Below are 72,089 nucleotides of genomic sequence, written 5' to 3' on the forward strand. Positions count from 1 at the left end.
AGGTTACGTAATGACCGACAGTCTCGTAACAACCTAAAAATCTCGTTTCTTACACCAATTATCGAATCAGTTACTTGTGGGAATGTTTTATTTAATAATTGTAATCCTATGTTCTTTTTCTCATTTTGGTGAGAAGCGAACATCACTAACCCGTAAGCATAACATGCTTCTTTATGTTGCATGTTAGAAGCTCTTTCTAAATCATGAAGTCCTATGTTCGGATACGTTGAGTCAAAATAGTTTCTTAACCCTTAGCGTAAAATAGCATTTGGGTTCCCTGCATTATATGCGTCAAAGTAAACACGGCGTAATTTATGGACTTCCCAATGTGATATCCCCCATCTTTCAAACAAAAGTCTTTTATAAACTAAGGCATGCTTGGAACGTTCTTCGAATGTTCTACAAACTGATTTTGCCATAAATAGTTGTGCCGATAAATTCTGACCGACTCTAGACAAGATTTCATCAATCATGTCTTCGGGTAGGTCTTCTACAATATTTGGTCGCCTATCCTTAACATCCATTTTGTGTTTTTATACTGTAAAATAGACAAGGATTAGATTGATAAAAGATGCTTATTAAACAATACAAGCAATTTTTACATATATCATAAAGCACAAGCATACTATATTACATATATTACACCGCATGATTACCACTTTCTTATTCCGACTCACTCGTTTCTTCTTCTTCGAACTTGGTTCTTTTTGCTAAGTTTCTAGGGATATATGATGTTCCCCTAATACGAGCTGTCGTTTTCCACAATGGTTTAGAAAAACCTGGTGGTTTAGAGGTTCCCGGGTCATTGATACAACTTAAGGAATTCGGGGGTTGACGATACATATAAAGTTCATCGGGGTTGGAATTAGATTTCTCTATTTTGATGCTCTTTCCCTTATTATTCTCTTTTGCCTTTTTAAATTGAGTTGGGGTAATTTCTATAACATCATCGGAATCCTCATCGGGATCCGATTCATTGGAAAATTGGTAATCTTCCCAATATTTTGCTTCCTTGGCGGAAACACCATTGACCATAATTAACCTTGGTCGGTTGGTTGAGGATGGTTTATTATTTCCCCCACCGGATCCTCTTCTTCTTCCAGTTCCTCCTCTTCCGGTTCCTCTTCTTCCGGTACCTCTTCTTCCGGTTCCTCTTCTTCCGGTTCCTCTTCGGGAACTTGTGAATCATTCCACGAATCATTCCAAATTACATTTGACTCTTCATTATTATTAGGTGAGTCAATGGGACTTGTACTAGAGGTAGACATCTACCACATAATATCAAACACGTTAAGAGATTAATATATCACATAATATTTACATGTTAAAAATATATAGTTTCCAACAAAATTTATTAAGCAATCATTTTTAACGAAAGGCACGGTCGAAGCCCAGACTCACTAATGCATCCTAACAAACTCGATAAGACACACTAATGCAAAATTCTGGTTCTCTAAGACCAACGCTCGGATACCAACTGAAATGTCCCGTTCTTATTGATTAAAAATGTTCCATATTAATTGATTTCGTTGCGAGGTTTTGACCTCTATATGAGACGTTTTTCAAAGACTGCATTCATTTTTAAAACAAACCATAACCTTTATTTCATCAATAAAGGTTTAAAAAGCTTTACGTAGATTATCAAATAATGATAATCTAAAATATCCTGTTTACACATGACCATTACATAATGATTTACAATACAAATATGTTACATCGCAATAAGTTTCTTGAATGCAGTTTTTACACAATATCATACAAGCATGGACTCCAAATCTTGTCCTTATTTAAGTATGCGACAGCGGAAGCTCTTAATAATCACCTGAGAATAAACATGCTTTAAACGTCAATAAAAATGTTGGTGAGTTATAGGTTTAATTTCTACATTTATCAAATCATAATAATAGACTACAAGATTTCATTTTTCATAACAACCATCTCACATCAGGCATTTCGCAAACTGCAGAGATAAAAATCATTCATATGGTGAACACCTGGTAACCGACATTAACTAGATGCATATAGAATATCCCCATCATTCCGGGACACACATCGGACATGATATAATCGAAGTACTAAAACATTCCAAATTCCAGAATGGGGCTTGTTGGGCCCGATAGATCTATCTTTAGGATTCGCGTCAATTAGGGTGTCTGTTCCCTAATTCTTAGGCTAACAAGCTAAAAGGGGCATATCCAAATTCGATCATTCAACCAAAGAATGTAGTTTCACATACTTGTGTCTATTTTGTAAAGCATTTATAAAACTGCATGTATTCTCATCCCAAAAATATTAGATTTTAAAAGTGGGACTATAACTCACTTTCACCGATTATCACTTCGTCGGGAATTAGACTTGGCCACGAGTTGATTCACGAACCTATAACAATATATACATATATATCAAAATATGATCGAAATATATTCACAATATTTTCTGTATTACGTGTTGATGATTTTAGTTGTCTAGTTAGCGGTCCAACGTTAGAAGTTCACAATTGGTCGTACATGAATAATTTAATATATATCTTGAATCAATCCACGACCCAGTGTATACATATCTCAGTATTGATCACAACTCAAACTATATATATATTTTGAAATCAACCTCAACCCTGTATAGCTAACTCCAACATTTGCATATAGAGTGCCTATGGTTGTTCCGCAATATATATATATATAGATGGGTCGACATGATAGGTCGAAACATTGTATACGTGTCTATGGTATCTCAAGATTACATAATATACAATATAAGTTGATTAAGTTATGGTTGGAATAGATTTGTTATGAAGTTTCACGTAGCTAAAATAAGCAATTTTTAGCAATCTTGTTTTACCCATAACTTCTTCGTTTTAAATCCGTTTTGAGTGATTTAAGCGGCTATGGTTTTGTATTGAACTTAAATTTATGAAACTAAACAGACAAAGTATAAGTTTATAGTCGAAAATACAAGTTACAAGTCATTTTTGAAAGAGGTAATCATTTCCGTCGAAAGAACGACATCTTGATGACCATTTTGAAAAACATACTTTCACTTTGAGTTTAACCATAATTTTTGGATATAGTTCCATGTTCATAAGAAAAATCATTTTCCCAGAAGTATAGCTTTTAAATCAAAGTTTTTCATAGTTTTTAATTATCCAAACCAAAACAGCCCCCGGTGTTACTACGACGGCGTATATCCGGTTTTATGGTGTTTATCGTGTTTCCAAGTTTCAAATCATTAAGTTAGCATATCATATAGATATAGAACATGTGTTTATTTGATTTTAAAAGTTGAGTTAGAAGGATTAACTTTATTTGCGAACAAGTTTAGAATTAACTAAACTATGTCCTAGTGATTACAACTTTACAACTCCGAATATGATAGCCTTTTATGTATGAATCGAATGATGTTAAGAACATCATTACTACCTCAAGTTTTATGGATAAACCTACTGGAAATGAGAAAAATGGATCTACCTTCAAAGGATCCTTGGATGGCTTGAAAGTTCTTGAAGCAGAATCATGACACGAAAACAAGTTCAAGTAAGATTTCCACTCGGAATAAGATTGTTATAGTTATACAAATTGAATTAAAGTTTGAATATGATTATTACCTTAAATTATAAAGATAACCTACTGTAAGTAACAAAGGTTTCTTGATCTTGGATGATTACTTGGATGGATTTGCAAGATTGGAAGTAAGCTAGTAAACTTGAAAGTGTTCTTGATGTTCTCTTGAGTAGTTGTTTTATAACTTGGTTTATGTATGGATTTATGAACTAGATTGAGCTAGATTTTGTTGAAGATGATGAAGAACACATAGAACAAATGAAGAACACTTGAGAGAGAGTAATTTGATTCATAAAAATTGCAAAGTGAAAGTGTTTATGGTTGGTGGTGAAAACGTGATTTTGGCCATATCATATAGGCTCCATTAGTTTGTAATTTTGTGAGATATTTCATGCTAGTTGCCAAATGATGGTTCTCACATGTGTTAGGTGACTCACAAGGCTGCTAAGATCAGATTATTGGAGTGTATATACCAATAGTAAATGCATCTAGAAGCTACGTATTGTACGAGTACATGTACGGGTACATACGTGTAGGATTGTTGATGAAAATTAATGAGAATGTAATTGTAAGTATTTTTGTTAACTGGAAGTACTTTGATATGTGTCTTGAATTCTTTAAAAAGTGTTCAAATACATTTAAATACATTACATGTATATACATTTTAATGAAGTCATTTAGCCATCGATAGTCGTTACATGTAAGTGTTGTTTTGAAACCTTTAAGTTAACGATCTCATTTAATGTTGTTAATCCATTGTTTATTATATCTAATGAGATGTTAAATTATTATATTATCATGTTAACATGATATATGAATATATCTTAATATGATATATATACATTAAAATCTCGTTACAACGATAATCGTTACGTATATGTATCGTTTCGAAATCCTTAAGTTAGTAGTCTTATTTTTACTTATGTATTTCATTGTTAACACCCTTAATAATATATTTAATCATCATTTTATCAGGTTAAATATAATGCAACAATACCTTAATATGATTCATATATATCTAGTAAGGCGTTGTTATAACGATAATCGTTATATATATCATTTCGAGTTTCTTACGTCAATAGTCTCATTTTTATGTATATAACTCATTGTTACTATATTTAATGAGATACTTGATTATCATTATATCATGTTAAACATATATATTTATCCATATATGTATCATCATGTAATATACAACTTATAGAGTTCGTGAATCATCGGTCAAACTGGGTGGTCAAACGTTTACATAATTTCCGTTTCAATTAACCAAGTCTTAACAAGTTTGATTGCTTAACATGTTGGAAACATTTAATCATGCAAATATAGTTTTCATTTAATATATAATCATAGAAAAGTTCGGAAAAGTTCGGGTCATTACATTGTTGACCCTTGTTGGTGGGTTTTGGATTGAAAAACGAATTCACCATGTTAGGGCTAGTAATTTGAAGTATAATCACTAGGATTATTGATTATGAAAGTGTTGGAACCCATTTGGGTGTATTTGGAAGACTAATTTTGAAATGAGTTCAAATTAGGGTTTGTAGGTAATTTTGGGGAAGACAAGTGTTTAATACTTATAATTTGGTTTAATTAGTGTTTTAGGACCATTCTCACTAGTGTTAGTAATTATTGGTAAGTTTGGGCACGGCTTGTGTTTGAAAGTGCAATTGGGTCAAAATTTCACTATGTTTCAATTTTGGTTAGTTTGTAAATCCACCCTAATTGTGTTATTTGTTGCTATGTTAATGGAAAAGGTACATTCCATTGGCCGATTTCCGGATTGGTGTGCATTCATCAAGGCGACAAAGGTGAGTGTAAATATATTATATGTGTATGTATGCATAGGATGAGTGCGGGTGAGGTAGAGTGATCCTTGTGCGTTCGGGTTCACTTTACATGTGTGTGAGCTGATGGACCCCGTGAGCTTCGGGTCCATGGTGCACGTTTGTGCGTTTTGGATTACCACTGTTTGGGTGGTGAATCTCGTGAGTTTCGGATTCACATTGACAAGTAGGTCATCCCCGTTGATGTTGTTGAGGTGATTTGGGTAGTGATTCTCGTGTAGTTCGGCTTCACTAGTGAATGTAGTTCGGATTCACAATGTCGCGTGTAGTTCGGGAGTTCCAATTGTTGTTGTGGTGGCCTAGGGTAGTGATTCTCGTGTAGTTTGGCTTCACTAGTGAATCTCGTGTAGTTCGGCTTCACTAGTGAATCTCGTGTAGTTGGAATTCACAATGTCTCGTGTAGTTCGGACATCCCTATTGTCGTGTGGTTTGAGGTAGTGTATCGCGTGAGTTTTCGGATACACTAGGGAGCGTGAGGTTTTGGCCAACTTTCATGCGTTTAAGGTTAAGGGGTTAACCTTAGGGTTTTCGGGTATTGCGTATATATATATATATATATATATATATATATATATATATATATATATATATATATATATATATATATATATATATATATATAGGATCCAGTGAGAACTTTTTTAGTGTGAGGAGTCTAGAAACTCCAAAAACACTCCAAATACACTGAAATTCGAGCAAAAAAGGTGCACGGGCGAGCTAAAAAAAGAAATTCGAGCAAAAATTAAAAACACGGACGAACAAAAAATTCATAGTCGAGCACAAAAGTTTTTTATTTTTTTTTCAAAATGTAGAACACATTTTTGTTCGAATATCAGCATTTTTGTTCGAATATCAGCATTTTTATTCGACTACCCGTGTGTTCTACAATTTTTTGTTCGACTATTAAAAATGTAGAATACAAAATTGTTCACCCGCCTTTTTTTCTTGTTCGAATATCACTTTTTTGTTCGCCTTTATCCCATTTTTTGCTCGAATTGCTCTTTTTTTGATCGCCTGTGTCCCATTTTTGCTCGAATTTCCCTTTTTTTGCTCGAATTTCCCTTTTTTGCTCAAATTTCAGTGTATTTTTGAGTTCTCACACATAAAAAGTTCTCATTTGATCCCTCTACTATATATATATATATATATATATATATATATATATATATATATATATATATATATATATATATATATATATATATATATATATATATATATATATTTGTGTTGTAGCTAATCTTGCGGATTAACATGGTGGTACGTTATGTATAACTTTGCTTAGTTATACAAGGATGCGGTATGTGTTTATTACTTGTGTCGATGATACGTATTCATTTTATGCATATGTATGTATATAGTATGTTTATCCTCATTAAGCATTATAGCTTACCCTCTCATTGTTTATATTTTTTATAGATTCACATGGAAGAGGTGGCAAGGGTAAGCGCGGGGATTAGTGGATTATTGCAGGTTGCTTTAGAAGACTTTGCTTTTGGATTCGATTTAGGATTGGGCAGTGTTTTCCCAATCACCATGCTCGGTCTCATGTTGAAGTTAAATGCTTTGGGTCGAAAGTGTCTTTTGATCGTGTTAAACGGGTCGTGGGTTGTTATGCCCATTTTGACACCTAAACTTGTGTAATGTATAAATTAAAGTTGTTGAAACTTGTCGAGTATTGGAAATGTTTTGTAAACATAATTATGGTGTCGTTGTTATCGATATTAATGCGTTAAATAAAAGAAAAAAATTCCGGGTCGGTATAATAACGGGTTGGGTCGTTTCTATCAAGCCTCCCGAACGCGAGACATGTTATGGGGTGAATTGCGCATTATGCACACCCTCTAGTCACACTCCCTTTTTGAACAATTTGGCATAGCCATAAATTGAACCCGGTTGGTGTGATTCATTGGGCAACTCGGTGGCCACTCAGACAAGCCTGCGTGGTTAAAAAATTTATAAATTAATAATATGAGAATAAGGTGTCAAATTGTGATTGAGTCATTGGGTGTCAAGTTTTAATTTTTTCCGTCATTTACGTAACTAATGTCCTGATTCTTTCAAATCAGATGCTCGTAGCTACACCATAACCGTTGAAATCTTCCTAAGTAGGTGTCAAATTGTAGTAGGAAAAATCATTTTCCTTAAATTAAACCATTCTATCATTGTGCTTTTTCCTTTTACAGTTTGAAGGCAGTCATTTTATGGTATAGTTTTCATTATTAGTTGCCTGTTTGTCCTTTCTCAGAAACACATAATTTTGGCATAATTTTGGCATAATTTTTTCTATTTTCTATAGATTATTTATTGTGAAAACCTGATCTGAATCCCAATAGGATGAGTAGTTTAGTCGAGAGACTGTGTGTTAAGTCAGACTCAAGGCCACCTTATAGTCTTGATGAATCTGACGATGCGTCAGATCTGCTGCATGATAAATCCAAGAAAACGTATGAGAAGATTATTAGAGATGATTGTTGGGAAAATTATGGTCTCACTAATTCCCACCACCCAGCCCAACAATAACAGTAAAGAAATAAGAACACCACAACACAATAATTTAACGTGGAAAATCCAAAACAGGAGAAAAACCACCGGCCCCCAAAAAGAGAAATTCACTATATCACAAATTGTTATAATGATATAGATGGCTCTCTTAAGCCAACTACACTCTCCAAAATATTTAACTAATACAACTCTCAAACAAGGGTAAGAAAGAAAGAAATAATCAAATACTTAAAGCGTATTGATTGGTGCAATTTGGAAGTAAGGCTTAACACTCCTTTTATAACCAAGTCACCCCTTCCCACTTCTTCCTCCCACCTATGTGGGATAACATCCATTCACAAATACAAAGCAACCATATCCATTTCTTCTAACCAAAACTATAACCAACAAATCTCCACCTTTTGAATAGAAGAAGATAACCATGTTTCCACTTTGCAAAAGAAACCGACGTAGATGCTTCCTCGACGACAACTTCAAGATCCTCATCTTCATGCCGCTGACATTACCTCTAACCCAAGAAATAAAATTTGCATCTTCATCGAACATTGTCAAGACCCGACAATCATTATCTTCACAGACAATCATAACTCTTAACAGAATTATCATACCCCACTATAAAGAGAATCACACTTAGAATATCACATTCCAAGCATTTCACCTCGGCACATGTTGTATAACCAGCTGAACAGTTATGGTACAACTTCCTGTTTGGTTTTATCGAAATGTCCATCAGCTACAAAATCAGTTTCCACCACACACCTTGCATCAACACCAAACCAATGCCCATGTGCAATTTGTGGAACCGCTAACGAACATCCCTTTCCATGGTGGCACGGACACACCATGAGGATGACGTAACTTCAGAGGAATTCGTCACTCTCTGTAACAACAGAGACAATGTTAGCGCCTTTGGAGCCATTTGTTGGATTAGCTCCACCGGGACAATTAACCCTTACATGCCCAGTCTTCCCGTACTTCCAGCATGTCAGATTCTTTCTAGAGTTTCTCTTCTGCCTATCCGAATACAACAGTACCGTAGCTTCTGATGACGAGACCCCATTACCTTCCAATCTTTTCTCCTCGGATAGGAGCTTGCTAGTAACATCTTCTAACTTCAACGTTTCTTTCCCGTACATTAGAATAGGTTTCATGTGCTCATAGGACGATGATAAAGATAATATCAACCTCAAAGCTTTATCTTCATCATCCGTTTTAACTCCAATAGCCTCCAGTTCCGAAATAATACCGTTAAGAATACTTAGATGATCTGAAATCTTTGAACCCCCATCCATACGCAGAGTATGAAATTATTCTTTAAGACACAACCGATTTGAGATGCCCTTGCCCTGGTACAACTGCTCTAGTTTAACCCAAAGCTCATTTGCCGTTGATAACCCGTGCACATTTGCAAGCACGTTCTTTGCAAGACACAAACGAATCGCACTTGCTGCCCTCAAATCCATATCATCCCATTCTTCTTCATCGAACTTACTGCTAGAATCACTGCCGGGAGCAAAGGTGGGTTTACTGTCATAACCCGACCTTTAACCATAAGGACGAATACAATAACATATGATTTCATCGCGAGGTATTGACCTCTATATGCGACATTTTTCAAAAACTGCATTCGTTTTTACAATACAAACCATAGCTTTTATTACAAATACAAGGTTTAAACAACTTAATAATGATTATCGTTTAGCGATAATCTTAGACTTACAAACTTTACATGTGATAATAACAATACGACCTCCAACATATTTTACATTACAAATCCTCCGATATGCAGTTTTATTTTTGACACAAATATGCATACTCAAGATCTTGCTTAAATTCAACATGTTGCAGCGGAAGCTTTTAGTTATCACCTGAGAATAAACATGCTTAAAACGTCAACATAAAGTTGGTGAGATATAGGTTTAATGCCGGCAACGTTATAAATATAGACCACAAGATTTCATATATAAACGTTTTAATAAAAATATTCTAAGTTGTTGAGCACTTGATAACCATACTTAACATTTAATCAACGTCGCATATTCCCTTTATTATGAAATCTTACTACACCGTACCAAGTGTAGTTACCAAAACGAAGTACTGTGCAACCGTTGAATACTGGTCGTCCAGTCCGTTTGGGGTTGTCAGGCCCGATAGATCTATCAACAGGATTCGCGTTTACAATACCTCATGTAAATAATAGTTACCAAGTTACAGGGAAGTATGCCAGTGGTACAACTCAATGTAGAATATATATTTTTAATCACTTGTGTCCATAACGTAAATCATAAAATGCATGTATTCTCATCCCGAAATATTTAGAGTTTAAAAATGGGACTATATACTCACCTTTTCCTTGAAGGTATTTAACTCGATTTGGTCTCCGATAGATATCACGAACCTAACCATATATATAATATATCAACATATTTTCTTTTCAAGTAATCGTTACATATATATATATATATACTTATAATACTTTTAATATTTTCTTAGTCAGTAGTTAGCAGTCTGTTGTTAATGGTTCACAATTAGTTGCTCAATAAAATAAATAAAGACCCCATCGTATTCGTATTGATCAGAATTAATCTCGACCCATGGTACCATGTTGTCAAATGACGTGTTGCGTACATAAAGTACCGTGTTGCGTACAATCATGTGGTCTTATGATTAATCTTCTCGTGTTGTTTACGGGTGGTCCTGGAATATATAAAATCAAATCATAAGTAAATATATATTAAATATTATGTTAATTAGCCAAGATATGATTAATCCGATTTTGTCATAATATGATATATTACAGGTTTTGAAGTGTTTTAAAAATCAAATTAGAAGGATCTATTTAGTTTGCGAACAGGTTTGAAATCATTCAAACTATGTTCTTGTTGTTAAAAATTTTATAACACAAAATAAGATAGCTATATAAATATGAATCGAATAAGATTATGAATAAGGTTACTACCTCAAGTTACTTGGATAAAGCTACTGGAAAAGATAGAAAATAATCTTGATCAAAATTTCTTATGATGATTATAGGTTGTTCATGAAGCTAGTTCTTCATGAGTATTTGCTGAGATTGTGAAGAACACTTAGAGTTCCTAAGAGTGTGTTTTTTTTTTGTTAGAGAAAGATGGTTGTAAGAATGAAATGAAAAACCAAGGTGATGGTGATACTTATAGGACAGTCTGGTTGTTGAGGGAACAAGGACAAATTATTGTGTTGAATTTTTGAGTAATAATGTATGCTAGCTTACAAATAAGATTCCCTCTTATCTAGGGCAGATCTAAAGCTGATAAGGATATTTATTTGATGTGTATTTACCAATAGTAAATACGTATGGATGATGGGTATGATACGGTAAAAGAAGCTCAAAATCGGGCTTTTATTTTGGGTCCAACCGGGCCAAAAATAAAATTTTAAGACATTTTTAATAAAGCAATGTTAGCCCAAAAAAAATTTTCCAAGCTGACCTGGCAGCTCGACGCCAGCCAGGGGCTCTGCCCCTTGGACCCCACCAGGGGTTGCCACCCCTTGGACCCCGCTTATCGGGGGCGCTGCCCCCGAACCCCCGTCATAATCAAGATAAGTTCAAACAAGTGTGCACTCCACACTTCCCCAAACTTGTTCGATATTTATCAAGATTATTTTGGTTACAAATTAATCCCATTACACTTAAATCATATTGGTGACATAAATCACAACACATTATAGATTGTAAGTATATATGTCAAAGAACGTTACATATAGTTATCGTTTTGAAAACTTAAGTTAGTGGTCTCAAAGTATACTTATAACTCATTGTTGTTAGTTCACAATGAAATGTTAAACCATCCTTAAATCATGTTAAATATGTATAGATATGTACATATACATAATCATATAATTATCGTTTGCTATATAGTTCGTGATATCATCGGTCAAATTGGACGGTCAAACGTTGTGTAAAACTCTTTTCAAAAATATAAGTCTCAACAGTTTGGATTGCTTATCATGTTGGTAAGGTTTAATTTATGTAAATATTAATCTCATAAGTATAGAATGATCGGAAAATTCCGGGTCATTACAGTACCTACCCGTTAAATAAATTTCGTCCCGAAATTTTAAAATTGTACCTATTTTGCGTTCTCGGGAACAAATGTGGGTACTTTTGTTTCATCTGATCCTCTCGTTCCCAAGTAAACTCGGGACCCCTTCGAGCATTCCAACGAACCTTAACGATTGGTATGTTGCTCTGCTTGAGTTGTTTAACTTCACGGTCCATGATTTCGACTGGTTCTTCTATGAATTGTAGTTTCTCATCGACTTGGATTTCTTCAAGAGGAATGGTGAGGTCTTCCTTTGCAAGACACTTCTTAAGGTTTGAAACATGAAATGTATTATGTACTCTGGCGAGTTGTTGTGGTAATTCGAGTCGATAAGCTACCGGTCCAATGCGTTCGATGATCTTGAACGGGCCTACATACCTTGGGTTCAGTTTACCTCTTTTTCCAAAACGTATTACACCTTTCCAAGGTGACACCTTTAACATAACCATGTCACCGATCTGAAACTCTAATGGTTTCCTTCGGACATCGGCGTAGCTCTTTTGGCGACTACGGGCTGTTTTCAATCTCTCCTTGATTTGTACTATCTTCTCAGTCGTTTCGTGTATGATCTCGGGACCAGTTAATTGTCGATCTCCTAATTCATTCCAACAGATAGGGGATCTACACTTCCTTCCATACAGTGCTTCGAATGGTGCAGCTTTAATTCTCGCATGATAACTGTTATTATACGAGAATTCTGCTAATGGTAGATATTTATCCCATCTGTTTCCAAAATTGATCACACATGCCCTGAGCATGTCTTCAAGAGTCTGAATTGTTCTTTCACTCTGCCCGTCAGTTTGTGGATGATATGCGGTGCTCATATCCAAACGAGTTCCCAGGGCCTCCTGTAGTGATTGCCAAAACTTTGATGTAAATCTACTATCACGATCGGATATAATGGAAATAGGTATTCCATGCCTTGAAACAATTTTCTTTATGTATAATCGTAATAGTTTCTCCATTCTATCCGTTTCCTTTATAGGCAAGAAATGTGCAGATTTGGTGAGACGATCAACTATTACCCAAATGGTGTCATAACCCCAGGCAGTCTTAGGTAACTTTGTGATGAAATCCATGTTAATACCGTCCTATTTCCATTCTGGGATTTCTGGTTGTTGAAGTAATCCTGACGGCTTCTGGTGTTCTGCTTTGAGTTTGGAACAAGTTAAACATTCCCCAACATATGTTGCAACGTCTGTCTTCAAATTAGGCCACCAATAATGCGTCTTAAGATCTTGATACATCTTTCCAACTCCAGGATGTATCGAGTATCTTGTCTTATGTGCCTCATTCAATATCAACTTCCTTAATCCACCCAACTTTGGTACCCGAATACGGTTTGCAAAATATCGAATTCCATCTTCCCGTATAACGAGTTGTTTCCCATACTTCTTCATTATTTCATTTCCTATGTTTTCTTTAGTAAGAGCTTCTCGTTGAGCCTCTTTGATTTGTGAGTTGAGATTCATGCGAATTTTTATGTTCATTGCTCGTACTCGAATTGGTTCCCGTTCCTTTCTGCTTAGAGCGTCGGCCACTACATTCGCTTTCCCAGGATGATAGCGAATCTCACAATCATAGTCGTTCATCAGCTCAACCCACCTACGTTGCCTCATGTTCAGCTGTTTCTGATCGAAGATATGTTGAAGGCTTTTATGATCGGTAAACACAGTGCATTTAATCCCATATAAGTAGTGTCTCCATATCTTCAATGCAAACACTACTGCTCCCAGTTCTAAATCATGCGTCGTATAATTCCGCTCATGAATCTTCAATTGTCGGGATGCGTATGCTATAACTTTCTTCCGTTGCATAAGGACGCAACCAAAACCTTGTCGCGAAGCGTCACAATATATCTCAAAATCATCGTTCCCTTCAGGTAACGATAAAATAGGTGCTGTAGTCAACTTCTTCTTCAGTAATTGAAATGCACTCTCCTGCTCAGAAGTCCATTCGTACTTCTTCCCTTTTTGTGTTAACGCTGTTAATGGTTTAGCTATTCGGGAAAAATCTTGAATAAACCTTCTATAATAACCAGCTAAACCCAAAAATTGGCGTATCTGCGTTGGTGTCTTAGGAGTCTCCCATTTTTCATTGGCCTCAATTTTAGCTGGGTCAACCTGAATTCCTTTACTACTAACAACATGGCCAAGAAATTGCACTTCTTTCAACCAAAACGCACACTTAGAAAATTTGGCGTATAATTGTTCTTTTCTTAACAATTCTAATACCAATCTTAAATGCTGCTCATACTCTTGCTCACTCTTGGAATAGATAAGAATATCGTCAATGAAAATGATAACAAACTTATCTAAATACGGACTACAAACTCGATTCATGAGGTCCATGAATACAGCTGGCTTATTCGTTAATCCAAACGACATGACCAAAAATTCATAATGACCGTAGCGTGTCTGAAAAGCAGTTTTCGGAATATCTTCTTCTTTGACGCGTAGTTGATGATAGCCCGACCTTAGGTCGATTTTCGAGTAAACACATGATCCTTGCAATTGATCAAATAAGTCATCAATTCTCGGTAGTGGATACCGATTCTTGATAGTTAACTTATTTAATTCATGGTAATCTATACACATTCGGAAAGATCCGTCTTTCTTCTTGACGAATAAAATCGGAGCTCCCCACGGTGAAGTGCTCGGTCGAATGAAACCACGGTCCAGTAATTCTTGTAACTGGCTTTGTAACTCTTTCATCTCAGATGGTGCAAGTCTATATGGAGCACGAGCCACTGGTGCAGCTCCCGGTACTAGATCTATTTGAAATTCTACAGATCTAAATGGAGGTAATCCTGGTAACTCTTCAGGAAATATTTCAGGAAAATCTCTTGCCACAGGCACGTCGTTGATGCTCTTCACTTTTTCCTTCGTTTCGACTTTATTAACATATGCTAAGATAGCATAGCACCCTTTCTTCAAGCACTTTTGAGCTTTCAAACAACTAATGAGTTTTAGCTTTCAGTTACCCTTCTCTCCATAAATCATTACTAGTGTTTTATCCTTACGAGGAATGCGAATTGCCTTCTTGGCGCACACAACTTCAGCTCCTATTTTGGACATCCAGTCCATGCCGACTATTACATCAAAACTTCCTAATTCTACGGGTATCAAATCAATCTTAAATGTTTCTCCGGCTAAATTTATTTTACAATCACGGCAAATTTTATCTGCTTTAATTAGTTTACCATTAGCTAACTCAATCATGTACTTAGCATCTAGAGGTAATGATGAACAATTCAATTTAGCATAAAAGTCTCTACTCACGTAACTTCTATCGGCACCAGTATCAAATATAATAGATGCGGATAAGTTATTAATGGTAAACGTACCCGTAACAAGCTCCGGGTCTTCACACGCCTCTCTAGCATTAATAACAAATGCTCTTCCACGTGCAGATCCATTATTCTTCTCTGGATTCGTACACTGGCTCTTATAATGACCCTGTTTCCCACACCCATAACAAGTAACAGTGGCCAAGGCAGTTCTATTTGCATTGGTGGCAGGAGTCTTGGTACCGTTTATATTTGTAGCAGGAACCCTACAATCTTCAGCAAGATGACCTTTTCGATTACAATTGTTGCACACCACATTACAATAACTAGAGTGATCTTTGTGGCATCTGTTACATAAAGGATTTCGTCCTTTGTAACCTGAGTTTGAACCGCTACCCGCACCTTGCGTGGTTTCTTGTTTCTTGTTGGATTGTTGATGATTACCTTCCCACTTTCTTTTGTTTCCCGATGTCTTGACATCGGTGTTCTTATCCAGAATAATCTGGTCCATCAATTCATTCGCCATGGTGATAGCTTCATGAATAGTCTTGGGTTTGGATGCTGTAACATTTGCCTTGACCTTTTTAGGCAAACCGTCTTTGTACAGTTCAATCTTCCGTTCTTCGGTTGGTACCAATTCGGGACATAGCAAAGCTAATTCCATGAATCGCTGATTGTAGTTGGTGAGTTCAGTACCAACAGCTTTCAGGCTTCATAATTCAGCTTCCAACTTCCTAACCTCGTTCCTTGGACAATATTCGTTGATTAGCATTATTTTGAATTCTTCCCAAGGAGTATCATAAGCTACATCTCCTCCTACGGCCTTCACATAGTTTTTCCACCACGTGAGTGCACTATCTTGTAGGGTGCACGATGCATACTTGGTCATGTCCTTCTCAATACAACCACTGATTTTAAACACAGACTCAATCTTTTCGATCCACCGGGTTAAACCGACCGGTCCTTCTGTTCCACTGAATGATGAGGGCTTGCAACCTTGAAAAGTTTTGTAAGTGCACCCCATATGAGGATTTGGGTTAACTGCAGCACCTCTTGCAGCCTCGATCCATAACATTCTGTCGTTCACTCGCTGATTGATGAGTTCCTGGATTTCTTGTTCCGTCATTCGGTTCAATCGCGCCATAATCTTCAATAAGAATGAAAAAATAATTATTCACATGGAATATTATAGATGTAGTATGTATTTACAGTACATCGTAGCTTATTAATAATATGAACCAGTTATTATTATAAAAGCCTTTTCTTCTTATTAGCGTTTTATAATTATATCTAGGGTAGTACCTACCCGTTAAAGTTCATACTTAATAGCTTAGTACGAAAATCAATTACTACCACCCAAATAATACTTAACCATGGAAAATTATTGCATTTCACACTTCACTATTTTACATATGCTTATCTTACATCAAACATTAAGCAAACCACACTAGTAATATTATACAAAACATTATATAATCCCATGGTTTAAAACAACAGCGCATCATTTAACCCAAAGCGTTTGTGTTCAAAGAAATCGCTTAAAGGTTATCCTGGTTGTCTCCCTGCGTTTTGGCTGAGGAACCGAAGAACTGGATGTCGGGATAGAACTAATAGGAATAGCGGGAATAGGTGTGGAAGTATCTGGTGGAGTTGGTGCCACAACATCCTCTCTAGACTCGGGATTTAGATTTTCCATTTCAGTAGCCTTTCGTTTCTTTCCTCGTTCGAACTTGTCTTTCGTAATTTCCTGTATTTCTTCCTCCTCAGGATCACTTTCCAGTTCCTCTTCAATTGATTCATCCGGAACTTGTGAGTCTTCCCCAAAGGTGTCGTTTTCATCATCGGATAGATTAATAACTGGAACACCATCTGAAGAGTTTGGTTCGGAGTCGCTGAATGTGATAATAAGTTCTAAGCCAGACATCTATCACATAACAACTAGCACGTTAATACCACATAATATTTACATATTAATTTTTAACCAATAAGGATAAGCAATAGTTTTCGAAATCAAACACGGTCAAAGTCCAGACTCACTAATGCATCCTAACAAACTCGATAAGACACACTAATGCAAATTCTCTGGTTCTCTAAGACCAACGCTCTGATACCACATGTCATAACCCGACCTTTAACCATAAGGACGAATACAATAACATATGATTTCATCGCGAGGTATTGACCTCTATATGCGACATTTTTCAAAAACTGCATTCGTTTTTACAATACAAACCATAGCTTTTATTACAAATACAAGGTTTAAACAACTTAATAATGATTATCGTTTAGCGATAATCTTAGACTTACAAACTTTACATGTGATAATAACAATACGACCTCCAACATATTTTACATTACAAATCCTCCGATATGCAGTTTTATTTTTGACACAAATATGCATACTCAAGATCTTGCTTAAATTCAACATGTTGCAGCGGAAGCTTTTAGTTATCACCTGAGAATAAACATGCTTAAAACGTCAACATAAAGTTGGTGAGATATAGGTTTAATGCCGTCAACGTTATAAATATAGACCACAAGATTTCATATATAAACGTTTTAATAAAAATATTCTAAGTTGTTGAGCACTTGATAACCATACTTAACATTTAATCAACGTCGCATATTCCCTTTATTATGAAATCTTACTACACCGTACCAAGTGTAGTTACCAAAATGAAGTACTGTGCAACCGTTGAATACTGGTCGTCCAGTCCGGTTGGGGTTGTCAGGCCCGATAGATCTATCAACAGGATTCGCGTTTACAATACCTCATGTAAATAATAGTTACCAAGATACAGGGAAGTATGCCAGTGGTACAACTCAACGTAGAATATATATTTTTAATCACTTGTGTCCATAACGTAAATCATAAAATGCATGTATTCTCATCCCGAAATATTTAGAGTTTAAAAATGGGACTATATACTCACCTTTTCCTTGAAGGTATTTAACTCGATTTGGTCTCCGATAGATATCACGAACCTAACCATATATATAATATATCAACATATTTTCTTTTCAAGTAATCGTTACATATATATATATATATATATACTTATAATACTTTTAATATTTTCTTAGTCCGTAGTTAGCAGTCTGTTGTTAATGGTCCACAATTAGTTGCTCAATAAAATAAATAAAGACCCCATCGTATTCGTATTGATCAGAATTAATCTCGACCCATGGTACCATGTTTTCAAATGACGTGTTGCGTACATAAAGTACCGTGTTGTCAAATGACGTGTTGCGTACAATCATGTGGTCTTATGATTAATCTTCTCGTGTTGTTTACGGGTGGTCCTGGAATATATAAAATCAAATCATAAGTAAATATATATTAAATATTATGTTAATTAGCCAAGATATGATTAATCCGATTTTGTCATAATATGATATATTACAGGTTTTGAAGTGTTTTAAAAATCAAATTAGAAGGATCTATTTAGTTTGCGAACAGGTTTGAAATCATTCAAACTATGTTCTTGTTGTTAAAAATTTTATAACACAAAATAAGATAGCTATATAAATATGAATCGAATAAGATTATGAATAAGGTTACTACCTCAAGTTACTTGGATAAAGCTACTGGAAAAGATAGAAAATAATCTTGATCAAACTTTCTTATGATGATTATAGGTTGTTCATGAAGCTAGTTCTTCATGAGTATTTGCTGAGATTGTGAAGAACACTTAGAGTTCCTAAGAGTGTGTTTTTTTTTTTGTTAGAGAAAGATGGTTGTAAGAATGAAATGAAAAACCAAGGTGATGGTGATACTTATAGGACAGTCTGGTTGTTGAGGGAACAAGGACAAATTATTGTGTTGAATTTTTGAGTAATAATGTATGCTAGCTTACAAATAAGATTACCTCTTATCTAGGGCAGATCTAAAGCTGATAAGGATATTGATTTGATGTGTATTTACCAATAGTAAATACGTATGGATGATGGGTATGATACGGTAAAAGAAGCTCAAAATCGGGCTTTTATTTTGGGTCCAACCGGGCCAAAAATAAAATTTTAAGACATTTTTAATAAAGCAATGTTAGCCCAAAAAAAATTTTCCAAGCTGACCTGGCAGCTCGACGCCAGCCAGGGGCTCTGCCCCTTGGACCCCACCAGGGGTTGCCACCCCTTGGACCCCGCTTATCGGGGGCGCTGCCCCTGAACCCCCGTCATAATCAAGATAAGTTCAAACAAGTGTGCACTCCACACTTCCCCAAACTTGTTCGATATTTATCAAGATTATTTTGGTTACAAATTAATCCCATTACACTTAAATCATATTGGTGACATAAATCACAACACATTATAGATTGTAAGTATATATGTCAAAGAACGTTACATATAGTTATCGTTTTGAAAACTTAAGTTAGTGGTCTCAAAGTATACTTATAACTCATTGTTGTTAGTTCACAATGAAATGTTAAACCATCCTTAAATCATGTTAAATATGTATAGATATGTACATATACATAATCATATAATTATCGTTTGTTATATAGTTTGTGATATCATCGGTCAAATTGAACGGTCAAACGTTGTGTAAAACTCTTTTCAAAAATATAAGTCTCAACAGTTTGGATTGCTTATCATGTTGGTAAGGTTTAATTTATGTAAATATTAATCTCATAAGTATAGAATGATCGGAAAATTCCGGGTCGTTACATTTACCTTTCAATGCCCTGTGTAACCCGGACTGAATCAACACATCCTTGACTTGAACCTGCCATAAGCCAAAATTGATCCTCCCATAAAATTTCTCTACATCAAACCTCATTGGACCGAACTTTGACATCGTATCCGTATCCTATAAACAACACTTACTCTGATTTTGCTCACGTTTCGAATAGCCAAAAGATGTAGCAGGTAGCCAGGACCCTTTAAATCGGAAATCCACAACTCGCCACTAACAAATCCAACTATTACTGCGAATCAGAAAAAATATTGTCTAACCAGATACCCTATATGATCAATAGAACTTGTTTCTGATGTGGACGATCCACTCCCGTGGCAACCACAGAGCATACTCCGACTCCTATAACCGAGACCCCCGTCAAACCTGACGCTCTGATACCAGTTGTTGAAAAAATTATGGTCTCACTAATTCCCACCACCCAGCCCAACAATAACAGTAAAGAACTAAGAACACCACAACACAAGAATTTAACGTGGAAACTCCAAAACAGGAGAAAAACCACCGGCCCCCAAAGAGAGAAATTCACTATATCACAAATTGTTACAATGATATAGACGGCTCTCTTAAACCAACTACACTCTCCAAAATATTTAACTAATACAACTCTCAAACAAGGGTAAGAAAGAAAGAAATAATTAAATACTTAAAGTGTATTGATTGGTGCAATTTGAAAGTGAGGCTTAACACTCCTTTTATAACCAAGTCACCCCTTCCCACTTCTTCCTCCCACCTATGTGGGATAACATCCATTCACAAATACAAAGCAACCATATCCATTTCTTCTAACCAAAACTATAACCAACAATGATTCGGTAATTTTCTTTTGTGTAGATCCTGCACGTCACATGTATTACACTTTCATATATGTTTATTTAATAATCGCACTACGCGATGTTAATTGTCATTTATAGGAAGAAGATTCATGCAACTGGTTTGGTGAATCTCGGAATCTACTCGTTTGCGAAATATGCACTTACGAATACCACCCTAAGTGCTTAGTACCACCTCTGAAAGCTCCTCTTCCTACTACATGGAGGTGTCCAAAATGCGTATGTATTGAATTATATAACTAAATATAAACTCCTTGCGTTTCACACTTCAGTACTAATATTTTCAATATATTGATGTAATTGTATTTTGTGTACTTGTAGGTTAATCGTCTGAATGATATAGAAAAGATTTTGGACTGTGAAAATGCGGCCCCCCACGGTTGCTGATGATAGTGATGCATCATCTAAGGCTGGTTCGAAGCAGATTTTTGTGAAACAGTATCTCGTTAAATGGAAAGGACAATGTACCTTATCACCATAGTTTGACATGCTTTTAAGGCCCCGGGCTACAAACAAAATGAAACAACACCTAAGCGTCAATTGCTTCTTATGGCTGGAAGATTGAGACTCGGGATAAATTGAAGTCATAGGAATTGAACTCGAACGTTGATGAAGGTTTATGATGCTCATTGTGCAAACCTCAAACCGATTCTCACTCACATTTAATCTTTGAATTCTCCCAGTGGGAAGTAATGAGGCTAGTCTCCCCTCTGAATGAAGTAGTAAGGCCAAAGTTCAAGAACTCGAGATAGGTGCTGCTGGTCATGAAGATTAGATGATTGAGTTTTTGTTGTATTTTTTTAATATTTTGTCTTTTCACGAGTTTAGAATGAAAAGAAATGAGATTTACTTATTGTGTGCTCCCGAATTGAAGAGTGATGAACTAGCGTGAAAGTTATATATAACTATATTTCTAAAAAGATGAATTATATCAAACAAGCCTAGGAAAACATAACTCCTACAAACAAAATGAAACAACACCTAAGGGTCAATTGCTCTAGGGTCCGAGTTCCAAGCCGTCCACTCCAGCCACTAAAACATCACCCCATCGGCTCACTGAGCACAGTATCTGCTGCACCACCAACATCTGCCACTGGGTCAGACACAACTCCAACAGTAACACCACCCACATTAGCTACAACCGCCACATCACCCACTTTATCCTCAACATCGTTGCACTGAAAATAGTTGACATAAGCATTAAAACACTTGATAAACAACAAAGTAATACTATACTGTTAATACCATCTTATTGAAAAAGTATTACCTGATCAACCGCAACATCAACTACAACCGTATCAACCATTGGCTCAGCATCATCACCAACTTTAACCGGTGCCTCCTCATCATCCGCTCCCAAAGTACATCTTGTTTGACTTTTGCATAATGACATAAGATATTAGGTTGCAAACGGAGAGCATTAAAAGGCATGAAAATACATGATAAAGTGTGAATTGACCTTAATGGATGAATTTAAGGATCACAACAGCAATAAAATTGTGGTATAAAAATCTTACTCTGGCCGAAACTCGAGTCCATTGACAATAAGGCCGGGTATGGTTCGTTCGTAACTTATGAATTTTAAATTCACAAGAAGACAATCATCTTGATCAAGTTCAAGATTCAAGTCAAATTTCGACACTTGAACCTCCATCCATCCATCCATCCATCTTCCCTTACTTTTGGAACCCGAGTAACATCATCATGTAAATTCCATGGGTCTGGGGTTGTAAAATAAATAATTACAGGCTCTTCGTTTTCTCGGTTGAGTAGATCTCGTACTTTGACCGGACAAAGCACTTGTTGATATTCTTTTGAGAGCTTGAACACAAGGAAGCAAATATACTCTGTATCGTGTGACAACCATTCTCTTTTAATCGTGCAGTTGATACAAAATTCTTGTTGTGGGAGCAGCTCAATTACCTCTTGAAATCTGCATATATTAACATATCATGTGATTCCGCACTTATTAGGAATGAGAAATCTGTTGGAAAATAAACTTGATTTTGGGCTATTTGTTTTGGATTTGGGCTTGCAAGTATACAACTATTTTGGATCAAGATTATAGCCCATTATGTAGAAACTTCTTGTAATATGTAGTAGTGAAAGTGTGTAGAATGTGTGTAGAATAATCTTGTAAAATATCTAGGTCTAGAAATACTAGGAAATATCTAGATAGTAGTAGATGATGGAGTGGTCTAGACTACTCCATTGAGTAGTATAAATAGAGGGCTTCACCCCTCATTTGTAATCAAGCAACAAAGCAATTCAATAAGCAAATCAAGTAATAAACAAAGCCTTCAAGATCAATCAAACTTCTAAATCATCAATCCTCTCTTCCACAAATAATATACATAACCTCCTATTTCTAACAAATTGGTATCAAGAGCTTGGTTCGACAAGATAATGGCCAACAATGTCATCACATTTCCTCGCCTCACAAAGGATAATTATGATCGATGGAGCATCCAAATGAAGACCTTCCTAGGTGGACAAGACTTATGGGAGATTGTGGAGGAAGGCTATGAGGAACCTGCAGAAAAAGGTCCTCTCGGCAAGGAGAAAAAATTAATGAAGACGAACGATCAAAAGGCTCTTTCCATCATCCAACAAAGTGTAGATGATGGAGCTTTTGAGAAAATTGCAAGTGCAACCACCGCCAAGAAAGCATGGGAGATCTTGGAGAATTCTCACAAGGGAGTTGAAAAGGTGAAAAAGGTTCGACTACAAACACTACGAGGTGAGTTCGAATCCTTAAATAAGAAAGACTCAGAATCAATTTCCGATTATTTTACAAGAGTCTTGGCGATTGTCAATCAATTAAAGAGGAATGGTGAAACTCTAAGTGATGTAAGAGTCATTGAGAAGATTCTTAGATCATTAGATTCAAAATTCGACTATATAGTCGTAGCCATCGAAGAATCTAAAGATCTAGAATCAATGACTATCGATGAACTCATGGGTTCACTACAAGCCCATGAAGAGAGGTTCAATAAGAATAATAAGGAGCCATTGGAGCAAGCTTTACAAGCAAAACTGTCTTTCAAGGAAGAGAGCAGTGAAAAGACTCATCAAACGAGTCAACGAGGTCGTGGTCAAGTACGTGGCCGAGGACGAGGACAAGGATATATCAAACGTGGAGGTTATAGTTCTTACAGAAATGAAGAAAGAAGTCAAAATTTTCACCCGACAAGAGGTCGCGGGAGAGGCTACACAAGTAGAAGGCCAAGGTATGACAATTCTCAAACCAAATGCTATAATTGTCATAAATTTGGCCATTATGCTTCGGAATGCGAGAAGTCAAACAATTACGTGCAAGAAAGAGCAAATTTAGTGCAAGAAGATACCGAAGCCGTGAAAAACACTTTGTTACTAGCATGCAAAGGTGAAGATAACGGAGAATCAAATTTGTGGTATCTCGACACGGGTGCAAGCAACCATATGTGCGGTGACAAAAACATGTTTGTGGAGTTAGACGAGGTAATTAGTGGAAATATCACCTTCGGAGATTCCTCTAAAGTCCCGGTTAAAGGCAAAGGTATGATTCTCATCCGCTTGAAAAATGGAAGGCATCAATTTATCTCTAACGTGTATTATGTGCCCAATATGAAGACGAATATACTGAGTATTGGACAACTCTTGGAGAAAGGTTATGATATTCACATGATAAATCGTACCCTTTCTTTAAGAGACCAAAAAGGAGGTTTGATTGCTAAGGTGCCAATGTCAACGAATAGGATGTTCATGCTAGTTATTCAACATGACATTCCAAGATGTTTAAAAGCATGTTTCAAAGATAATTCTTGGCTTTGGCACATGAGATACGGGCACTTAAATTTTGGAGGCTTAAAATTATTATCAAGTAAAGGAATGGTGAAGGGTTTGCCTCCAATTAATCATCCGGATCAAATATGTGAGGGATGCCTTCTAGGAAAGCACTTTCGAAACAGTTTTCCAACAGAAGCTTCTAGTAGAGCGAAGAAACCTCTAGAACTTATTCACACGGATGTGTGTGGACCCATCAGCCCACCGTCTTTTGGTAAAAATAGATATTTTCTTCTATTCATTGATGATTTTAGTCGAAAGACATGGGTCTATTTTCTAAAAGAGAAGTCGGAAGCTTTTGGAATGTTCAAGAAGTTTAAAGCATTTGTGGAGAATCAAAGTGGTCTCACCATAAAGGCGTTGAGATCCGATCGTGGAGGAGAGTTCACATCCAAGGAATTCAAGAAATTTTGCGACAACAACGGGTTACGACGTCCTCTAACTCTTCCGTATTCACCTCAACAAAATGGTGTTGCGGAAAGAAAAAATAGGACCATTCTTGATATGGCCCGGAGTATGTTAAAGAGCAAAAGGATGCCTAAGGAGTTTTGGGCTGAGGCAGTGGACTGTGCGATCTATCTATCAAATCGCTCGCCAACTAGAAGTATCAAAAACAAAACGCCCATTGAAGCTTGGAGTGGAAGGAAGCCCGGCATCTCACACCTTCGAGTGTTCGGAAGTGTGGCATATGCTCATGTGCCAGATCAGAAGAGGACGAAGCTCGATGATAAAAGCGAGAAACTCATATTCGTGGGCTATGACTCAAGTTCGAAGGGTTACAAGTTATACAATCCCAATACTGGTAAAGTAATCTCAAGTCGAGATGTGGTGTTCGATGAAGAAGAAACATGGGATTGGAATGTTCCCGAAGAGGAGAACTACGACTTTCTTCCTTATCCATTCGAAAGTACTACAAGGAACGAAGAATATCTAGAAGTTCAAGAACCTTCTAGTACACCATCTCCGCACTCTCCACGTACTCCAACCACTACACCTAATGAAGTGACACCAACATCAGGAGGAGAATCAAGTAAGCTACAACATCACACAAGGAGCATTAGGGAGTTGTACGAGGTAACCCAGCCTATGGAGGATCTATCATTGTTCTGCCTTCTTGCCGATTGTGAGCCAATAAGTTACGAAGACGCAGCGAAAAGCCAAAAGTGGAAACGTGCCATGGACGAGGAGATTCAAGCAATCGAGAAGAATGATACGTGGGATTTTGCTACACTACCAAAAGGGCATAAGGCTATTGGTGTAAAGTGGGTGTACAAGGCCAAGAAGAATTCCAAAGGTGAAGTTGAAAGATACAAGGCAAGGTTGGTGGCGAAAGGATATAGTCAACGAGCTGGCATAGACTATGAAGAAGTATTTGCTCCCGTCGCTCGTCTAGAAACTATAAGATTAATAATCTCACTTGCGGCTCAGCATAATTGGAAGATTTATCAAATGGATGTCAAATCCGCGTTCCTTAATGGCCACTTAGAAGAAGAAGTCTATATAGAACAACCTTTGGGATACGTCGTGAAAGGCCAAGAGAATAAGGTGCTGAAATTGAAAAGGGCCTTATATGGGTTGAAGCAAGCGCCTCGAGCATGGAATAGCAGGATAGACAAGTATTTCCAACAGAATGGCTTTACAAAATGCCCACATGAGCATGCTCTCTATACCAAAGTAAGCAAGGAAGGAGATGTTATGATTGTGTGCCTATATGTGGATGACATGATATTCACTGGCAGTAATCCCAAAATGTTTGATGAGTTCAAGAAAGCAATGGTTCGGGAGTTCGAGATGACCGACATTGGACTTATGGCTTACTATCTTGGGATCGAGGTAAAACAAAAGAAAGAAGGAATATTCATATCCCAAGAAGGTTATGCGAATGAGGTGCTCAAGAAGTTTAAGATGAATGACTGCAAGTCAATGAACACGCCGGTGGATTGCAATCTCAAATTGTCAAAAGATGATGAAGGATACTTGGTGGACCCAACACAATACAAGAGTTTGGTTGGAAGTCTGAGGTACCTAACCTGCACGAGGCCAGATATTCTCTACGGAGTTGGACTAGTAAGTCGATACATGGAAGCACCTACAATAAATCACTTGAAGGCGGCCAAGAGGATACTTCGCTACATCAAAGGTACGATTGACTATGGCATGTTTTATTCGCCTTCTGAGCACTTCAAGCTAGTTGGATACAGTGATAGTGATTGGGCTGGAGATATAAATGATCGTAAGAGTACGAGTGGTTTCGTGTTCTATATGGGAGATACGGCGTTCACATGGAGCTCGAAGAAGCAACCCATTGTGACTTTGTCAACGTGTGAAGCCGAGTTTGTAGCAGCAACATCGTGCACTTGTCATGCAATATGGCTCAGGAAGTTACTAAATGAGCTTAAGTTTTTTCAAAAGGAACCTACAGAGATATATGTGGATAACAAGTCTGCGATTACTCTAGCGAAGAATCCAGTCTTCCATGATAGAAGCAAGCACATTGATACGAAATACCATTACATCAGGGAGTGTGTTACAAATAAAGAGGTGCAGATAAAGTACGCGAAGTCACTTGACCAAGTTGCTGATATTTTCACAAAGCCTCTAAAACACGAGACGTTTCAGAGATTACGGAATATGCTCGGAGTAACGAAATCAAGTTTAAGGGGGGCTGTTGGAAAATAAACTTGATTTTGGGCTATTTGTTTTGGATTTGGGCTTGCAAGTATACAACTATTTTGGATCAAGATTATAGCCCATTATGTAGAAACTTCTTGTAATATGTAGTAGTGAAAGTGTGTAGAATGTGTGTAGAATAATCTTGTAAAATATCTAGGTCTAGAAATACTAGGAAATATCTAGATAGTAGTAGATGATGGAGTGGTCTAGACTACTCCATTGAGTAGTATAAATAGAGGGCTTCACCCCTCATTTGTAATCAAGCAACAAAGCAATTCAATAAGCAAATCAAGTAATAAACAAAGCCTTCAAGATCAATCAAACTTCTAAATCATCAATCCTCTCTTCCACAAATAATATACATAACCTCCTATTTCTAACAAAATCACAACCAGTAGTACAACTCTTACAATCATCTGTGAATCCCCTTGGTAATTCATTACATAAATCACAAGAATATAATAAGAAATTCATATAATAATAGGGTAAACATGGAATGCGGAAGGAAATTAATAAAAGCTTCAAATGTGAACCTGGATTCGGCTGATGGCTTTGGCTTATAAAACATCAAATCATAAAAGCCACTGGACGCTGCCTTTGCTGAAAGCGTAAGATGTTTCTTTCCATTCACTTCACTAAGTGAGAATAACTGTATAAATTAATGTTGTTATATAACCAAACTTAATATTATAGTTCTCGTATCGATAGAAATGAGATATGGACCTTTTCATTTTCATTTCGCAGTATTCCTTGGATGAAATCCAAAAACCAATTTGGTTTGTAGACTTGATGGACTTCTTTTACTGCATTCACTTTGTTATGCTCTGCCTGTATATAAGTTAAAATACCATATTATAATTACAACAACAACAACAATACCCAATTCCACTAGAGTGGAGTATGGGGGAGGTTAGATGTAGACAGTCCTTTCCTCTACCCTAAAGTAAAAGGTAAGTCATTCCTCCACCCACGGATACCTATCGGTCCCCAGGTAGAGGAAGTCGTCCCTCCCTATTCTGTAGAGCAGAGAGGCTGCTTCCTAGGGACCTCCGACCATAAAGAACCATGAATTCCGATATGTGCAGTAAAAGTATACAAGTAAAGTAGATAAAAAAGAAACTTTACCATGAATAAAGTATATATCAATACGATATGTATAGGTAAATAAAGCATGTAACAAAATAATGTAATATAACATATAATTAAAATATGTGCGTGTCAAATATGCAAGTATAACCAGTCATGTAAGTACAATAAGTATACGAAAACATGTTGGTAAGAAGCATGTAGGTATACTATGCAGTATAAAATAGATGGTATACAATGTAAACATAGACAAATAAGCATACAATGATAGCATAAAAGCATGTGATATGTAAGTATGTATAAATTAATTGCTATATAATGTAATACAAACATGTAACCATATAGTGCAATAAATCCTCTGAAAATGCTACAATAAGTATAGATATATAATATAACCATAAAACAGGTACAGCCAATACGATAAGGCACACAAGCAAGTAGGCAGGAAATATAATATAAATATATAAAAAAAAATAAACAAAATGTAGAGCCTAGTCATCTATTCTAATTCTACTCCTCCACAAATTCCTATCAGAAGTCATGTCCTCAGTCAATAAGAGCTCCTTCATGTCAAGCTTCAATCTATCCTCCAACCTACGTCTGGGTCTACCCCTTCTCCTTACGCCCCCAACAACAAGGGTCTCGACTCTCCTAACCGGGGCTAAAAGTGGGCGCCTCAAAACATGTCCAAACCATCTTAGTCGTCCTTCCCTCAGCTTGTCGGTTATAATTGAAATAATTATATTTATGATGCATCAATATCCATTACTAAATAATATAAACTGAAAATATCAGAAAGGGAACTAAGTAATATATTGAAACTTGCTTTACTAAGAGCTCGAAACTCAATGCCTTCAACATATATAGCATCATCACCAGAGTAGTGTACTGAAAGACTCTGTATTAGAAACGTGAACTCAACATTATCCTTCTGATTCAAGAATCGGTACAGCTCAATCATCATCCACTCGGGGTCTCGTTGTGTTGCAAAATATGAATGATAGGTTTCGTCCCCAATTTTGTACTTGAGATTAACATATATGGGTTTGCTTGAACAGTCTCTTGATTTACAAAATTTGAAGACTAAATGGACCCCATAAACGACATCCGGTGATAAAAGCTGAGGTTTTGTCTCGATTTTGATCATCAAGTTTGAAATATCCAACATCTCTGCTACTTTATGAAACCTGCATATGGTATAAGATTAGAAATCTCAGTTAGTCATAGCCTATTTTTTACCATATACACTTCCACTTTTGAGTTTAGTATTTCTTTCAACCCAGTCATTTCATTCACCATATAAGGGACGTGAGCTTAAAGATAAGTACCATTTAATGTTCTATAACCTTAAAATTACTAATAAGAATTATTATTTTTTTTTTCAATAAGATATCTCCATCAGCTGAGTACTTTATATGTGTGTGACCCGTGAAAGGAATGTATAGGAATGTATACAGTTAACAACTTTTGGCGTTAATAATTAGTAAATAGTTAAATATGCTATTGAACAGCATAACACGTTATGAATATAAATTCACAAAAGGCAGACAAAATTACAATTCACGGAAGTCAGAACAGAGAACCAAACAGGGGCGTACCACAACATACTACTTATTATAAAATATATCAAGATATGAATTCCAAAAATCTTGATCTCTCGACACTTTTAGTCATACTTGTTGGTGCATATTTGTAATTCCTAGTTCAATATTCTTAAACGTGTAATTCAGTCTTATTACATTGAATCTTGTAATAACAATTGTGACTATTGAATGCTTTATTATTGTGCGTGAATGTATTAATCAATAGTTAAACTGGCCAGCCGAGTTATTGACAGAGTCATTCGGTCGACTGAAGACACTGTCGATGGACAGTGCAAGATCGGTGTAAGTTGATCAACGATCGACTAAACCAGACAGTAGTCGACCGACTAGACATAGTCAATACTGAAATGCATGCAGAAATAGTGTCACAGTTAAGTAAACTTTGAGTAACATCTAACCACAAACGAACATAATGCAAGTGTAAAATTCATATGTAGGGGTGTAAAGTAACAACAATGTATGTGAACATGCAGTTATCATAGCACCAATAAAAGATAAAAGATAGCAATAAGTACAAGTACTAACAACAATGTATGTATAAGTGCAGATACAAATACACGTATAGAGAAATTAAGGAAAAGAACCTTGATTCGGTAAGTGACTGCCACTTATATGAAGAATGGTTTCTGAATGTAAATTTTGTTGCGGATATCAATTCATTTCTTTCTCCAAAACCATCGAATGAGAGTACCTGTAATTATTATACAACAACAAAACAAATTAAATACCAAATGAGGGTACCGAAGTAGTAGACTTACAGGTTTTCATAATCATATGACGTGTTCATCTGAAAAAACCAAAATCTTTTAATAAAATGTCAGGGAATGCAAAAAACAAATAGTTATTGAGAAAGCAAGTTTGAATTACCACGTCCCCCTTATGAAGAAGGATTCCATTGGAGAAGATGTTGTAGAGATCCTCTTTTTTTTCATCAGAGTAGATTTCTGGTGAGCTTGATATTTCAATGATTTCCCTGTAGTCTTTTGGCAATTTTGGCTCCCATATTTCACAATCCATCTGTACGAACACACATAAAAATCATATTTAAAGTGCATGTATAGTACATTCTATCGACATTTCGTAAACTTATTTTTACTTTTGAATTTTGAGTCCGACAGCTGATTATCTTTTTTAATACAAGTATACTTGAGAGTTATATCATGCTTTTCATCATTTTAATTTAAAATCTTAGTGTAGTACGTACTTGTTAAAAAGATACGAACTTCTGTATAATTGTTACTTGATAACTTCTGATTTGTACGGATATCTATCAGCATGTTGTAATTATGATTTGTACGTGTGTAAAAAAGTGAAAAACTTGCTTGAATATCCAGGGCTTTCTTAAGTTGTACTGCCACCTCACGTGCACTTGGTCGTTTTCTCTTCTTATTTAAGCATTGATAGGCAACTTTTAGAAATGTAGCAAGTGAATTCGGTACAATTTGTTCCTTTATTCCCTCAAACACCATCTCATCAAATCTTCCTTCTTCATAGAGACGTTTTAATACAGAGGTTTGAATCTGATCAAGTCCATCAATCTTTGTAAATAAAAGATTTCCACTCAAGATCTCAAGTAAAACCACACCAAATGAATATATATCTTTGTCTCTTGTTAAGAAACCAGGTCTCATATACAGTAGGTCAACATAACCATTTGTCCCACAACTATTGCTGATGACATCGTCCATTTCCTGATCTACTGAACTTGTCAGGGAAAAGCCAAAATCAGAGAGTTTTGCTTTCCAATCTTCCATTAGAAGAATGTTATCGCTTTTTATGTCTTTTTGTATGACCACCTCTCGTGTGGCAGCAGCTCCATGAAAAAACTCCAACACGGTTGCCACCTCAATGCATATTTTAAGTCGTTTCATCCAGGTTAGATCAACACTCTTCAAGTGTCTATCTAGACTTTTCCGAGACGCGTACTCGTAAATAATAACTTTTTCATCCATTTCATCACAGTATCCTACAAGGCCAATCACATTCTCATGCTTAAACTCTAACAGAATTTCAAGTTCCGTAGAAAATTTAACTTCTCCATGACCAATATATCTATCAAACCGCTTTGCAGCAATGACTCTAGATCCATTAGCATGAGTAAATTCTCCCTTGTATGTTTTCCCAAAACTTCCTTTTCCAATGATATTGTCAACACTGAAGTTTTGTGTGGCCAATTCGATGTCTTCGAGTGACATTTTTAGGTTAGCAGTGATGTTTTTCTGCAAATTATTACATACACGAAAATATATAAGGAAAAAACAGGATGCTGGTCTTGAAATAGTGACTGATTGGTGATGATTGAAGGGACCAATGGTCAAATATATTATTTGTCTGACTTCAAATATATAGAAGGATATCGTAAAACCTTGTTTTTTTTATGGCAAATGCACACGCCCATTATTTGTCCATGACTAGACTTGAACTCACAACCTCTAGGCTGATCGATACCCATAGACCAGAAGCCTTTGGTTATCGTAAAACCTTGTATTAAATTACATGAGAATGATACAAATACATAGAACCTATAGAAGGATATCATAAACCTTGTGCACGAAATTTTATAAATGAAAACCTTTTGGAAAGTTTGATATCAATGTAGTGATTATTATTTTTATTTAATTATATTTTCTTTGAAATAATTTTTTTTAGTATTGACTAACCTGAGCGTATAATGCCATCTTGAGTTCGTCGATGACAAATTCCATTGTTGGACGTTGAGATTGTGTTTCTGCCACACATTCATATGCAATTATGGTAAATGTATCCAAAGATTCTTGATTGAGTCCTTTAGTAAAAATGTTTTCATCATTTTCTTCCTTTAGCTTAGGATCTAACATTTCATATAATTTTCTTTCCTCAAAACGTCTTCGTGCAATTGGTGCAAGCCCCTTGTCATTTTCCTTCATATACATTGGATCATAGGCCAACCTTCCACACAAAATTTCGAATAAAATTACTCCAAATGAGTATATATCTGAAGCTTTCTTTAATCGACCAGTCTTCTCATATTCTGGATCTAGATAGACTGTTGTGCCTGCAACGTTATTGGTCATGTGACTGCTTGCTTGTTGATTTTCTCGGTAACTTTTGGAGAGCCCAAAGTCAGCAATCATAGCCTCCCACTTGTCATTTAGTAGAATATTCGCGCTTTTAATATCACGGTGTATGATCTTTTGTTTGTCGAGGCTGTTGTGAATGTAATTCAGCCCATTTGCAATATCGAGGCATAGATTTATACGTTGCACCCAAGTGAAATTAGTCATCTTATCCGTGGTTCCTAAGTAATCGTCAAGGCTTCCATTAGAAGCAAGCTCATAAACAATGATCATGTCTGGACCCTCATCACAAAAGCCAACAAGAGAGACTATGTTGGGATTCTTACAGCTCGAAAGTATTTCAATTTCAGCAATGAAGCCTTGTTCTCCTTGTTTGTCTGATCTTTTTGTGATGCATTTTATAGCGACAATGCTGCGTCTCTTGAGTAAGTCACACTTATTTGTCCCTTCTATTGGAATTGAACTTCTGTTATCAAAATGTTCAAGTTCTGCTTTATATACGGTACCATATCCGCCTGACCCAATGCAATATTTTTCAGCAAAATATTCAGTGGCAAGCTCTATATTATGAAGCTTAATCTTCAAGTGATCCAAATTCTTCCCCTACAACATTGTATTTACCAGACAAAATGAGTGTTAGCAGTTTATACTTTTAGATTGAAAATGCATCATTAAGTACCTAGTTAGATCCTTTTTAGATCTCTACATATGGCATAATTACTATTAATATAGAATATATCAATGTAATTTTGTGTCCATTTTGCACCATCTTACTGTCTCATTTGATACATAAACTAGCAATAAATTCAAGATTTGATACCTACAATATAAACTTCTACATCCATATAAAAGAATATCATAATATTTGAATATTTTTTTGACGGAACTTCATTGTAACATTTTGTGAACCTTCATTGTTAAAACTCCAGTATTTATAGCAAACTAAATATAACATATAAACAAATCAATTGTTAAAATTGATGTAAACTAGTTAAATCTCTTTGATTTGTATGAGTTACACAACCGACATACTTTAAGTCCCAATGATGTGACACAAGTAGCGATGGCATTGGTGGTAGGCAACCAAATAGCTCAAATGAGCATACTATAGGTAACAATATATCCTGTTGGTGCATAAAAGTAAATCTCTAGTTCTATTGGTTATGTAACGTTTAATTATCAGACATACATTATTATAAACGTAATTGGAATGTTAGATGTGAATTAGGTTTCGTTAATATTTATTTAAGTCAATTATTGTGACCATCTGTTGACTGTGGAGCCGACTATGATAGACAGTCGATCGACAGTCCTAGCTAGACTGTCGATCGATGGAACTGCATATAATATATATATGTGTTATGGGTTTGATTCTTATGTTACACACCCTACACATACCCTAGCCGCTTTTACTCTCTGATTTTGGTCCCTAATCAATCTCAACACGAATAACAACTCTAAATGGCGATCTAATCTCTTGTAGGTTCGATTCATCGATCCCGAAGGTTTACGTTTATTCGATTAAGCTTGTTCTAGTGTTTTCCGCCTCTAGATCGAGTCTACGTATGTTCTAAGATCCTTATTTTCGACTACATATCCATATGCAACATTATCTACTGAATTAAACATCCTTGAGGACAATGCTTAAGATATTTCTATAAATGTAAATGATACACATGCACCTTCTACTGTTCTTAGAAGGTCTCAAAGAGACACTATACTTCCTTTGGTTTGGGATAGACATACCACTTTATATGATTTATAGCAAGATTTATGTAAGTGGAAAGAAAAACTTACGTCTGCCTTGGTTGAGCATGGCTTTAAACAAAGTATAAATGACTATTCTTTCACTACTAGAAAAATGAGAACAGGGGACGCATACTTTTTGTGGCGCTCCATAAGCGCCGCTAAAGGGTCGCTAAACGACAAAATTTTCAACACTCTCTCAGTTTTGGTCAAACATTGTCTATTGTGGCGCTTTTTGTGGCGCAATGAGCGCCACATTTGATTTACTGATTTTATTTTAGATTTAAATAAACTAAGTGCTTGAGAAAAACCCCGTCAACTCTATTGTGGCGCTTTTTGTGACGCAGTGAGCGCCACATTTGATTTACTGATTTTATTTTAGATTTAAATAAACAAAGTGACAATGATATATTGTTACCTATAGTATGCTCATTTGAGGACGAGTCTTTTCGAAGAAGGGGAGAATGAAGCAGGAATAAGTAATGGGTTTATTAAAATTAGGTTCGTAAATTATTTTGGGGAGACGGGAGTTGGGCCACCTGTTGGGCCTCATGGAATGAATATTTGTGGGGAAAATAAACAAAAGACACAAGTCACGTTAGATGCTTATTTGGTGGATATGGTCTTTGTGCCCAATTAGATGTCAGGAGGAATTGAGAATGAATAATACTTGGTGGCTACGGTAGTTATGGATAAGTAGAGTTTGTTTCAATATTGAGTTTATCTCTTTATTTGTTTTATGCTTATCCTCTTTTTATTTTGTATTTAATCGTTAAACGAATGAGTTTAGCTTTAGTTTTGATATTTTTTGAGTGAATAAACTTTATAGCCGAGAAGGCTTGGTTTTGTTTAGCAATTATATTTTGCCATTTGTATTGGTGAGGAATATCCAATACTAATTATCTCGTTCATTTTAGCCATTGATCCTTCGTTCTACATTAATGTTTATGTCGTTGCCTCTTGGTTATTTTGATGAAAATGAAAAAAGGGTGTGTAAACTTAAAAAATTCCTTAAATGGTTTATAGCAAGATCTATGTAAGTGGAAAGAAAAACTTACCTCTGCCTTGGTTAAGCATGGCTTTAAACAAAGCATAAATGACTATTCTTTGTTTATAAAATCAGAAAAAGATGTTATTTTGCTTGTGTATGTTGATGACATAGTGGTCACCTGTAATGATATAAATGAAATAAACGTTTATAAAAAGTTTCTTAGCTCTAGGTTTAAGATAGAAGACTTTGGAGTAAAATACTTTCTTGGGATAGAAGTTCTAAGAACTGAAAGTGGTATGTCTATCCCAAACCAAAGGAAGTATCGTCTTGAGCTTTTGTCTGAATTTGGTATGCTAGAATGTAAACGTTTGTCATCACCTGTTGAACTCAATGTTGTTTTCAATACTATCAGTGCTAGTACTAGTTCTGATCCCGAGTTAAAAGATATAACTAAGTATTAAAAATTAATGGGTAAATTGATTTATCTTACTTTGACAAAGCCTGATATTGCTTGCGCAATACATGTCTTGAGTAAACATATGCATTTTCCATTATAGTTTCATTTCAATTGTGCCTTAAAGGTTTTGAGATATTTGAAAGGGTCACCTGGTTTGGATGTTAATATAACTAAGAATTGTGATTTGGACTTAGTTGCTTATGTTGATTCTGACTTGGGCAAGCTGTGTATGGTTAGAAAGTCTGTTACTCGAAACTATTTGTTTGTAAGTGGTGCTATGGACTCATGAAAATGTAAAAAACTATCTGTAGTTTCATGGACATCTGCAGAGGCTGAATACAGAGCCCTTGCAGATGTGATTTGTGAGATAATTGTTGGGTTTTAATGAGTTTTACAAATATGAGGAATATTATAGTCCAAGCCCAAAGCCCAACAATTTGGCCCATATGCAAGTTTGACTTGGTCTTGCATATTAGGGCATATACATAGTTGCAGCCACTTTGTTCATTAAGAGAGAAGAGAGTTCAAGAAAAAGAGAGAGAAAAAATCCCAATTTCCGTCACTTCTTACAGCAGTCCAGAAAACCTTCGATCCCCGGAGATCCGACCGTTGAATCTTTACCATTTTTGGGCTGTGTCTTCCTGACATCAGTGCCAAGGTTTTCAACCGTTGAATTCGTCTAAAAAGGCCTGTAGGTCGAGTTATTGCTGCTGGAGCAGAGAGCAGTTTTTGGGTGATTTATTCCTCTTTTGTCTTTATTTATTTCATATACTTGTTGATTGTTCTTGTTCAAGAGTATGATGATGTTGTATGCCTCTAGTTGATCTACAGAAGACTTATTGTATTGCTCTCTTGTTGGTGATAGTGGAATTTAAGTGGCCTACGGGTCCCGTGGTTTTTTACTCTCGTTTTGAGAGGTTTTTCCACGTAAAAAGCTCGTGTCTTTTGTGTGTGCTTTATTATTTTGTATTTGCTGATTTGGGACTGATTTGGGTTGGATTTGATATAGCTTGTTTGTTAGTTTTCTTCACGGGTTCATACGGGTCGGGAAAGTGTTGGTAAAACGGGTTTGTTTCCGCTTTGTAGATTGTCCGTTGTGATTATTTTCCCATCAAATTGGTATCTAGAGCTAGGTTATTTGATTTGACTTGTGTGAAAGATGGAAGCTAATACAAGTAAAATGATTAGTTTAAATGGTTCAAATTATCATGTTTGGAAAGGCAAGATGGAGGATCTTCTTTATGTGAAAGATTATTATTTGCCTGTTTTTACTGAGGATAAACCTGAGGAAAAATCTGATGCTCAATGGAAAATTTTGCATAGACAAGTATGTGGGTATATTCGGCAGTGGGTTGATGATAATGTTGTGAATCATATTACTGGGGAGACTGATGCTAAAGCCTTATGGAAAAAGCTTGAGCAGTTATATGAGCGAAAGACTGGAAATAACAAGTTGTTCTTAATTAAGCAGATGATGGCTTTGAAGTATCATGATGGGACTCCTATTACAGATCACCTAAATGCATATCAGGGTATTATAAATCAGCTTGCAGGTATGGGTATCAAGTTTGAGGATGAGATTCAGGGTCTCTGGTTACTTGGTACATTACCAGACTCTTGGGAGACTTTTAGGACATCTTTGTCCAACTCTGCACCGAATGGTACTATCACCATGGAATTGGCTAAGGGTAGTATTTTGAATGAAGAGATGAGAAGAAAGTCACAAGGTTCCTCTTCACAGTCAGATATCTTGGTCACAGAAACGCGGGGAAGAAGTCATAGTAGAGGTCAGGGTAAAAGAGGCAATCATCGTAGCAGCTCACGCAAAGGTAAATTTGCTAATGTTGAGTGTTATAATTGTCATGAAAAGGGGCACACAAAGTGGTATTGTCCAAAGTTGAAGAATGAGAAGAAAAAGGCATATGACAAGAATAAACAAAAGAAAAGTGATGGTGGTGATGATGATAAGGTTGAAGTTAACGCTATCACAGATGAGTTCTTTGTTTGTATTGATTATGATATGATCAATCTTACTCATGATGACACGAGTTGGATTGTTGATAGTGGTGCTACATGTCATGTTGCAATTTGTAGAGATCACTTCTCATCTTACACTCCAGGTGACTATGGATTTGCTAGGATGGGTAATGCCGGGTTATCAAAGATCGTTGGTATTGGAGATGTTTGTTTGAAATTTGACACGGGAATGGAGTTAGTTTTGCATAATGTAAAACATGTTCCGGATATGAGACTTAATGTTATTTCAACAGGCATTCTTGATGATGATGGTTATTATAACAGTTTTGGTAATGGTATTTGGAAACTAACTCTTGGTTCTATGATAGTGGGAAGAGGCAAGAAAGACTCAAGATTATACATCACGCGTCCGAAGATCATCCAGAACATTGTTAACGCAGTGGACAATGTTGATTCTACTGAGTTGTGGCATAAAAGACTTGGCCACATGAGTGAAAAGGGGATGTCTATCTTGTTCAAGAAGAATGTGTTGTCGGGTGTTAGTGGTATTGATTTGAGTAAGTGTTCTCACTGTTTGGCAGGGAAACAGACCAGAGTTGTGTTTAAGAGTCATTCTTCTTTTCGAATGGAGAACGTACTTGATCTAGTTCATTCAGATGTTTGTGGGCCTATGAAGACTAGAACACTTGGTGGATGTTCCTACTTTGTTACATTCATTGATGATCATTCCAGGAAGGTGTGGGTTTACACCTTAAAGTCAAAAGATCAAGTATTTGAGAAGTTTAAGGAATTTCATGCACTAGTTGAAAGGCAAACGGGGAAGAAACTCAAGTGTATTCGGACTGATAATGGCGGTGAATACATTGGCAGATTTGATGCTTACTGTAAGGAGAATGGTATTCGGCATCAAAAGACTCCACCAAAGACACCTCAGTTGAATGGCTTAGCAGAGAGGATGAACAGAACTTTGGTTGAGAGAGTTAGATGTTTGCTTTCACATGCAGGGTTGTCTGATTCCTTTTGGGGTGAGGCTTTAAATACGGCAGTTCATATTATTAATCTAACCCCTTGTGTTCCTTTGCGTTTTGATGTTCCTAATAGGGTTTGGAGCGGCAAAGATGTTTCTTACCATCATTTACGAGTTTTTGGATGTAAAGCTTTTGTTCATGTTCCCAAAGATGAGAGATCAAAGCTTGATATGAAGACTAAGCCATGTGTATTCCTCGGCTATGGTGAAGATGATTTTGGGTACAGGTTATATGATCCAGTTCAGAAGAAACTTATACGAAGCCGAGATGTTGTTTTTACAGAAGATCAGATGTTAAAAGATGTTGAGAAGACAGATTCAGTTCCTCAACCTAGTACTGATCTTGTTGATTTGAATCCAGTTACTCCACAACATGTTGGAGATGATGTTCAGAATGATGAACATGGTACTGACGTTGGTGATGCTCCGGAGCAGGTAGAGATTCCAGTACCAGATGTGCCCCCATTTGTCCCACTTAGGCGGTCTACTCGAGACCGTCATCCTTCTGTTAGATATTCTGCTGATGAGTATGTATTAGTTACTGATGGGGGAGAGCCAGAATGTTATTCAGAAGCAATGAAAGATGATCATAAGAAAGAGTGGGGTGAAGCTATGCAAGATGAGATGAATTCTTTGTATGAGAACAATACTTATGACCTGGTGAAGTTACCTAAAGGCAAAAGAGCTTTGAGAAACAAATGGGTATTCAAAGTGAAGACAGATGAGCTTACTTCACAACCAAGGTACAAAGCTAGGTTAGTCGTTAAAGGATTCAGCCAGAAAAAGGGTATTGATTTTGATGAGATTTTCTCTCCGGTCGTGAAGATGGGATCTATTCGAGTGGTTCTTGGGTTAGCTGCTAGTCTTGATCTTGAGGTTGAACAGATGGATGTCAAGACTGCTTTTCTTCACGGTGATTTGGATAAGGAAATCTACATGATGCAACCTGAAGGTTTTCGGGTTAAGGGTAAAGAAAATTATGTTTGTAGACTTCAGAAAAGTTTATATGGGTTGAAGCAAGCACCGAGACAGTGGTATAAGAAGTTTGAGTCGGTTATAGGAAAGCAAGGCTACCGAAAGACAACTTCAGATCATTGTGTTTTCTTTCAGAGGTTTGGTGATGATGATTTCATCATATTGTTGTTATACGTTGATGATATGTTGATTGTTGGTAAGAATATTAAAAGAATTGCGCAGTTGAAGCGAGAATTGAGCAAGTCTTTTGCTATGAAAGACTTGGGACCAGCAAAACAGATTCTTGGCATTCGGATTTCTAGAGATAGAGGTGCTAAGACGTTACATATATCACAAGAGCAATACATTGAAAAGGTGCTAAGTAGATTCAACATGAAGAATGCTAAAGTGGTTAGTTCCCCTCTTACAAACAACTTTAAGCTAACAGAAAGAGATTGTCCTACTTCAAAGGAGGATGTTGAGGAGATGGATAAAGTTCCATATGCTTCAGCGGTTGGTAGGTTGATGTATGCTATGGTGTGTACTAGGCCTGATATAGCTCATGCGGTAGGTGTTGTTAGTCGGTTTATGTCAAATCCGGGTAAGAAGCATTGGGAAGCAGTTAAATGGATCATGAGATACTTACGAGGTACTTCAAAGTTGGGTATCACATTTGGAAATGGAGAACCGATGCTTGTTGGTTATACAGACTCAGATATGGCAGGAAACAAAGATAACATGAAATCCACTTCTGGATATTTGATGACTTTCGCAGGGGGAGCAGTTTCATGGCAATCAAGATTGCAAAAGTGTGTTGCCTTATCTACGACCGAGGCTGAGTATATGGCAGTAACAGAAGCGTGCAAAGAACTTTTGTGGATGAAAAGATTTTTACAAGACCTTGGGTTTAAGCAATCAAGATATGCGGTTCTTTGTGACAATGAGAGTGCGATTCACTTGGCTAGAAACTCTATGTTTCATAAGCGGACAAAACATATTGATGTGCGGTATCATTGGATTAGAGAATGTCTTGAAGATGGGTTGTTTGAACTTGATAAAGTTCATACTGATGATAATGGTTCCGATATGCTCACGAAAGCTTTGGCGAGTGAGAAGCTCAAGATATGTTGCTCGATCGCCGGGATGGCGATCCTTCCTCATAATTGAAAAGAGGGAGATTTGTTGGGTTTTAATGAGTTTTACAAATATGAGGAATATTATAGTCCAAGCCCAAAGCCCAACAATTTGGCCCATATGCAAGTTTGACTTGGTCTTGCATATTAGGGCATATACATACTCAAGTTGCAGCCACTTTGTTCATTAAGAGAGAAGAGAGTTCAAGAAAAAGAGAGAGAAAAAATCCCAATTTCCGTCACTTCTTACAGCAGTCCAGAAAACCTTCGATCCCCGGAGATCCGACCGTTAAATCTTTACCATTTTTGGGCTGTGTCTTCCTGACATCAGTGCCAAGGTTTTCAACCGTTGAATTCGTCTAAAAAGGCCTGTAGGTCGAGTTATTGCTGCTGGAGCAGAGAGCAGTTTTTGGGGGATTTATTCCTCTTTTGTCTTTATTTATTTCATATACTTGTTGATTGTTCTTGTTCAAGAGTATGATGATGTTGTATGCCTCTAGTTGATCTACAGAAGACTTATTGTATTGCTCTCTTGTTGGTGATAGTGGAATTTAAGTGGCCTACGGGTCCCGTGGTTTTTTACTCTCGTTTTGAGAGGTTTTTCCACGTAAAAAGCTCGTGTCTTTTGTGTGTGCTTTATTATTTTGTATTTGCTGATTTGGGACTGATTTGGGTTGGATTTGATATAGCTTGTTTGTAAGTTTTCTTCACGGGTTCATACGGGTCGGGAAAGTGTTGGTCAAACGGGTTTGTTTCCGCTTTGTAGATTGTCCGTTGTGATTATTTTCCCATCAATAATATGGGTTTTAAAGTTGTTGGAAGAATTTAACTATCCTGTTTCTATACCTGTAAAGGTCAATGTTGATAATAAGGATGCTATTAAGATAGTATCCACTCTTGTATTCTATGAAAGGACAAATCACTTTGAAATTAAAATTAATGGTGGGGTTGTTAAAGTTGAAAAAAATTGATTATGCTGATAACATATGATAACATAGCAAATGTGTTTACAAAAAGTTTAAGTGGTCCACATCATAAGGAAATGTGTGACAAAAGGGGTATATACAATATACAATCTAATTATTTGTTGTTTAGTTTTCTTATTACTTATAACTGTTTAGTTGAGTTTAACAGATTGAGGTGGCACATTGGATCAAGTTGGTGCAGTAGTTGTTGTGTATGGTGTTAGGATTAATAATCATAGGTTTTAGTCAAGGTTGTAAAACTTGCAACTCGGGAGAACTCGGCAGGAAGTTTTTGAGGAGTTCTCGGCGACTCGGGGAGAACTCACATGTTGACTTTCGTTGACTTTTTAATTTTTTAATATTTTATATATATATATATATATATATATATATATATATATATATATATATATATATATATATATATATATATATATATATATAGTGGTAGGATCAAGAGGGAAGTAACCAATCGGGGAGAAGGAGGAGGGGGGGGAAGCAATTTTTTTTTCTTTTTCGTTTTTTGAAAAAACTTTGTTCACGAACATTATAGATTTGATGAAAATATGAACATTTAATATAGACACTTTGTGATAAATGTTTTTATTTTGGCGGGAAAACGCTCGAAAAAGTAATATATAACAATTATCGTGTTTTTCGAGCGTATGTTGAGGTTTTAGATATTAGGGTTTATAGGGTTTAGATATTAGGGTTTAGAAATTTAGGGTTTAGGGTTTACATTTAGGGTTTAGATTTAGGATTTAGATTGACTTTTTAACACGAACGGTTTAGAGTTTAGGGTTTAGGGTTTGGTGTTTTGGGTTTATGGATCAATGGGGAAGTAACCAATCGTATCATCAAGCGTTCCGTTTTCAAAATGGGATTTGACCAAACCAGATAGCATTAATCCTGACCCTTCTGTCTCCATAAAAGCCCTCTTTCCACATAAGACTTCGAATAATACAACACCGAAGGAATACACATCTGACTTGTGAGTCACACTACTAGATTCAATATATTTAGGATCAACATACCCTTTCATGCCACATGGCTGAGCAAAAAGATAAAGATCCCTTCCAGCTTTTGTGCTTCTCATGGAAAGTTCAAACCCAGCTAACTTGGGTTGCCAGCTGTCATCTAGTAAGATTTTTGAGCTCCTGACGTTACGATGTACGATGCTAAAATCACGTGCCTCATCATAATGAATATAACTGATTGCACGCGCAACGCCAACACGTATTTGCAATCTCTGCATCCACGTAAGAGTAATTGGGTCACCTATGTACCTGTCAAGACTTCCATTGGCCTCATACTTATTTACTAAAATCATCTCATTATTCTCGTAACAAAACCCAACAAAATGTACCAGATTTTGATGTCTGAGACTAGAAAGCATCGAAATCACTCTCCAAAACTCTTTGCTTCCCAACCCATCTAACTTCCGTGCAACGATATCGATCAATTGCTCATGATGAAAAAGTTTTCCCTTGTAGATTTTCCCAAATCCACCTTGTCCAATTAAACTTTCATCCAAAAAGTTGTTGGTCGCGCTTTGTACATCTTTAAGGGGAATTTGTAAGTGGGCAAAGCCATTGAGTATAGACATGATGTTTATACTTGTAAATGTAACTCAAAACTCGAATCTTATTTCCACACACAAACTAATTTTGATTGAAACACACACAAACACTATCAAATTGTAACCACCTCACTCACACTATGTAATTTCAGCACTTAGTAATTCATACTTGCAGAGTCATCTTCAAACCTACAGCATATTAGTCATCATCTTCATCGATCCAGCAGCTGATTTCGTAATCGTAATCTCTGTTCTTCGCAGTTTGACCGTAGTTGACCTTTAGAGCAAACGTTTGATTCAGCTGATTTTAGATCCAAGTGAAAGTTGTTACAGGTTCACAATCGTTCACTTAAGCTTCGTCAATCAATAAATCACAGCTGGAATTCGAAATCTTACTAGAATCTGGAATTATTTGATCGAAAAGTGAAAAGAAACAGGTTGAGATTCACAGAGTTTCAGATCGATTCACAGGATTCTGTAACTGTAGATGTCTTGAAAATCATCACGTTACCGTACCTGGAGCATCAATTTAATCTGAAAACTCATTTAGATCAGAAGCACAAAGTTGAATCAATTTGTGGCGCTAAACTGCTCTTCGTTTAATTCACTGATATTGTGTGCTTATTTTGTTGATTGTTATTAGATATTAGATTCGTACTCACTAAATAACAGGGATTACTTAGCTTGATTTTAAGCAATAATGTAACAACCCCTTTCTTTTTAAGTATTATTTTATTTTATTATTGTAGGTAGGGCTAAAATGGTAATTTGAGTTAAATACCCATTTGGATAAAAATTGGGCAGTAGCCCCTTCTTCGCATTTCTGGAAGTTTCAAGAAATTTTAGAGAGAGGAGGAGAGAGAGGGGTGACGGGTTAGAGGTGATCAAGCAAGAAAACTTCAAATTTCTCCAATCATTTCGGTTTTTGGGTGTAATCAATCATCCCAACACTAGCTATGATCATTGGAGTTCAAGATTTCTTCATGTTCTTCATCTCCTTGGTGATTTCGGGGGTTTTGTAACCATAGACTTGAGGTATGAGTTTTATTGTTTTAAAAGTCGATTTTATGTGTTTAGATGATGTTGTTAGTGTTAAAATGAAATTTATAACTTCATACAAACCCCAACTCGAATTTGTAAATTGAGGTTTTTGTAGGTTAAAAGTTTGGGATGATGATGAACTAGTGAAATTGTAGTTTAAATGGGTTGTGCACAAAATACTAAAATTTTTGATGAAGTACTGTAAATTCAAGAGGTTTGATTAAATATGGATTTTTTGGTTAGTAAGATGATGATTTTGTAAAGAAATGAATTGAAAGTTGATAAAGGGTGACTTGTTGATTTAAGTCAAGAAACTAATTTCACTATATTGTCTATGAGAAACTTGTGGTTAATAATTTGTTAAGTCTAGAAATATGATTTTTTTTTTTTTTAGTAAGTGTGACTAAGATGACTTTTGAGTATGAAAGTAAAAAAAAATTCTGTTAGGGTCTGTTTGGAAAGACTTGTAGTAATAAGTCTTAAGGTTTGCTAAATGTTGTCAAAAGTGTGTTTTGTGGAGTTTAAAAGATAAACCTCGAGTACATTTGACTTTGTTTGACTAAATGGGTTTAGTTAATTAAAATGGGTGAACCCTAGTATGGTTAGACTTGTTAAGTACCTAATGTGATGAATTATTATGAAATTGAGTTTGATAAAGAATTGAGAAGACTTATGAATATTAAGTCTTGTGTTTTGTTAAAGAAGTCAAAATGGGTTTTGTGGGTCAATTTGAGTTGGTGAAATGGGAAGACTTATGGTTATAAGTCATGGGCTTAGTCAAAAGATGCTAGAGATGTGATTGAGGGTTTAATGATGAACCTTAAATAGTTGGTCTAGAAAGATATAATGATTATGTTGTGATGTGTATATGTGTATTCTTGTATACTAGGTTGATTTGCTTGGAAGTTGATTATGGATCGTGCTTTGTTGAAGTTGAAAGTCTTGCAGGGTGTAGTAACCGGGTGATGTACCCGTACGGTTACAGGGTATAACCGTACGGTTGTATTCTTGATCGAATCTGGGCAGAAAACTGCATAGAAACTAGGGTTTTGGATGGGTTTTGTTCTAGCACTTGATCTGGATCAAAAACCTATTGTTTACCACGTTCAAAACACAGAGTATGACTAGATTACCAGATTTCCTTAACAAAAACTCAATTTAACACGTAAAAATTCTAACTTCAAGTGATTTTCCAACAAAACACCAAAAACATAAATTTTATGACTGATTTTGACACAAACCGATCGTTTAATCCTTCACACAAGCTCTGATACCACTTGTAGGATCGTGTAAACATGATTATACGATCTATTATCCAACAACAAGTGCGGAAAAACTCGTTATTGGGTTTAATAATCAAAACACACGAAAAACTAATGGTCTTAGCTTTGTAATCGACTTTAGAATGACTAAGAACGATTAAACCAAGTGCTAGAGTTGCTGGGAATCGGTTTAGACTATTAGAGGTGTTTAGGATACGTAACCCTAACAATGAAACCGTAATTCCCATTAAATACTTACAGCGTGTGCAACCATGCGGTTGCACCCTACAACCGTACGGTTGCATACCTGCAACCGTGCGGTTGCATTCCAACAGTGAAACTTAAACGTTAAAGCATGTCAACTTTATCGTAATGAACTCGGGGACTATAATGCACCAACAAACTCCCCCTAGAATCCAGTTCATTATCTTAATTAATAAAATATACTTTCACCTGCAATAGACAAATAACCACGTAATCATACAAATTCAATAACAGAAAGTTAAAACATTCACATCACGTTATTACAACCATATCGAAATAAAAAGAAAAATAAACGTTCAAGTCCACAATTCGACAGATAAGGTTCTAAAGATAGACCTTAAGCATGAATATCAAACGCATAACATGTGCGAACAGCCCTGTTGAACTGAATGGCCTGTTCCATGTTCTGCAATTCGTGGAAGATTGGGTGTATCCGCAACACCTTGATATCATCCTTGCAGAGATTTCGGATCCACCTTGGATCGATAATCCTAATCTGGTCCAAGCTTCCACCAGATTCCAACAAAATAACCGCTTCTTCAGTTCGCCCGTCATAATACCACCATCTATATCGCTCACCAAAGTTCTGTGGCATTTTGCGAACCTGTGCATACCTCATAGTCCTTGCACGCTTATACTTAACAACTCTAACCCCATTCCCCGTTTCTTGATCAATACGATACGACTTCTTCAGGAACTGAGGTTCTAACACAGACAAGCCATACTTGAACTCCTTTCTAATCTTATATTGCATCCACTGTCCCCATCCATCAGACTCATGATAGAGCAGCGGCAGTCTTGCTAGTTCGATCATCTCAAAATATGGGAGTGTTTTCATATCAGCAGCATGCTTAAAATAATCAACCACATTCTCCCTCCTCACAGCAAAACAGTTTAAGTCCTTCAAATACGCCCAACTCGGAATCTTTTCACCTGTAACCTTTCCCGTTCGATCATAAAACGACTTATACTTTGATTCCAACGGTACTTTCTTAAACCAAGCCTTTGTACAGGATTTCTGATACTCCCTCCATTCCTGGTTTTTCTGTTTGTTTATGGTATCAAGATTCTCACCGTCTTTATTCACACCTGAAGACTCACCTTCTTCAGCAGTTCACTTCTCATCCACTTTTCGATTTAAAACCTCATCATTCTGTTGCCTAAATAGATCAGCAAACTCTGGTAAGTCTTCCTCATCAACACTATCACCAACATTTTCATCATCAGAAGCATCTTCAATGATAACTTCTTCAGCACTATCATCACCGGTATGTTTGTTTTCTTTTGTTCCCACAGTATTTGGCGTTTTCTCCGCGGCAATTAATTAACTGTTCAACTTCAATACCAAACATCCTAGCTACCTCCTCATCTGTCATTGTATGTACAATTTCCTCCTCCTTGACATCATAGTCTAGCGAGCTAATCAATGTACCTTGATGGTCCAAAAAATATGTTAACTTATGAATATCAACAGACAGAGGTTTAGGAAAATGTACCTCGTGTATCTGACTTACGTTCTCAGTCCCTTCAGATGAAGAGTCTGAAGAGAGATCGCTTTCAGTAGACAGAAGATCATCATCGATATGCTCCATTTTTAAACGAATGGTCCCGTCTTGGGCATCAGCCTCCAACTTTCCTTTAAACCTTCGATCACGACGATCCAAGCGTCTGATCCTCTTAGCTTGTTTTTCTGTTAGCTTTTTAAGATTAGCCGCCTCCTTCTTCGATTTCTCACGTTCAGAGGTCAAGGAGTTAACTTTGGCTTTTAAATCATTAACCTCCTTTTTCTTCTTCTTATTTTTGGCTGTTATATCATCAACTTTATTCACCAGACCGAGCACAATGGCCTGAAGATTCACAAAGACAGGATCAGTAGTCACAAGAGCCAACGAACTACCCGCCTGTGTGGAAACAACTGGTGGTGGTGGAACTTGTTGAGTAGATTGAGTTGGTTGCACCGGAGGAGCCTGAGTTTGTTGAGTAAGTGGGACCTCAGCTCTTGGTGTTGCAGTTTGACAAGCAGTCGCACCACCCGAAATATCAACAACCCTTCTAACATGAGCGCTCTTCCTCTTAGGCCTCCTTAACGGTTCGTTTTCAGGAACCTCTTTTTGTTTCAAAGACAACAAGATATCACCACCTTCATTAACATCCTCTTCATCCTCTAAACTATAGTTGTCCAAATTTTCTCCAGTCCTAGCCGACTGAGAACCAACTTCCTGAACCTCATTCTCTTCCTCAGTATCAGTTAACACGGGAGCGATGTCCTCCTTACCAGAATCACAATCGTCATTTCTCCACATTCTAGGATTCCGAGCTACATAGTCAGCCTTTAACAGATGTCCAAACAACGGACGATTCGGTAGAGCCGGCTTACCCCTGTAAAAGATCATTCTTCTCACCATTTTATCAGTCATAATGTTTAACTCAATATGATCTGAATCCTCCTTGATGAGCTCATTATGTTGAGAATCTATCACAAGCTGGAGAAATCTTGGATATAACAGATAGGGATCAGACTTAAATTTGTTATTCTCCACCAAGTAATCAAACACCATGCCAGAGAAGTTAAACGGCAAGTTCAGAATCAGAGCAACCATGGCCGACTGCATCACTGAGTTCAGTTCATCATGACCTTCTCGCCTAGACCTCAAACAGTGAACTATAACATGAGCTAGATAACGAAAAGTCAGACAGAAACCTGACTTAAGCACCTTTGACTTGGTCAAATCCCCAGTGTATGAGACAGCCTTTAACCAGTCTCATGTTTAACCTGCTCTTCATCTCAGCAGAGTCTCTGAATTCCCATAACCTTCGGATGTCCACTTCAGTAACAACAATAGACCTGCCTTGAACATTGCTATTTAAAACATCTACCCGACGGTTGTAGTACCCCGTCCTAATCCATCTGGACGAAGTCACCAACATCTGGTCCCATTGCGATGATCGACTCCAAATAATGTCTTTAAAATGAGCAAATGCACAGTGGAAGAATTCTTTCATACCTGAGAATAAACATGCTTTCAAGTGTCAACCAAAAGGTTGGTGAGTTCATAGGTTTATCATAAAACAATAAAATTCATCATTTTGATAGACCACAAAATTTAAATGTTGCATGGTACAAATGGGCCCGAATCCTATACCCACCTGTAATGTACATGCGATATCTTTTAAATACAGTACACCTTTCTCGTGTACGAAATCATCTTTCATAAATCTTAGTAACCGTACACATATCTCGTGCACAAAAATAACATACACATAACCTGTGTATAAAATCATTCTCTCGATACATAACATTCACTTTACTTTCATTGCTTGGCTTGGTAACCGACCTTAACATATAATGCGCATAAATAATATCCTCAAAACAGAACATCTCGTCTGTATAATAATCATATAAACTTCGAAGTACTAAACACCACACCCACTAGCCCTTCCGTCTAGTGAACATTCTGGGTGGGGGTGTTAAACCCGGTAGCTACCTTTAGGATTCGCGTCAATTAGGCGTGCACTAATTCTCAAAATTAGTGATGTTCCCTAATTCTTAGGTTACCAAGCAATAATAATCAGGGGAAAAATATTCATATCAATTGTGGCAATTATCACGTCCACATAATTCAATGGTGGCAATTATCACGTCCACATAATTCATTCGAGGAATGTTTTGCTTGTGTCTATCTCGTCAAACATTTATAAAAGCATTTCATGTATTCGCAGTTCAAAATGTATTTCAAAAGCATTTAATAAAGCAGTTGTAAAAGTAGCGCATGTATTCTCAGTCCCAAAAATGTAAAGAGTAAAAGGGAATCAAATGAACTCACCTAATGTATCTTGTAGTAAAAATACACATGACTATACTGAACAATGCAGGGTTGGCCTCGGATTTACGAACCTATATCATTTGTATATATATATTAAAACTTATAATCATAATCGAACAATTCCATATGTTATGACTTTATATATTATTTATTTAATTTATATATATATTTGTAAATGATTATTATTTATATAGTTATATGTACATATATATATATATATTAAAAATATCTAATTTGTTTTATATGAATATTTATGTAAAAATTGTTAATATAAAATATTCATACATATATGTAATATTACTTATAAGTATATTTTTATATATTTAATAATATAGTAATTAAAAGTTGTAATTGACTATAATGATAATATTAATAATAACATTACTTGTAATAATAATTATAACAAGAATCATAGTAATAATAGTAGTGACATTTATAATAATACTTGTAATAATAATAATAGATGTAATACCTATTATTATTATTATCAATTCTTATAATAATAATAATAATCATAACTACAACAATAGTTATAATCATGGTAATAATAATAATAATAATAATAATAATAATAATAATAATAATAATAATAATAATAATAATAATAATAATAATCAATTTAAAACTTGAAATCTACCTCAAAATTTGGGATAAAAAGAAGTGTCTCAACCAGGTCTCGAACTCGAGACCTCTCGTTTCCCGACATTCCCCTCAAACCATTACTCCGTATTTGTTTTTTTGATTAACTTCCGACCCCAAATTATTATAACCCGTAATATACATTATCCATTTTCTTCTTCATCTTCTCGACATAATTAAACCAGAACACAAAACTCAATCTAGTAAATTAATCATTTTAGGTTTCAAGATTTCGAACGACACAGATACAATCAATAGTTTAATGAATAGTTTATAACAGAAAAGGAAATAAAAAAAATTTAAGCAGCATCAGACTGAAAAACCACGATGAACACCTCATATGGTGATTTTGGAATCTAGATCATTTCAGTAAGTACTTACGAAACGAAAAAGATCTTAAATCAATCTTAGAAACTTTCCATACCATTAATTGGACCTGAAACTCCCATTAGAATTCGAATTTTGCTAAGAATGAAACTGTTTGACTTTTTCTTCATAATTTTGACTTCGAAAATTGATACTCGATACTAAAAATTGGACTTTAGAACTTTGCAGATAGTTTGAATATATGATTTCCAACAGAACTGCATTTAACACTTTTTGAATTTGTTTGCAAAAGTCGAGCTTTTAAAAATGGACCAAGAACAGAACAGTTATCTGCCGTTCTTCATTTATTTTCATTAATTTTGTTTAATTAGGAGCTGTTAAAGAATTTTGTGAGTTTTGAAAGATATTGTGAAGTTTTTACGATATAAATTATCAACTAAAACAATTATATACAGCCAAATTGATGGATACTTTTGAAATCAGGAACAGATAAGAATAAATAAAAAAAATAAAAGTTTGATTTGCTCTTTAACTGATTTTTGTTTGCATCTGTTTAAATGGAATCATTTTGTACTGGATTGTAGAAATGAAAATCGAATCTGTTAGGACCCCGAAGTTGTATAGTGTTAATGCGAAATAAGCTTAAATGAAGGTTCCTTAGAAGAGGGCTATATAAGGAACCTAAGTAGTCCTAATTAGATAGCCATTGTATTGTAACCGAGTTCTAGAAGCTGTGGAATGTAATTTTACCAATTATCTCTAATACCGAGTCTCATTCTTACATACCGAATCTCTCTTTATCTTATCATTTCTCTCAATATCAACATGATCTGACCTATCATTTGGTATCAGAGCTTCCAGGAAGTGATTCTACATCACTATATCGATTCAGAGATTGTAGATTACAGAATCTGAATACTCTCGGTATTTTGAATCACATTCGATATTATCGAATTTGATAATCTGACGATCAGATTCTTGTGATAAGTTCAGCGAAGGTGCATTAGGTCTTTTAGAAAGAGTTTCGATCATCATTACAGCTTTTTAACTTCAATTATGGAGAATCAAGTTGATTTTTAGAGTTTGTGGCTAAAACTCTTGGTATTGCTTAATTCAAGCTTGATTCTGGATTTTTGTGAAGATTTAAGGATTCAGTTGTGTTCGTGAGGTGTTAAATCATATTTCTGACGGTTCAATTTCTTCAATTCATCAAGTTTTGAAGATTTGATCAACACTCGGTATCGTAACTGTCATACCGAGTCTGCTTCATTACTTAAATTCATCTTAAGTGTTGCAGATTGTGGTGTGATCATGATTCTATCACATTCGGTTTGATTATACGTAGCTAATTGGTGTGGTTTGAGAAAGGATTCTGTCATATTTCTAAGTTTTAAACTTAGACTCGGTATTGTCAACTGCTACAGTTGACATTCGGTATCCTATACTTTCGGTATCTTTGATATTTTGTGTGATACTAACTTGTTTCCTTGTGCAGCAAGGTTACAGAATCTAATTCAAAAGGATTGAATTGAGTTTGAACTTCAAATTCATACAGAATCTGACTACCGAGTCAGATACAGAATCTGAGTTTCTGTATCACTTAATCCATTGTTTTAAGTGGTTACAGGCTACAATTCTTGTGATTACCGAATCTATACTGAATCTGGGTGTGTCACTTGTATTTCTGATCAGTTTCTTATACAGAATCTGATATACAGAATCTTTACCGAATCTGCTACAGTACCGAATCTGATACAGAATCTGACATTCTGATCAGATTGTTGTGATTTTTCATCTTAGATTTGTGTAATACAGAATCTTTACCGAATCTACCTCATTTTCAAAATGTCTACTCAAGATACTTTGATCATTGGATCAGATTCCCGTCCTTCGGTGTTGTTTGATGGCAAGTACACTCAGTGGCTTCACCGTATCACACAGTACATAGACTATAAGGGTGAGAAAGCAAAGTACATTTGGGCTTCTCTGAGAGATGGTCCAGTTGTTGATTATCATCTGGATACTGGTATGCCAATTCCAGTCTATGAACTTTCTGGTGATAAGCGTGAGAGAGCTCAAGGTGACATAGAGGTAAAGAATATTGTTATGCAAGCTATCCCGTATGAATTGTTTGAAAATGTTGATAGCAACACAACAGCAAAAGATATATGGGATGAGATCAAACGACAGCAAAAAGGTTATGACATGTCAGACGTTACTATTGAATAAGGCTCTGGGATTCTATGAAGATTTCAAGCAGGAAACTGATGAACCACTCAAGGATACCTATCGTCGTTTCAATGGTGTTCTCAATGAGTTGAAAAGGTGCAAGATCATAAAAGTAAATGCTGAAGTCAACATGAAGTTTCTCAAAAAGCTCAATGCTGATTGGCTTCCTTATGGAACCATTGTTCGATCTACTAAAGAGATTGACAAGTTGACTATTCATGAGCTTGTTGGAGTTCTTATGCATTACCAACCTGAAGTGTCTAAACTTCAAGAAGGAAGGAAAGAGTCTTCTCCGGGCGATCCACTTGCCCTAATTGCCAAAAAGAAGAGCAAATCGTTGACGTCTTCCAAAAGCTTGTCCAAGAAAGTGCTTTGAATCTTTCTGATGTTGATGATTCTCACCTTGAATTAGTCAAGATGGCAGCCACATTCACAAAAGCCTTGAACAAACACAAGTTTAAAGGCAAATCAAGCAATCAACGCAAAAACTCGTCATCTTCCTCGTACTACAAGAAAGCTGATCAATCTAAACAACAACGTGCTGATGATTTCAAGAAGGAAGATTCAATTTGTTTCAATTGTGGCAAAGCTGGTCATTATTCTCGTGAGTGCAAGATGCCTAAGAAGAAGGACGCAGCTTACTACAAGAAGAAAATGTTGATGGCTAAGATTGTGGAAACTGGGGGAGAGCTAAAACTGGTTGATGATACTTAGTTTAACTGGACTGACGATTCAGATTCAGAGGTGGAACATGCAAATATTTGCAAGATGACAAAGCTCATCAAAGCTAAGGAAGCAATGGAGAATTCTGACTCAACATCCGATGATGATGAGGTACAATCAACTGAATTCTCACCTGATTTTATAAAAATGCAAAATGACTTGATTAAGAATCTGGTCTCAATGTCAAAAGAAGTCAAAGGCTTAAAATCTGAAAACAAGGTTTTAAAAGATAAAATCAAAATGAATGAGACCAGACCTTCCTCATCCAAATTGCAAACGGATATGCAACGATTGACTCTCCAACTCAACTCTACGGGAACTGAGTTGGAAGATCTGAAAAAGACAATTCATCCGATTAAAGTTGAAAGAACTGATTATCGTTTAAAATCGAAATGACTTGCAGAAAAAGTTCAATTTTTAGAAAAAGATCTTTCTGATTTGAAAAACCAACATGAACCCACACTTTCAAAACTAAACAAGAAAATCGTTCAATTGGAAAACATCATAATTGAAAAGAACACTGAAATTTCTTTATTGTCAAAAGAATCTTTTCAAATGAAAGCACAACTTGCTCGATATGAGAAAAAACTCTATCGAACAGAGCAATCCAAAGCTATCATGGATATGGAACTTTCAAAACAAACGATTTTCATGAATAGACCAAAAACGATTCATGGTGAAAAGTGGGGGTTGGGTTATGAAGATCCGAAAATTTTGGAAGATGCTTCCAAAAAGATTCCAGGATTATATCATTCTGATTATTTTCAAGCCGGTTTACCATCGCATTTTGTACATGCTTCTGATGCTGATTTTGATGATATTATTGTGAATCGTAAATCTAGGAAATACCATCAAATTAGCTTAATGTATGAAAACATCAATGCTAAGATAGGTAAATCGAATCCTGATTTCTTGAAAAATCTTGTTGAAACTGAAAAGAACATGCAACGTGAAGATTATGTGCCTAAGCGTAGACTGGTTTATATCCCAACACTCATGCTAGAGAAATACATTTTAATGCTTGAGAATGAAGTGTTTAACAAACCTAGTTCTAGCATTACTGTAATAGATGAGGTGTTTGATGAATCAATTTTTGATGTGAAACCAATTCTACCAACTTTACCTGCATGTCCAGATGATGTTTTCCGTGAAGACCTAGCACATGAACTAACTGTCTTCTTTGAGACAGATTCTCTAGGTCAAAATTCTTTAGATGAAAAAGTAGAACCTCAGAATGAACCGAACATTGAACCTTTGATAGATTTTGAAAGTCAACTTGATCCTTTGCATGATTATTACTTGCATTTGCCTGCTGTACGTGATTTGAATCGTATAGTAGCTCAACTTGAACAGGAGAATATTGACTTGCAACTTAAGTGCTAATCATTAGAACAAATGCTTGCTTTATGTGATAAATTGCCTTCACTGCCTAAGAAAGAATGTACTTATGCTTTTAAGGAGGGTGAAGTGATGGTTTCTGCTGAAGAATTATGTCTTGAGATTAAAAGCTTAAAACAAAAGATAATTCAACTGAAACAGGCTAACACACTTAAGCAAACGTCTAATGTTGCAACCAATGTGCTTGAATGTACTGGTGAGATTACTAAGAAGGGGAAGGGAACAACAAAATCTAAGGATGTAAAACCCATTACTATTCTTAAAAATCCTCTACGTTCTCAATTTGACAATCATGGTTCGAAAATTGTTTCTACAACTCAGTATATTGTTAAAAAGGTTCATTCTCCAAATGGTTCTATGTTAACTGAAAAGATTCCTATGATTCCTATGACAAAAACTTCAAAAGCGAGTCTTTTAAAGAAATCAGTTAAGTCCACAACACACACAAGTTCTAAACCTGATTTAAGTGAGTATGATGCAAAAGAACGTACAATCAAATTGGAAATTCTGCAAAATCAGTCATCTCATGTGTCAACTGAAAAGTTTGGACGTCTAACTAACAAAGGTATTTTTCGTGTCACAGGTCATAATCCAAACTTGAATTACAAATCTGTATGGGTTCCTAAGTCCACGACTAAGAAAGTAGGAACCAAACCAAAGCAATCTGCTAGTCGGCCTAGAAAATCATCTCATGTTTTTCAATTTTCGTCTGTGAACAAAACATCTACTTGGAATAAATTGTGTGTTAAGACTTCTGATAACGATGTAAAGATTGATATTGCGTATGATGCTTCATGTAATGTGGTTTTAAATGATGCTTTATTGTCTAAACTGCATGATGCTTTACGTGATTATTTCATCATTGATCCAAAGTTTGTTATTAATCCAAAGTTTATTGCTGGTACTAACCGAAAAGGACTCAAGAAACTTTGGGTACCTAAACTCTAGGAAATTCACATTTACAGGGTTTCGACGTCTGTGTTTGGTATATCGATTCCGGTTGTTCTCGACACATGACGGGCGATTAATCCTTGCTTGTCAACTTCATTGACAAATTCCTAGGAACGGTTACATTCGGAAACGATGAGATTGCAGCAATAACGGGTTACGTAGATTTTGTGCAAAATGGCATAACAATCAAACGGGTTTCATATGTGGAGGGTTTGGGGTGCAGTTTATTTAGTGTGAGCCAATTCTGCGATGGAGATCTCAAAGTTTTGTTTGAACGTCGACAATGCTCGGTGCAATCCACCGAAGGGAATGATCTTCTTGTTGGTAAACATTGTGCTTCACTATATACTATTGACCTCAATGATGCACCATCACATGCAACCATGTGTTTGGCCACTCCTTCTACCAAAAAAAATTCATGGTTATGGCATCATCGGATGTCACACCTGAATTACAAGGGTATCAATCGACAAGTCTCTAAAGATTTAGTTGATGGTATTCCAACCTTTCAATATGATAAGCATCATGTGTGTCCATCATGTGCGATGGGTAAGCTGAAACGGACCAATCATCCGCTTAAGCAAAACCCCAGTACTTCATCGTCTTTGCAATTATTGCATATGGACTTATGTGGACCCATGCGTATTTCTAGCCTCGGTGGCAAGAAACATGTGCTTGTCATTGTTGATGACTATACCCGGTTTACATGGATTTTTCTTTTGCGAACTAAGTCAGAAACCCTCGCCATTATCATTGAGTTCATTAAAAATATTCAACGCTCTTTTAACAAACATGTTAAGAGCATCAGAACTGATAATGGGACGGAATTTAAGAATGACCCGCTTGATAGTTATTTAAAAGACCAAGGCATTGAACATCAGTTCTCTGCTGCTCGGACCCCCAACAAAATGGAGTAGTCGAACGACGTAATCGTACGTTGTGCGAAGCAGCACGAACGATGCTTGCCTACTCCAAATTACCTCCAAAAATGTGGGGGGAGGCCATTTCAACTGCATGCTATACCCAAAATTGTTGTATTGTAAACAAACGTTTTGATAAAACTCCATATAAGTTATTATATGGTAGACGCCCGAATGTCAAATATTTCCGTGTTTTTGGTTGTATATGCTATGTGCTTAACGATTTTGACAGCCTCGGAAAGTTTGATCCTCATGGCGATCAGGCCATATTTCTTGGTTATTCCTCGAACAAAGTTTCTTATCGTGTTTATCATAAGCGGACAAAGATGATTAAAGAGAGCATTAACGTCAAGTTCGATGAATTTTCAGGAATGGCTTTTGAACAACTCAGTTCAAAACCCGATCCTAACCTGGCTACTACTTCTTTCGCGCAAAACTCAATTTTATCGAAGAAGGGTGTTCCTACGGTTACATCAGAGGAACTGGATATCTTGTTTGATAGTCTTTATACTCCTCAACGGGATTTAAATGTTCAAGCCGTACCGGTTACACCATCACAGTCAACTACTGTGGAGACTCTTCAACGTCTTTTTGATGAAGATTCAATACCAACTGATTCACCTGTTGCTTCTTCATCCTCCCTCCAACCTCCTGTTACTGATAATCTTGAACAAGATCAAGATTCATCATTTGATAGAACTCCAGCTGTTTCTCCAGGTACTCTAATGAATCCATTAGATAATGTTACATCAGATCAAGCAGATCAAGGCTCAACATCAACAACGGTTGATGTTCCAATGGATACAATTGATGTTCAACCTCTTCCCCACACCCGATGGACTAAAAGTCATCCAATAGATCTTATTATTGGTGACGCATCTGCTCCAGTTTCAACTCGAAGGGCTACTCAGAATATGTATCTATTCACAGCCTTTCTTAGTAAGACTGAACCAACAACGGTTGCTCAAGCTTTACTAGATCCATACTGGGTAGTTGCAATGCAAGACGAGATCAATCAATTTGAACGATTGAAAGTATGGCGATTAGTTCCAAGACCAACGGGTCAACGACCAATAGGGGTTAAGTGGATTTTCAAGAACAAGAAGGATTCTGATGGAATTGTGGTTCGAAATAAGGCACGTCTTGTGGCCAAAGGATATCGACAACAAGAGGGCATTGATTATGATGAAATGTTTGCTCCGGTTGCTAGGATTGAGGCAATTCGTCTTTTCCTTGCATTTGCTTCTCATATGAAGTTCACGGTGTTTCAAATGGATGTCAAAACTGCTTTTCTGAATGGTTATCTTCAAGAGGAAGTCTATGTTGATCAACCAGAAGGCTTTGTCGATCCCATTCATCCAAACCACGTTTACTACTTGGAGAAAGCTTTATACGGTCTGAAGCAAGCACCGCGTGCATGGTACGAGACCTTAACAAAGTATTTGCTGGACAATGACTTCTCTCGTGGAACGATTGATACAACGCTATTCATCCGTAAAAACCACGGTCACATTCTCTTGGTTCAAATTTACGTTGATGATATTATTTTTGGTTCCACGTCCCCGGCCTTATGCAAAGAATTTGGTGACCTTATGGCCAGCAAATTCGAATTGAGCATGCTTGACCAGTTAACTTTCTTCTTGGGGTTACAAGTAAAACAATTACCAAATGGGATTTTTATCAGTCAAACAAAGTATATCAATGATATGCTAAAACGTTTTAAAATGACTGCTTTAAAATCAATGACAACCCCAATGAGGACTTTACTGGATGCTGATACTAATGGGGAACCCTTTGATATTACGCTTTATCGAAGCATGGTTGGTTCTTTAATGTATCTGACTGCAAGTCAACCAGACATTACACTTGCCGTAACTGTCTGTGCCCGCTTTCAGTCCAACCCTAAGAAATCTCACTCCAAAGCGGTTGTTAGGATTTTTCAATACCTTAAAGGTACACCTAACCTTGGGATCTGGTATCCACATGGATCCGATTTCAATCTCACTGCTTATACTGATGCGGATCATGGTGGTTGCCATGTTGATAGAAAGAGCACATCTGGATCAATTCAGATATTGGGGAATAGGCTAGTTGGTTGGTCATCCAAAAAGAAGAACTGTGTGTCTTTATCAACAGCTGAGTCTGCGTACATTGCTGCAGCTCACTGTTGTTCACAAGTTTTGTGGATGCAAACTCAACTCTTAGACTATGGCTTTAAGATTTCTAAGACCCCGATCTATTGTGATTCACAAAGTGCTATTGCAATAACAAGCAACCCGGTTCAGCATTCTAAAACTAAACACATAGATATTCGTTATCATTTCATTAAGGACCATGTAGAGAAAGGGGATGTAGAGTTATACTTTGTGCCTACTAAAGTGCAATTAGCTGATATGTTCACTAAACCTTTAGATGAACTTAGGCTAAAATTCTTGATCAAAGAGATTGGCATGGTAGAGTATAGTGCTTGATATTCCTTAGATCTGTTGGGACTTATTTTTGGGATCTTGTGTTTAGGGGGAGTAGATACTTTCTAGGGGGAGCAACTAAGTTTCAGTGCTTTAGATAATTTTTCTTTAAGGGACTGCCTTTAGATTAATGATAACTTCCTAGATATATTTGTTCAATGGTTACGCAAGGGGGAGGTAACTCATTGATATCCTATTTCAAGGGAGAGTGAATTCATTTTCTTGGGAACATAATCAAAATGTTGATTTACTTTCTTGTATATCACATTTTGAGGGGGAGAAAAAGGGAGAAAATGAGAAAATTATTCAAAAATATTGTATTTCAAAAGTGAATTCAAAATTTCTTTATTTTTATATGAAATAATTCACTATGGCTTGTATACATCTCAGTATGCAACCCGTGTCAACAATTGGTATCACTAAAGATTTGTACTTTGTATAAAATTCAAAGTTCTTTTAAGTACAAATCTTATTTTGAAAAATTCATAAAAATTGGAAAAGATAAAATCCAAAAAATATTTAAATTTTACTGAATAAATGCTATTTTTAGCATTTTACCGAGTCTGACAACCAACAGTACAGATTCGGTAAGTTCAAAGTTTTCAAAAATTGTCTCAGAATTGTTTTTCATGAAAAGATTGAAATGGATTTCAAGAGGAAAAATCAATTTGTCAAGATTTGGAGTTAAATTGTTAAAGTTTTGAAAAATTGGACTGTATTCGGTATATTAGGCCCATTCTGTAAAGCCCATTCGGTATTTTACCTTCGGTATCTATAAAAGGAGAGTCAAAGTCAAACATTACTCTCTTACTGTTATTAATTACCTACCGAGTCTGTTGATTATACCGAATCTGCCTAATTCTACCGAGTCCGTCATTCTGTTTCTTCAAATTCTTGGTAATTGTTCATTTTAATCAATGTTTAAGATATATAATTGTAGATCTGAGATAATTAAGTTTTTATCAACCAGAAAAGATCAAAAATAACTGGATTATGACCTTTAATTTTTGAAATCTTGTTGATTATACCGAGTCTGAGTCGATTTCAATTAATCTTTGATTAAACTCAATTGATTTGGAAAATCAACATGAAATCTTGTCTAATCTGAGTTAAATTGACTGATCTATCATTTGACCGAGCCTGATTACATGTTTAATTGCTTATTTGATGAATTCTGTATCTATCGAATGTGTTCTTATCCTGATACCGAGTTTGTTCATACAATTAACATGTTAATATGCTTGTAATTGAATGGTTAATTGATCATGGTTGTGAAATTACATGATATGTGATAGAATATGCATGTTTGAGTGACTTTCTGTTAATTGTTGAAGATACCGAATCTGATTTTCTTTCTTGATACCGAGTCTAAAATTTGGTACCTTGAAATTTTCAGATTTTTATCTTCAAACACTTAACATGTTTATTCTATATCTTTCTGATATGAAAACTCAAGCTTATTTGGTTACAGAATCTGAAGTTTTCATAAATACCGAATCTGCTTGAATTGTGCTGAAAATTGACAAAGTGTTGTTCTGATTCCTTGTGTTATATAATTGACTTTGCATGATGATTTTGTACTAAGATGAATATCATATGAATGTCATGGTTGTCAATTATTTGTTCATATTTGCAATAAATGATTTTTATATCTTAGAAAAGTCATAAAAATTATAAAATTTAAAAAATATAAAAAGGATTTCAAAGGAAATAAGAATAGAGAAATGTGCTTTATGATAACATTTTGTGGTCTTCTATTTCTTATGTATACAGCTTAATGGCGAATAATCACTTTATCAATTCTGAAACCAATATTCCCTGCAATTATTGGACTGCAATTCTAGAGAGGCATACTTTATGGCCTGCTCTGAGCTCCACAGTTAGTGTGCCAGAAATAGACTTGGATATTCTTAACAGATCAATTAGATTTGTGGAGGCCACACAATCAAATGCTACTAATCCACAGGGTGAACTAGCCAGATTTGAATTTAGGCTGAGGGGAGTACAAGGATTCAGGAGTATCACAAAAGCTGACTTCAGGAGGATATTCAGACTTCCTCTTGTACAGAATGCTCCTGCTTTTCCTGCCACACAGCAGATGATGTCTTCAATCTTTTCTCTTGGATATGTTGGAGCAACTAATGTTCCACCTACTAAGTTTCAAAAGAAGTATCTGCACTCCAGGTGGTATGTGATATTCTTAATCATCAACAGATGCTTGTTGATGACAAGAAGTGGATCTGATAGCTTAACTGTGCCAATGCTCAAACTTTTCTACTCATTCACAAGAGTAGAGAATCCTGATTATGCAGAACTTATATGGGATTTGGTTCAGGCACAGGTTGAAAAGCCAAGGAGTTCATACATCCCTTGCGAAAGGTTTTTCTGTATCTTTATCCATGATGCTATAAATGCTTGCAGAAATACAAATATATTTGTACCAGGTACACATGGATTACAGATGAAAAGGTTTGGAGAGCTGAAGATGAACACCCCTATGGTGTCTGATAATCAATTCACTGCGCCAATTTCAAATTGGCTAGTGAGGCTAGCTGAACCCCAAGACGCTCGTATGCGTTCTTATTTTCAGGTTGTAGGAATACCTCTTCCGAACTCGGTACAACAAGAACAAGTTGAACCTGCCGTGGTTCCAGCCCCAGAGGTTGTAGAGGAACCTGTAGTTCAACCACCCGGGCCAGCTAATCCTCCACTTAGGGTGAACCTCAAACGATCTAGGGTAGCACACCAAGCTCAACCCGTGAGGATCAGGGAACCTAGTTCAACTAGGATTGAACCAACGCTTTCCACAACACCCGAAGTAAGTAGTGACACTTCAGCAACAGCATCTGAATCATCTCCTGAACATTCTCCTAAGAGAACTCGATACATGCCTGATGAGATGATTCAGACTCCGCCAACCCAACGAGTATCTAGATCTAGGACTTCGACACCAATCGTTCGCCAAACAGTTACTCCAACCATTGGTGATACGGACCAAGACCTAGAGCCAATTAGGTCACCTTCACCCATCTCCGTATCACATCCAAGAATAACAGTAAGCCCTACACTAAATGAAGCGCAAACTTCGGTAGGCAAGAGATCTAAACGCACGGATGGTAAAAAGACCACTAAGCCCATCCAATCTAAACAGGACTTAAGAATAAATCCCACAAAGCAAGATGCTTCGGCATCTAAGGAAGTAAAGTCTTCCTCTGCAGTAAAGTCTGCGTTGACTCAATCGATTGAGGACACTCAATCATTGAAGTCCAGAACGGCCGAAGGGGAGCCGAAAAATCTTGAAAAGGCACCCTGCGTATCGGCTGGAAATCCTCCTGTGCCTCAACGTACAACAGGGTCTCGAGGTCCGGCTTATCTTGATGAGGAAGATCTGCCGCGTCCCATGGAAACGAGTCAACATGACAATCCTTCAGGATATTTATCAGACTTCCAGCAGACTGTTCCCTTGGTTCATGAAAGTGATCCATTGGTTCAAATCACTTCTCTTCCGGATTCTGAATCTCAGGGTCTGGAGGAAGAGTCTTTAACTGAAAGATATGTGCCACCTCATGGTATATCAATGATTTCAGGAGTCGGGGATAGCAATATCTCTGCGAGAACTAAACAGACGGGTAGTTCTACTACTCTGTCAGAGTCCCATGAGACCAAAGTCATGGAGGCGGATGCTTCGAAAGAAACTTCGCCGGTGACAACTCCGGTTGTTACCCAACCTCCATCAGAAGGGGATATCACGAATCTGACTAGTAGTATGTATAGCCCTACATATAAGAATAATACCGCACAATCATCCTTACCTGCCCTCACGGTAACTCAAACACTTCCACCAACATCGCCTTCAACAGTTGCTGCTAATGCTGCTTTTGTTCATGGTTACACTTTTGTTTCACCAACTGGGTCACCTTCTCGAAGTTCAAATAGATATGGATTACAGTATCTCTCTGACAATGAGGTGGAGGAGCTCTATCTTGCTGAGTTTGCTAAACGAACTGATCTTGATGAAGTTCGCGAAACTATGATGATTTATATTGAGCAAGCAAGGATAGTGTATCCTTTATCTCCATGCAAGTCACCTGGACCAATTCACATGCCTGATCATGATGATTTCGATTCCGACAATCTTCATGAGGGGGAGAATAGACAAGGTGGTTATCGGTCCAGTGTTTTTCAAAGATCAACGTATGAAGCTGGTACATCTTGTCAAAAGAAGGATAAAGATGTTGTTGATATATCTAATTCCAGTGATGAAATTGAAGAAATTCAGTGTGAAAGTTTTCTAGATGAATCGAAAAGTCAGAGAGAGGGTGACTCAGGGATGTTAATGATTATGGATTCAGCTGATCAATCAGAGAAAAAGTTAACTCAAGAGGACAATCAAAACTTTGACAACATTGAAGATATTTTGAAGGGGTCATCGAGTGTCGCCAATGAATTCAATGATCATCAATTTGTTAATTTGACATCTCCAACTGACGAATTTGGAATACACTTCGAAAAGGAGATTTTCTCTAATGGCAAAGAAGATACCACAACTCCTCCCGATTTGAATGTTCCTTTTCAAATTGCAGAGATTGTTCTTGAACGTGATGCTAATTACCAACTGAGTGAGGATGAAGAGAAAGATATTCTTCGTTCACCATTCATTGAACAACAAGTATATAGAATTTATGGTGATTCTGATCTCGTCCTTTCTGCATCAATGAGTGTTCTGGGTGCATGGAAATATCATAAGAAACCAGTATATCTTAAAGCTTATCTGAGTGTTCGTGACAAATTCAAATTGAAGAATGAAGAGAAACTTCAAATTCAGCGGAGTTCAGAGATTAAAAGCATAAATAAGGTTTTGATGATTAACAAGGATGGAGTGAAGATGCCATTGTTTCAAGTTACAAGAATGGATGATGATGATTACCAATTCTCAGAAGCGGATTTTGATAAACTGAAGATGAATGACATTATTTTCATTTACAACTATCTGATTAACTTGAATGAATCTGCAACAATTTATCATGCTACTGCAATGAAGGCAGTCTACAGATTTATTCTTGATTCGATGAGATGGATGTCAGTTCATGATTTTCAGTTGGGATTGGAATCTGGACACAAAAAGCTCGGAATCAAACCACCAAATCAAGTGATTGAAGAGCTAAGATACATGTCCTTACTTGTAGTGAGCGACTGTCCATATGGGTTTGCATTTGTCAATTCTCACTATACAAAGATCTTCATCAGAGTCTCAGATTTCAGAAGATACTCAGACGGAACGTTGATGTATGCTTTCAAGTACATGAGATGGAGATTGATCAATAACTGCTATTCAACTGAAGATATTGAGATTGTCAAATACATTCTCACGAGATTAAAAAGTCGTCTCAAAACAAGAGTTAACATACGAAGATATGAGAATCTCAAGGGTTTCAAATCCAAAGTTCACTTCAGAGGAACAAAGTTCCTTTAGATGTTTTAAATAGGATTATGTTGTAAAGTTCACATTTAACACTAAGAGGGAGATTGTTAGGACCCCGAAGTTGTATAGTGTTAATGTGAAATAAGCTTAAATGAAGGTTCCTTAGAAGAGGGCTATATAAGGAACCTAAGTAGTCCTAATTAGATAGCCATTGCATTGTAACCGAGTTCTAGAAGCTGTGGAATGTAATTTTACCGATTCTCTCTAATACCGAGTCTCATTCTTACATACCGAATCTCTCTTTATCTTATCATTTCTCTCAATCTCAACATGATCTGACCTATCAGAATCACTGACCAAGTGTATAAGCAAGTGGGATAAAAACAATCTTGTTTGTTTCTTGACATTTTCCTTAAAATTAATTAATATAAACATTTAATAATAATAATTAATAATAATAATATTTATAATAATTGAAAATAATAATAATGAAAATGATAATAATATTATTGTTAATGATAATAATAATAGTAATACTAATTATAATAATATTAACATCAATAATGATAATAATAATATTAGTAATAATAATATGATAAATTAAATGTATCACTTTTCATATAATATATATTGAAATTAATAATATAACTAATACTGATATTAATATTATTATTAATATTAACAAAATAAAGAAAGTAATAATAATATTAGTATAATCAGTTATTTTTGAACTTGTAATTTAATATATTGTTATTATATTTTATTAACCATGTAATATTTAATATTTATATAATAACATATTTTGAACATTTACTACATATACAATAATATTGTTTGTATAGAACTCTTATATATATATATATATATATATATATATATATATATATATATATATATATATATATATATATATATATATATATATATATATATGTGTATATATATATATATATATATACATATATATAATCATTTTATTATTAACCTAGTTAATCTATTCATTATTTTACGTTTTTAATTCTAATTGATTAAAGGGTATTTTTATTAATTCAAAATTTTATATATATATATATACATTTATATTTATATTTATATCTATATATGTATTTACATATTTATTTACACATAGTTTTTCGTGGATCGTCGGGATTGGTCAAAAGTGCAAATGCATTCATGTACTGTTCAAAAGTTTTCGAGACTCAACATTACAGACTTTTGCTTGTCGTGTCGGAAACATAAAAAGATCAAGTTTAAATTTGGTCAGAAATTCCTGGGTCATCACAACGGTTACCATCCATCGTCTTAGACAACGAAACATTCTTCCAGAACTCACGTTGATGTGAGACATAAGCAGGAACATCATGAGAGATTTCCTTGAAAATGCGAGACCTCTCTAAAAACTCCATAATCCCATGATAATCAGCTAGAGACTCAATCTTGTTCAAATTAGCCAGCATGTTGTTGTTGCGACCCACTTGAAGCTCATTGTTGTGTTCATTAGCCTTCTTTGATCTAGACTTAGTAGCCCTTCGAGGTTTGGACCTCTTTTCAGTACGTAGACGACCGAAACTAGAGCCGGCAGCCTCACCAGTAGGAACATTTGACACAGGAGTCCCGGACATTGCTAATACTGAAATAAACACACAAAATATCGCAAACACAAAAATTATTAATTAAAAATTCAAAGTTAAGGTTTCTGTTGTGCACCAGTACGGTTGCAAGGTAGGTTAACGTGGTTGCATGTGTAATCGTACGGGTGCAGGGACAATCCACACGGATGCACCATTGCAGATTCAAAATTTAAACCTGCAATGCAACCGTGCTGTTGCACTAAATAGTAACCCGGTTGTGTGTTCAACCGTGCGGTTACAGTTTGCAACCGTACGCTTGCATTCATCCTGTCTGTTAGGGTTTTCAAAACCTAAATCCTTCAGGCCTTGTGTTGATCATCAAAAAGACTATTGATAAAGGTCTAAGGACCTCTGACTAACATAAAACAAACAACAATTTCAGTCATAACAACCTGAATCAACCTTTATTGATCTAACTTATTTAAAAAACAAATAAACCAATCAAAACATGATTAATCGAGCATGGATTTGTTACCTGTAGTTATGAAAATGATCAGAAACTCAAATGGGATTAGAAAATGATCATAATCTACTTCTGAAATTTATTGATATCCTCGAACAACCAATCTTGCTTTGTTCCGGATCATGATACCTTGATTATATTTCTTATTTTTCAACACCCACTTCAGGCCATACGGTTTGCAGCCTGAAGGTGGAATTACCAGCTTCCAAACACCCAAATGATTGAAATGTTGAAGTTCTTCCTGCATAGCTGAAACCCACTCATCATACTGCAACACATATTTGACATCTTCAGGTTCGATTTGCGACACAAAGTAACAGTGCGCATTCCTGAAGATTCTTCTGGTCTGATTCGATTGAGTATAAAAAGCAGTAAAAACATTTGCAGAGGGTGTAACACGCTCATCCGAAGCAGAAGATTCACCTGTCTTAGCACCTGAAACACCTGCAGGGTCAAAAACATAATCATCAAAATGTTTAGGAAGAGATACCATTCGACTAGACCGTCTTAGTCCATTTGTTTCAGTAGATTCATCACTATGAGTTTGAATGGGTTCCGCATTCACGTTTTGAGTAGGTTCCTCATTTACGGTTTGAGTAGGTTCCTCCTTCACCACATCCTCATAAACCTCATCAAGATATAAATCATCCCCCTCAGATTGTACTGTCGATTCCTCTAACGTAGGAATTGAATCATCAGAGACTGCTGTGTCATCATTTGTCCCTGTTGCACTTTCTTCAGCCACAATTGGTACATGAGATTGCACACGCACATTAGACATACGTTCAGTGGAGATACGTATGTTATACATCATTTGTGTAGCAATCTCCTCATCTTCAGAGTTATCCTCAGGTAGATGGAATGAATTAAACAACTCATCATAGTTAAACTACCATGTATACCCTTTACCAGCTGGAATAGATGCATGTCTTTGAACATCAATTTCAGTACGTTCTTCAACACACCGAGAATCCAAGTTATATACCCATTTACACTAATTCCCAAAACTCAAGAACCTACCTGTAACAGCTTTTGGATTGAACTTCCCACCTGTATCTCTAACCATTATGGTACAAATAGAACCAAACGACTCGAGATGTTTGATATGAGGTTTTATTTTCAATAGCAGCTCATAACTTGTCTTGTCGTGACGTTTCACAACAAGAATCATATTCATCGTATAGCACGCATTCAAAACTGCTTCACTCCAAAAAGTAACAGGTAATTCTGAGTCAGCCAACATGGTTCCGGCTGTCTCAATTAGAGTTCGATTCTTTCTTTCAGCCACACCGTTCATCTGCGGGGTGTACGGTGAGCTGAATTGTTGTTGAATACCCCTCTCATTACAGTACTCTTCCATCTTCTTATTTTTGAACTCAGTCCCATTATCTGGTCGGATCCTTCTTACCCTTAACTTGTATAACGTTTCAAGTCTCGTGATCAGCAACTTAATTTGTTCAAATGTATCAGCTTTACTTTTCAGCATCACTACCCACGTGAAAAGTGAGTACTGATGAAACATGACTAGGAACTTCAAGATCAACAGGTTTAATTCACACAAAGGCGAAATTAGTGAATCAAACTAATCAAAGTGAATATGGGTAGCCTTTTAGGATTAAATTAGTCAAACCACAACAAGGATTGTGATTAGATTAATTCCTAGAGCTATTATTCACTACCAGGAGTGATTTGGGTTGAGAGAGAATCGGATCAGGTGAACCAGATCCGAGTGATTGTGTGTGAGAGAGGCTTAACCTAAAATGAAGAACATAAGACTTTATATACCCCTGCTGTTGACTCACCCGTACGAGTCATCCATCACACGTACGAGTTGGCTTCATCAGCCGTACGGGTGATCACTCACTCGTGTCTTCTCATTCAGGTTATAATTATGACTTAGCTCAGCATCAACCGTGCGTATGAGCCTGTCAGCCGTACGAGTGATGCTTCACTCGTACGTCTGACTAAGTCTAACATAGTCAAACATCCGTATCGCGTTCCTGCAGTACCTGTAACCACATACAAACACAGATAGGAGAATAACGAGCGATCATGGTATCCCATAAACTGAAGTACTAATCACAAACGTAGGCAAGATGTCTAGGGACTTACAGAACATGCATCAACAAGTACTCATCAGTAACCACCAAGCAATATGAATGTCCAGTGATATTCTTCTTGTTGATTGGACCGAAGATATGAGAATCTCAAGGGTTTCAAATCCAAAGTTCACTTCAGAGGAACAAAGTTCCTTTAGATGTTTTAAATAGGATTATGTTGTAAAGTTCACATTTAACACTAAGAGGGAGATTGTTAGGACCCCGAAGTTGTATAGTGTTAATGTGAAATAAGCTTAAATGAAGGTTCCTTAGAAGAGGGCTATATAAGGAACCTAAGTAGTCCTAATTAGATAGCCATTGCATTGTAACCGAGTTCTAGAAGCTGTGGAATGTAATTTTACCGATTCTCTCTAATACCGAGTCTCATTCTTACATACCGAATCTCTCTTTATCTTATCATTTCTCTCAATCTCAACATGATCTGACCTATCAGAATCACTGACCAAGTGTATAAGCAAGTGGGATAAAAACAATCTTGTTTGTTTCTTGACATTTTCCTTAAAATTAATTAATATAAACATTTAATAATAATAATTAATAATAATAATATTTATAATAAATGAAAATAATAATAATGAAAATGATAATAATATTATTGTTAATGATAATAATAATAGTAATACTAATTATAATAATATTAACATCAATAATGATAATAATAATATTAGTAATAATAATATGATAAATTAAATGTATCACTTTTCATATAATATATATTGAAATTAATAATATAACTAATACTGATATTAATATTATTATTAATATTAACAAAATAAAGAAAGTAATAATAATATTAGTATAATCAGTTATTTTTGAACTTGTAATTTAATATATTGTTATTATATTTTATTAACCATGTAATATTTAATATTTATATAATAACATATTTTGAACATTTACTACATATACAATAATATTGTTTGTATAGAACTCTTATATATATATATATATATGTATATATATATATATATATATATATATATATATATATATATATATATATATATATATATATATATATATATATATATGTGTATATATATATATATACATATATATAATCATTTTATTATTAACCTAGTTAATCTATTCATTATTTTACGTTTTTAATTCTAATTGATTAAAGGGTATTTTTATTAATTCAAAATTTTATATATATATATATACATTTATATTTATATTTATATCTATATATGTATTTACATATTTATTTACACATAGTTTTTCGTGGATCGTCGGGATTGGTCAAAAGTGCAAATGCATTCATGTACTGTTCAAAAGTTTTCGAGACTCAACATTACAGACTTTTGCTTGTCGTGTCGGAAACATAAAAAGATCAAGTTTAAATTTGGTCAGAAATTCCTGGGTCATCACAACGGTTACCATCCATCGTCTTAGACAACGAAACATTCTTCCAGAACTCACGTTGATGTGAGACATAAGCAGGAACATCATGAGAGATTTCCTTGAAAATGCGAGACCTCTCTAAAAACTCCATAATCCCATGATAATCAGCTAGAGACTCAATCTTGTTCAAATTAGCCAGCATGTTGTTGTTGCGACCCACTTGAAGCTCATTGTTGTGTTCATTAGCCTTCTTTGATCTAGACTTAGTAGCCCTTCGAGGTTTGGACCTCTTTTCAGTACGTAGACGACCGAAACTAGAGCCGGCAGCCTCACCAGTAGGAACATTTGACACAGGAGTCCCGGACATTGCTAATACTGAAATAAACACACAAAATATCGCAAACACAAAAATTATTAATTAAAAATTCAAAGTTAAGGTTTCTGTTGTGCACCAGTACGGTTGCAAGGTAGGTTAACGTGGTTGCATGTGTAATCGTACGGGTGCAGGGACAATCCACACGGATGCACCATTGCAGATTCAAAATTTAAACCTGCAATGCAACCGTGCTGTTGCACTAAATAGTAACCCGGTTGTGTGTTCAACCGTGCGGTTACAGTTTGCAACCGTACGCTTGCATTCATCCTGTCTGTTAGGGTTTTCAAAACCTAAATCCTTCAGGCCTTGTGTTGATCATCAAAAAGACTATTGATAAAGGTCTAAGGACCTCTGACTAACATAAAACAACCAACAATTTCAGTCATAACAACCTGAATCAACCTTTATTGATCTAACTTATTTAAAAAACAAATAAACCAATCAAAACATGATTAATCGAGCATGGATTTGTTACCTGTAGTTATGAAAATGATCAGAAACTCAAATGGGATTAGAAAAACAACAACAACAACTCGTTTCTACACTTTGCGATTTTAGAAGGTTTTTACTTGAATTAGTATTGAAAGCACAAGTGTTTCATGGTTCTGAGTTTGGGTATTTATACTCACTCTGCAACCGTGTGGTTGCAGATTTGTAACCATACACAAATTATGCAACCATGCGGGTGCAAGGTGTACCCATCCGGATGCACTTTCAGTCCAAAAATCCTTACTTTCCTTGTATCCGGGCGGTTACATTGTGTAACCGTGCGGTTGCATTGTGTAACCGTCCGGGTGCGTATACC

The 72,089-nt window shown here is 36.0% G+C and overlaps 2 protein-coding genes and 1 long non-coding RNA gene across 4 annotated transcripts; all 3 read right to left on the bottom strand.

Annotated features, from left to right (window-relative positions):
* Nucleotides 1-22,466: 22,466 nt before the first annotated feature.
* LOC139876804 (uncharacterized) lies at nucleotides 22,467-28,165 on the bottom strand. Its single transcript, XR_011768311.1, has 3 exons — nucleotides 28,028-28,165; nucleotides 27,838-27,953; nucleotides 22,467-22,739 (listed from the first exon to the last, which is right to left on the bottom strand). It is a non-coding gene; the product is annotated as an uncharacterized lncRNA (long non-coding RNA).
* Nucleotides 28,166-29,120: 955 nt separating this feature from the next.
* LOC139876805 (putative receptor-like protein kinase At5g39000) lies at nucleotides 29,121-36,371 on the bottom strand. Of its 2 annotated transcripts, XM_071864172.1 has the most exons (6): nucleotides 36,278-36,368; nucleotides 32,655-33,653; nucleotides 31,317-32,213; nucleotides 30,862-31,011; nucleotides 30,579-30,685; nucleotides 29,121-29,577 (listed from the first exon to the last, which is right to left on the bottom strand). In XM_071864172.1, exons 2-6 carry the CDS (start codon nucleotides 33,321-33,323, stop codon nucleotides 29,136-29,138), a joined length of 2,265 nt encoding a protein of 754 aa, XP_071720273.1. In that variant the 5' UTR covers nucleotides 33,324-33,653; nucleotides 36,278-36,368; the 3' UTR covers nucleotides 29,121-29,135. The 2 variants fall into 2 exon arrangements, with proteins under 2 accessions (XP_071720273.1, XP_071720274.1); XM_071864173.1 differs by lacking the exon at nucleotides 29,121-29,577 and having other exon boundaries at nucleotides 30,642-30,781; nucleotides 36,278-36,371.
* A 5,935-nt stretch (nucleotides 36,372-42,306) lies between these two features.
* Nucleotides 42,307-43,906, bottom strand: LOC139876129 (receptor-like protein kinase HERK 1). The gene is made up of 2 exons (XM_071863431.1): nucleotides 43,147-43,906; nucleotides 42,307-42,311 (listed from the first exon to the last, which is right to left on the bottom strand). Exons 1-2 carry the CDS (start codon nucleotides 43,904-43,906, stop codon nucleotides 42,307-42,309), a joined length of 765 nt encoding a protein of 254 aa, XP_071719532.1.
* Nucleotides 43,907-72,089: the final 28,183 nt, after the last annotated feature.

The sequence above is a fragment of the Rutidosis leptorrhynchoides genome, chromosome 11 (assembly GCF_046630445.1).
Source record: "Rutidosis leptorrhynchoides isolate AG116_Rl617_1_P2 chromosome 11, CSIRO_AGI_Rlap_v1, whole genome shotgun sequence".
Lineage (NCBI taxonomy): Eukaryota > Viridiplantae > Streptophyta > Magnoliopsida > Asterales > Asteraceae > Rutidosis > Rutidosis leptorrhynchoides.

Excerpts from the sequence above, each read along its gene's own strand:
- LOC139876129 (XM_071863431.1), bottom strand. The coding sequence starts at position 43,906 with ATGTCTATACTCAATGGCTTTGCCCACTTACAAATTCCCCTTAAAGAT.
- LOC139876805 (XM_071864172.1), bottom strand. The coding sequence starts at position 33,323 with ATGATCATTGTTTATGAGCTTGCTTCTAATGGAAGCCTTGACGATTAC. Across the intron at positions 32,214-32,654 it reads AGATGGCATTATACGCTCAG|AAAAACATCACTGCTAACCT; the intron begins GTTAGTCAATAC and ends AATAATTTGCAG. Across the intron at positions 29,578-30,578 it reads CAGTCACTTACCGAATCAAG|GTTTCATAAAGTAGCAGAGA; the intron begins GTTCTTTTCCTT and ends TACCATATGCAG.